Consider the following 70630-nt stretch of genomic DNA (forward strand, 5'->3'; position numbering starts at 1 on the left):
CTCCCCGTTTCAGGCCAAGTTCTCTGGCCCTTATACAGTGTCCAAGAAGTTGTCAGACCTCAACTATTTGATAGCGACCCCTGACCGGAAGAAGTCGGTGCAGTTTTGCCATATAAACTTGCTAAAACCGTATTTTTCCCGTAAACCTGTGCCAGGTGTGGTTTGTTCTGTTTCCTCAGATGCTGCAGTGATGACAGTGGGTCACCCGTCACCATCTCTGGATGTGGGGGAAGGGGTTAAGGTTGAAGAGGAGTATTCCCCAGATGATGGTCTGTTGAGAGGACGGCTTAAGAATTCGGAGTCACTGGCTAATCTGGGTGGAATACTGGGTCATTTAACCGAACCGCGGCGCACAGAGTTGGTCGATCTAGTTAAAAACTACCCCTGCCTGTTTGGAGATACTCCATCTCGCACCCACCTTATAGAACACGATATTGAGGTGGGTGATGCTAAACCGGTACGACAGCGTTTTTACCGCATGTCTCCGGACAAACGAGAGCATTTAGAGGCAGAAGTTAAGTATATGCTGGAGAATAACATTGCTGAGCCGTGTGCTTCTAGTTGGTCTTCTCCTTGTTTGCTGGTTACGAAACCAGATGGTACATTTAGACCATGTACTGATCTCCGCAAGGTGAATTTAGTGACCAAACCTGACTCGTTTCCACTCCCTCGCATGGAGGACTGTGTGGACCAGGTCGGTTCTGCTAAGTTTGTCAGTAAATTTGACCTGCTAAAGGGTTACTGGCAGGTCCCGTTAACGGCAAGAGCTAGGGAGATCGCCTCATTTATCACGTCCAGTGGGTTGTACTCATACACCGTAATGCCATTTGGGTTACGAAATGCCCCAGCCACGTTTCAACGCCTGATGAACCAGGTGGTGTCAGGTCTTGCTGGCTGTGCTGTGTATCTGGATGATGTTGTGGTATACAGTGACACTTGGGAGGAACATCTCCAACACATTAATGCGCTGTTTGAACGTCTTGCCTGGGCTTGTCTGACCGTTAACTTGGCAAAGTGTGAGTTTGCTAAGGCAACGGTCACCTACCTGGGTAAAGTAGTTGGCCAAGGACAGGTTAAGCCAGTGAGGGCAAAGGTGCTGGCAATTGACCGGTTCCCTGTTCCCACAACCAGAAAATAACTCTCTCGTTTTCTGGGCATGGTGGGGTACTATCGTGGGTTCTGTCAGAATTTCTCTACGGTGGTTGCGCCCCTCACCTCTCTTCTCAGTCCTAAGGTCAAGTTTGAATGGTCTCCTCGATGTCAACAGGCTTTTGAGGCTGCGAAAACTGTGTTGTGCTCGGCTCCTGTCCTAGCAGCACCCCAGATGGACCAGCCCTTCATTCTTCATGTGGATGCTAGTAAGGTTGGAGCTGGGGCTGTACTCGCGCAGGTTGATGAGAGCGGCTCCGAATGCCCGGTAAGTTTCTTCTCTAAGAAATGTAACTCTCATCAATTAAACTATTCGATCATTGAAAAGGAGGCACTGGCACTCATCTGGGCGTTAAAAACATTTTGAGGTGTATGTTGGGGAGTGGAGTTGGGCCCTTGGTGGTCTATACAGATCATAACCCCCTAACCTTTCTGCACTCGCTCCAGAATCCAAATCAACGCCTTATGGCGTTGGTGTCTCTTCCTCCAGCCTTTCATCTGGACATCAGCATGTCAAAGGTGTGGATAATACAGTGGCTGATGCCATGTCCAGGGGCTATAACCTCCTAGGTTACTAGTGTTTTTCTCCTGCGGGGGTGTCTGTTTTTCTGTTTTGCCCTCTCTTAAATGCTTCTTAGTTAGCCAAAGTTGCTGAGGGGTTGAGGCAGAGGCTACAGATGTGGCTTGCAGGTGTACGAACATTTGAAGGTTAACTTTTGTTGTGTCTATTTGTTTGGGTGGTGTGTTTTTGTTGCCTCATGTTGGAGGATCCTCGTGGGTCCTCCATTTTAAGGGAGGGGGTGTGACGACCCCTCCCCCCTTCTGCCTGCTGTGCTCCCTGCCTTGCTGTCTTCTGGCAGGTACTGGGAGTGTCGTCCTGTTTGTGCCCGCCCATCTAGAGGCGGAGCCACCAGAAGGCATAAAGGTTTCCCAGCTGCAAGGATCAATCTCTCTGATTCAGATCCTGGCATGCTGCAGCAACCTCAGCCTACAGCCTGTGTTAGGTTTGATGCACCCTCCAACATGCTACAACACCCTTCCACACACTCACACACTGCTCACACTACTGACAGTCTGATTCTTACCACATTATACATCAGAGGTGTTCTTCAACAATCTGTTAAATAAATATATATTTGGCATTAAACTCTGTGTGGCCTCCCTGTTTGTTCCAGCCTTTGGAAGGTTGTAACACAGTTCCATAGACATGTCGACCTAGATGACACCTTACAGTAATGCTGGCACACTTCCTGTATCAACGCATTCAGAAAGCAAACACGAATCTCTGGCTATAGAGAGGGGTGTGGCTGGTTGTAGTGATCTGATCTAACAACAGAGTACATACAATCTTTTGGCATTTCTCTCTCCTTTCTCCGTCCTCTTTTCACTTTCCTTGTTGAGAAAATCCACTGATGCATAAGTCACTGCCTTCGCTTCTTCATCCTGCAAAATTAAAAACAAAACGTGCGTCAATGACAAACTTTGGGCGATTAGGTGACTTTAACATATAGACCAAAGTCTAGAGTAGAGATGGCTTTGCAGTGATCTTTACACACTTTCTATTGTCAAAATGTTCAGCCATCAGTAATTATATTTATATACCTTGTCACTCTTTATCAAGGCATACGTAACATACATTAAGTTTAGCTTACTTATCAGTTGGTTATATTATACTTTATAATTTGATTATAATCTGTGTCTTGAACAATAAAAAGCACACCACCACATATTTACCATGTCATTTGATTGACCCCCATTGACATGTCGGGTCCACGATGATGGGAAGAACTCAATGCTCCTGTTTGAATGTAAAACAGGGTTTCAGAGTATACACCCATGATTATTGTCACCCCTCACATTGGAAGAAACTGAGGATCCAACACTTTCACATTTTCAGTTGTTTTCTATTTGGTTAAACACATTGACTTTTTGTAAACTGCTCAATTCACCGTCAGCGTTGTTGTGAATAAACTCCTTCAGAGCTTTAAGCAGTAAGGGAACATTTCATGTTCTCAAGGCTACCTGGATAATGTGTACTTCTGGGATCAGATGTTCAATAATTCCTGTTGCAATATGATATTCTGTATTACACACAATAATGTAATAATATATATTAATTTTGCATTCAAAACAATGGATTAAGTGACCTCAGGTTTACAATTATGTAACACTATGACACAAAAAACAAATCTCTAGAGTTCATATTATTGAGTCAGTAGTAGCGGCCATGGTGGTTTTACACAGGTAAAGGTATTTGACTACTAGAACCGTCATCTCGTTTATTGTTTTCACAGCCAAGTAATTTGTTCAAGATGATTAGATCGTTATGGTTCCACCTAAAAAAGCATAACTGAAACTAAAGTATAATGTGCTGAGCCTACCTTTGCAATTTTGGCAACATTTTCTTCGGTATCCATAGAAAATAAGAAAGGCAATCACAGTCACACAGCAGGCCAACAGCACTCCAAGCACAAGGACAACTGGGTTCAGTCTGTTTCTGAAACTCCTAAATAAGGAAACAAAGGAAGTCTTACATTTAAGACATACACCGCAAAAAAAACATCGGTACCACTTTACAATATGACTACCCTTATAAAAGGGTTTAGAAATAGTTTGTAATTCATTTATTAATTAGGTTGTGAACACTTTATAAATCCTTAATAAGATTTTATTAGACATGAGATAAACAGGGCACCTGTGACGGGTTGCTTGCCAAATAGTGAGCCCACATTTATCTGTACTGCTAAGCCTTATTAGAAATGTTAGGTAACTCATTCATAATGGGAATGTGTTTCACACTTTACAACAAGGGTCCCTTTGGCAACTATACATTTTATTAACTCGTACATAAATGGTCATAAAGAGATGCCAAGAAACAATCAAGAATGGATGGGGGGGAATCAACTCAGTGAACAACAGATACCAAGGATGCTGGCTGATGAAGACAAAGTACGCTAGTTAGCCAATATAAGGCTTAGTCATCTTGCAAATAGTGAGCCTTTGTTGATGTATGAAAACTACATTAGAACTGGTTTATAAATGGTTGTTAATGATTAATAAAGTGTTTACAACCTAATTATAACCTAATTAGAAAGCCTTTATGAATACTTTATAAGGGTATTCTTATTATAAAGTGGGTACCAAAATATCACATAAAAAAGTACATTTTAATTTGACATTAAGCCTGAAGTATCTTCAATTTGTATTTGAGATTAAGACATAAAATAAACAATGAAACTGTATTTATAAATGCTACTTAAAGTCTGTATGGAAAATATAATCGGAGGAAAAGTTATTCTTACGAAGGGATGAGTTTCAATGTTTGCATATGCATGTTGAAATGGAGGTTCATACATCAGTTATAATTGATGTCTCAATTAAATAATTGTTAAATTGGTTGTAGTTAATGACTGTACCCACTCTATCCACTCTATAACACTTAATATGTATATACATTTACATACAAATATAATTTAAATAGACTTTAAAAACATACTTGTCTCCACTGTAGTTCCTTCTCCAAACAGGATCTGTCCACATGTAGCCACAGCACAGTAATACGTCCCGGTATCAGAGGACTTGTGTATAGTTTTAGGACAGACTGAAGACACAACTGCGTTCCTTTTGTTCCTCACTGTGAGTGTAAAGGATGCTTGGATGGGATTCTCCTGATCCAGATCTGAACCAGGAAACATTGTGTTCACCTGGACACTGATCTGCGCTTTTCGTTGTTTTTGGAGAGGAGTGAACACTGGAGAGACACTGAGTCGCCGGGCTGGACTGACTTGGTCTTCGGACTTTGCTTCACGTAGACAGATTCTCTGCTGATCTGTGTGATTCAGTAGAAGAAAACATAACATTTATATAAATTATTTGTATGACATGAGACTTGACAATAACTGAAAGTAATAGATATTTACCTTTCACAGCCAAGAAGATGCCAGTTCCAAACTCAGTGAATACGTCGATCCAGTGAGACAGAAATATGTTGCTTCGTCCTCTTTTCTGACATTTCTGATTGTGAAAAGATAATGAGTATCCTCTTTTGTTGCTGTGAACCGTGTGTCTAAAAAAGCTTCAGTAACTGTTAGTTTGCCAAAATCACGTTAAAGACTGGCTGGCCATTTGTCCAAGAGACCTGCTTGAACAGAGAAAGTAGTTTGCCTTCGTTATCCAAAACTGGACATTGAAAAGTAAAGTTTCCACCAACTTCTACCACAGCCAAAGAGATCAGGTGAGGATCCTCTGCCGATCCAATCAGAGCTAAAGAAAAAGACAAAGAAAAGGTTTATTGGAGGAGATCATCTTTAAGATCATCACATGGTATTGTCTTTCATACAGGAGTAAAGAATAGCACTTACACATCGTAGAAAGAAGAATCAAAGCAGCCAGTTGACCGATCATTGTGGTGCAGCTCTGTCTTCTCGCACGACTGATGTCTTTCCACCCAAATGAAGGTTTGTTCACACGAAGATCAACGTCTACAAAGTAGCAATTGTAGTGATTGGCTGAAATGTATACAATTACCTCCCCCCTACGTTTAAAACCTGTGGACCATTTTGTTTCGATCAGAAATCTCTATGTTCTAAGATTTTATTTGTTCAAAGAAGCCCCTTTATCTAGACAATAAAATATTGTTTCAGTTTTGGGTGCTTAGCTAAGAAGTACAGGACCTATTCAAACAGCAAACCCTATTGACACATTTTACGAATGTGTATTTAATCATACCAGCATGAGAACCAAAAAACACACACAGAGACATTACTTCAGTGTCACTCTATTCAACAGACAAAAGGAAAGCAATGTGGGAACATGACGACTGCTAGCTAGCAAACACATCTGTTTTTATCAAGTACTTGCAGATTCCATATGGTCACAGAAAACTAATTCTGTAGCTTATAAGATGTTTGGTTTACACACTGGATATACTTACTGAGCAACAGCAGTGAGTTGGATGGCTCCACACAACAAATACATTGTTGGAGTTGCTCAATGCTGTATATTTCACTCTATGTATGCTAGCTGTTTTGTTCCATAACAAAACAATAGCCACAGTGTAGGTGGTAGAAAGCTGTGGGGGAGAGGTGAGAGGAAACATCACCAAAACCAAGAGATGTGAAGAACTTACAGGTTAAAGTATGTGTTGAGATAGTGCTCTCTGTAACGTAGAGCATTGTCATTTTCTCAAGTTGAACAATATTGTAGAGTATCACTGATTTTTTGTTTTTAAACCCCAAAAACTCCCTTGCTTTATTGGCAGTGAACTCCAAAGCATGCCTTCATTTATTTTAGATTTCACTGAGGACTCAATGTTGTTCCTTTTTGCCCTAACAGTATATGATGTTGTGCATCCTGTATTTCTGTAAACCCTATAGTCCTACAACCAGTCTTGACCATTTGTGATTCTCTAATGCTCCCAAATAGATCAGGACGTTAACCCGAACAATTGCATTGTGTAAAAGAGACATTTCAATCCATTATAGCAGGAAAAGCAAAAGTAAAGCCAGTGACATAAGGGACTAGGCCATTTGTATTGCAAATAACCATGTTATCGTTACAACCTGTGGACAATTTCCACTGAGAAAGAAGTGGTGTATAATATTTTACACAGAATACATGTAATGTTTCATTTTTGCAAAGTGCTTTTAAGAGGGAGAGACCGAAGCATGGCTGACAAAACACATGGGGAATATTTTGTGATTCACACACAATTAATATTTCTTTGCAAAAGACAATGTTTGTTGTTCTAAATACAAATAGAAAGTCAGAAGTAAAGTACTTCATTGAATCGAGCACTCCACCCGTCAGATCTGACATCCCTTTGTAAAGACCTTCTGCTTCCGAACAAGAAGCAAAGCCACATGCAACAGATACACTGAGAGTCATGCGTTGTGGTGGGCCATCTCTCCACCCTTTGACCAAGCATCAAGGCTGTTACTCAGAACTATGGGCTTCAACAGGAAGTGAAGTGAAGTGAGAGCTACATGAGCCTTCAGCATGCTTCATCATTATTTTAGTTTTACACCTGCTCATTTAAAGTAAAAACATTTCTATCTCAAGATTATTTCTAAAGATGCAAAAGCATCTATCTAATTTACAATCTAACTGTATTGATTCATTAAACATTCAATTAGATAGGCAGCAATTCTATCGCCATGTTAGATCACGGTTCAAATTCCTGCTTTGCTGAAAGACGGAGTTGGACCAGGAAATGATGGGCACCTCCCCTGACTAACTGCAACTACAGATACAAGGCAATAACTTGCAGTAACGTTAAATCAAAAAGGATCATCACATAGTGTGACTAGTGGTATTCCACTTGAAACAAACAAAAGTATATCAGCAGTGCAAGCCCAGCTTCCTGAGGTTTATAGAATGATACAGGTAAGCGTCCCTTTGTATTCACACCTCAGTGTGAAGCCCAACCACAGCAGCGCTGAAGTTTCCATGTGTCATCTGGTTGTCAGTGTGAATGCATTTATATCTGACTGTTTGTGTGAAAGTACAAGGCATGGCTTGTTGTCAATGTCAACAACTGTTGACCCTGAAGAAAGCCACAAACCACAACCTGTAGCTCTGACAAATGTTCTGGAAATGTTGGCCATATAGATAGATATGCTATTTATATTTCTAATTATATACTCTTTACACCTTTTGAGTTGTCAAGAAACCCTAAATCTTTATTTTTTGTAAAAAGAATGTGTGGGGAGTTTTACTGGACTGCATTATCTTAATAGGTGTTCCTTTAATAAGTGTCACAAGTGTAAGAGTGCACAGACACTATAGCGGTACAGGATTGTTTTATGTTAAGCGCCTTGTAAATAGTCGGTTTAATTGATCTGTTTTGTTTCCTTGGTGTACATTAGTTTTCTGTTCCCGGGGAAAAAATATATAGAAGAGAAACTGTAAATCTTCTCAGGACAAATGTGTTCCTTTGATTCTCTGAGAGTGTCGCTCTGCTTCTTCCTCTCTAAAGCTCTCTGAAATGAAGTGTATAGTAGAGGACGGATGTTTTTACAGCCCAACTCTGTGCTGTGCTCTTCCTGCTGAAGTGACTGACAGGCAGAGGGGGTGTTCATCACTTATGACGTGGAGCATCCAATTGGCTGGTGTGCACAGTATTTAAGATGGTCCCTCTGCCCTTATCAATGTGGAAAATGGCAGCTTGTATTTTTATGTCTACACAAATCCAAAAGATACATGCATGTTTAAATAAATGGCAACAACAATGTGGTAGGATAAGTCCTAGAGACACAGCCCTATACGTGTTTGGATGCATTACAAATGATGCATTTATATTGAAATGTGAATGGTATTAATAACTTTTTATAATGAATAATCAGCTATTCTAAAAAAATATATGTTTTTGATAAATCATTTTACTATCACTAAAATATGGCAGTTAGCAAATGAGAAATTAGGTTTTGATCACTTCCAAGAATCCCTTTCAGGAATCCAGACTAACTTTAAACATGTTGCTACGTCCTTGGAATCTAATCTAATCCCAATTCTGAAAGTGTAAGAGTTAATCATTTGCTACAGAGCGCAGGATCACAGGAAGTTTCAGTTTCAATTCCTTTAGTGTGTATGCTTACACATTCATCAAATAAGAGGCGGTTCTTAAACTGGTCTACTTTGGAGACATTCATAATGGACTTTTATGCATTGTTTCACTACATCCATCAAACACTCTTGTTACAGGAGCAACCATTACAAACTGGAGGGATCAAGTTTAAATACTTAGGCATATTATATCAGGAAACTTTTAAAATAAATGTAAGTTGTGTTATAGTAGATGTAGGAGTGTTTTTGAAGTTGCTTAAACTTTGAACATCCTTTTTAAAAATCCGTAACTCCCCAAACTGTTTGGTACTATAATACAAAAGAATGGAGCAATCTTTACCTGCAAATGTATCTTCCTTTATTAGCCAGAATACAAATAATGAATTTCACATTTCTGTGACCTTAAATTGGCTTTAAGCGTGTTGTTAATGTTAGCAATGAATCATGTCAAAACCTAACTGCTGGTGCTGTAATGTGTGTAATGGGGATTGCCCACAGTATTGAGTGTATGTAAGTCGCTTTGGGTAAAAGCGTGACATGTAGTAATGTAATGTAATGAACCAGAAAATGCTGATCATATTTTAAACAGCTTTCTTGTTTACAATTGGCGGAAGTATGCACATATTAATATAATTATGTTAATGTTGTTCTCTTCTTAAGTTAATCCTGGTAACACAATTGCTCGATGGTCAAAAGTAAACACTATGGTATAGGTAAAACACATTTCAGTGGCTTCAAAAGGTATTTGTTTGCTTAGCTCCTCAGACAGCCTAAATGTGCCACTCATGTGTTTATCATACTGGACAGCAGCAATATTCACCCCATCAAAAAAGTCCATCTGGCCATGAAAAGAGAATCAAGATAGTTTTTCGATTGTTCTGTTTTGTGTGTTTACGCTCTGTGCCAGTTAAAGGAAAAAAAAACATCAAACATAAAAACAGAAGCTTGCTTTTGGTCTTGTTTCATGTGTTTAGGTTGGAACAAAGGGTGATATTATTTCCACTGTGGTGGTACAATGAAATAAGGAGAAGCCAATCAGGTTGCTCTAAAATTGTAACCTCCCACTTCATATGATTACATTAAGACAAATCTACTCAAATACGATTTAATTTACCGGCAGCTACGAGTGGATTGACCAGAAAATGCTGATCATAGTTTATTTACTGCTGATGCTTGGAGTGGGGCGTAAGTATCTAGACTTGAGATATATTATATTATTTGTCATGTTCTAATAATGATTCAGCAGGGTGCTAATTACTCTTAATGTATCACAAAGCAATCATCTGTGTGTTTATTATATTTTTCAGGATGCACACACGATCAGATCTTGGAGACAAACACTGTTGGTGTTGGGGATGATGTGACTTTGACTTGTTCACGCAAGAAATCCTTGGATCCAACATACATGTTCTGGATCAGGCATGGTCCTGGAAACGTCCCTGAAGTCTTGGGAGGAACATTATCTTTTGATTATGATGGTGTTAACAAGACTACTCGCATTACAGCAAAACAAGGGCCTGGAACCTTTCTCCTGCAAATAAGAAAAACAGAGCCAAGCGATACTGGAGTTTACTACTGCCTAAAAGTAAACAAACTTGACATGACATTTTTGAATGCGACATTTCTGAGAGTTAAAGGTAAATCATTTATACTGTTTATCTTTGTTATTACTGTCTGCTACATAACACAATTGTATTTTACTACTTTCTTAATGTGTTATGTACTAAACCCCTTTTGTTTAATATGGTAGCTTACTATTTTTGTCTTTTGTATTTACCCACACATTATAAATTACCTCAGAGGGAAATGTGTGAATGATTTCTGATTTCTGAAATGAAATACAGCAAACGTAGATTTCACCTTTCTTTAAAAACGTATACTTTATCTATATATTTATCATTTCCAGGCCCTGAACCAGATATCACTGCCATTATTCAAGGCCATCAGTCTGATCCGGTCCTTCCAGGAGACTCGGTGACTCTGCAGTGTGCAGTCCTCTCTGAATCTCAGAGCAGAACTTGTCCAGGAGAAACCAGAGTGTACTGCTTCAGAGCCGGATCAGATGAATCTCATCCCAGTCTCATTTACACCCATAAAAACAGCGGAGATGATTGTGAGAATAGTCCTGAGGCTAGCTCTCCACGGAAATGTATCTACAACTTCTCTAAAAACTTCCGCTCCTCTGATGCTGGGACTTATTACTGTGCTGTGGCCACATGTGGGGAGATATTATTTGGAAATGGAACAAAACTGGACATTGAAGGTAACTGCAGAGCGTTTACACATCTTTAATAATCATTCATTTTGAATATGGTAGAAACCCTTATCAACCAAAATCCAATTGTCATGCATTGTAATACTGTCAAAAAAACTTTAAATTGTTCACATTTTCTCCTTTTCTCCATGATTTTAGCACCTAAGTTGTGGGATCAGCAGGCCATCGTAATTCTGCTTCTGTTAGCTGCTCCTTTTGCTATAAGTCTGATTGTTATCGCCTTCCTGATTCATAATATCGAGATGAAAACTTGTGATTGTTGCAACGGTAAAAGAAGTTTCTCATACCTCAATCAATCAGTCATTGGGCAAAGCTCACATTTTTACATTATATTTACATTACAAATGTGTATAATTGTACCTACATCATATGTCATCAAATGTATTTTATTTCATAATACAGCTTCTGTTTCTCTGCAAACAAATCCCGTACCAGCCAGCGGTGATCAGCAGAGGCAGCAGGTACGGTCAAAAAGAGAAGATGTGACTGAAAAAAGTTGTTGACTCATTTTTTCTACATGTAAATCATAACTTTTGCCACCTCAATAATGTTTCCATACTTTTTTGCAGAGGGATGAGGACTCAATAATGTATTCTGCACCCAGCTTCACGAAGAGGAAAACTGGCAGAGCAAACAGGAAGAATACAAAATCAGCAGAGGGAGAGACGATCTACACCGATGTCATGTATTCAGTGATGGACTAACAATATACTGGACTTTCTGATTAAAGCTTACTGTTGGGGATATATCTTCCTAGGCCCATAACTTTGACCCAGTCAGTTTGTACTGCCCTCAATGAGCACAGGCCTGCACCTTGGGCTGCTGTGCTCTCAGTGTTTTGTCTCCCTATTCCTGCCTGTTGGCGTCAGCTGATAGAGGTGTTTTAGTGCTTTGCCTGTTTTATCTTGTTATGCTCAATATTGATTATTCTCTCAGAACCAGCTAAATACATGGGTCTGGGGTAGAGATCTTCAGAGTTGGTTTGGCAACCGCTGTGTCACCTCGTGGTGGCAACACGTCTTGTCAGTTCTCCGGCCGTAACTCCATAATAAACCATCAGTGTTTGCCATCATATAGTTCCAGCCAGTGTCTCTCTGAGTTTCGTCTCCATTGCTTCAGAAGTTTCCATCACACTTACAATGTTGTAAATATGTTGCTTCACTTTCAGAAATTGGAGAAATGTTATAACCTGGAAACAAAAAATATATATCATTTTGAAATGATGTCCAATCTGCTTAAAATCATTGTATAACCTTTTTTTTTTAATAAATAAAAGTACATTGGTTACATGACGCAAATTGTTATAGCATTAATGGTGATATTCTACACCTAAATATGTGCATAAATACGGTAAAGCTGTTCACAAATCATTCTTAAAATACACAACATGTCCCTCATTTGACCATTAACATTAACCCATGCTGTTAGTTATGTATATATGAAACGAGTATTTCAGCAGCAATTGGGGCAAGGGTCTGCCGGTTAGACCACACATTGATCCAGAGTGAAATATCTGGACAAATGTTTCAATAGGATGTATCCTAGTCAGTTTTTTAATACCCCACTTTTCATATAGCGCATAGGTACATCGAATATTTTTGTGTTGTGTGAAATCACTACACTAGGAATTGCAGTGAAATGTGGTACATAGGAGATTGTGACTGAAATACATGGCAGGGGCAGTGGCTCAGCTGCTAATATACTGAACATGAACTGCAACTTACCCATTGCATGTCCGTGTTTTAGCCACGACAACTTTATAAAACATGTCTAAAAATGAAGCATGAAGAAATGGCGGGGGGCAACTGAAAACTTCCGTCCTTCTAGCCTCTCATCACTTTGTAAAGCCCTTTCATGTCTGGTGTGAGAACAAGCAACGCCACATGCAACGGCTACACTGACATACAGGCCCAACGCTGTTTACTCAGAACACACCTGACTATTGGGTTCAAATCGATATGTAGTGAGGGGGAAGTTGAAAGAAACTGCTAATTAGTTTTCAATGTGCTCAGTAAAAGTACCAAGAGAAAGAGGCTACCATCTACTCTTATGCATCTGCCAGAGTACTCTGCTATAAGTGCTGCATTAATAGCGCATCGGAGCAGATTTTTTTAAAGCTTTCAGACAGATTTGTGTTGATTATCTGGCAAACTTAAGTCCTGCACTTGACAAAAATACAGTCATGTCATGACTTTACCCTTTACTGAAATGTTTTATTATTCCACTTTTAAAATCAGCAGTGCATGCCGAGTTTCCTGAGGCTAAAACACAGAGTGAGAAAGGTAGAAGCCCCTCTCTGTTGACACCTTAGTTTGAAGTCCCTAAGATTCCATGCATCATTTGTCTGTCAGTAGTGACTGTGAATGCATGTCAATCTGTTTCTATCAGCTTGCCAAATGCAGGCAGTGCTGTGCACACAAAGAAAGGAGTAGATGGTCCAAAGCATATGATTTCTCTTGTTAGAAGCAACAGCATTGCTCTGTAAAATTTGAATATTTCCAAAAAGGCTGAGGAACCCAAGGTAAGGTCTGCTTTGAGGCTTCTTCTAAGCCTACAATGCTCCAGTGTAGATATGGCAATGAAAAACTTGAATCCCAAGCTCCTCCAACAACGCAACATAATATATATATATATATATATATAGGACAAAAACGAATTAAGTGCAAGAAGAAACTGTAGAATAGTGCAGATTATGTTAAGACCAATGGGCAAGTAATGCTTATGACGTAAACTATATACATGTCAGAAATAAAATAAAAACAATAAACTAAATAATGCAGAGAATGTTGAAAGTGACCAAGTAAATGCAGGAGTCTATAAACATGTACAATTAAATAGTGAAAAAATCAAATACTGTTTATTGTGATTAACATTAAGATAAATCAAGTGTAAGATGTAGAGAGATGCATGCTTTAGGTTATGGAGGCACTTAACAGAGCTCGGGCATTAAGCAGTCTTCTGGCCTGTGGGATGAAACTGTCTCTGAGTCTGGTGGCTTCAGACCTGATGCTGCGTCACCGCCTGTCAGACGGCAGCAGACACAACAGTTTGTGGCTGGGATGATGGGGTCTCACTTCTAGTAATACTTCTAATGCCAGAGTTTGACTGCAGTCGGTGTTCCTGTTATTCATTTAAAAACACTTAAGGATCTTTAATAAAGTGGTGCGCTGTTCTTGCCTTTCTCTCCACTATGTATAAAGGTAATACCATGTGGTAGAGCTCTCCTCTGTCTGCTATGTTTGCTACAGGTGACTGACAGGCAGAGTGGGCAGGTTATCACGAGGAGTCCATTATATTCCGCATAGGCAGCTTCTCTATTGTTGTGTAATAGTGTAACAAATACTTTCCAAATGTAGATTAATCAAACTGATCAATTTAAGTCCTATTGTTATGATTCATATTTTTAAATGAACTGCGTATCTATGACTATGTGCCTTTCAGTCAACATGTTTATTATGCACATTAATTTATTTGTGTGTGGAAACATTTGCAAAATCTTAAAATATCGCATAAAACAATGTTAAGACAATGAATCACAAACATATTACTGCTTGCTAGTTGAGGATTTCTGGTGATAAGGCCACGCAACAAATAAATACTAAATATACAGTATGGAACAGAAAATGTATTGTGTGATATTGTCTCTTTAGTTTTTCTGTTTATAATAGTATTTCACATCATATTCATGACACAAACTGACATAAGAGTTGAAGGTAAATACACTTCTTATTTCATTACAGCCAGTTAGTTAGTAAAGTATTACAATTCCTGTTTCATGTACTTTAGGTTATTTTTCCACATATAAAAATAGAATGTAAACATTTTGGCAGAGGATCCTCACCTGATCTCTTTGGCTGTGGTAGAAGTTGGTGGACATTATACTTTTCAATATACACATTTTCAATTATTTGCATCCACTGCGAGGCCCTGATCATAGAAAGGCACATGAGCCACAGTACAACACACATGGCTACTCTGGCTCAAGTATACCAACATTTATTTAAATTCAGATTGAAGAACAATGCACAGTCATAAAATGTACATGTGTGTAGTCTCTTATATGCAGCCTTGTTTTTTTGATGAACATTGATTAAACCACATGTTTGAAAAGTTTATTGATTTCAACTTGAGGCATTCTCAGTCGCCTCCTCATGCCTGTGCAACAAGCAGTGTTCTTTCGTGCTTGTCACATCAACAACCAGCTTTTTAAAAGCAAAATATAAAGCAAAGTAATCAATAGCAAAACATTTGTTAAAAACATGCAAAGCTGAGCTAAGCTAAAGCTCACACGGGCGCGTGGTGCTGTGTGTGGTTTGCTCTCACAGCGGAGTACACACACTCCTGTGGTAACTCTTGCTTTTGCTTCACTTTTCTTGTGGAGTAATTCAGTGCTGCATAGTTTACCGCCTCTTCGTCTCCATCCTGAAAATCATATCATCTATTAAACATACATTCCTTTAATATTAGGCCTGTAGAATGAAACACACTTAATCCAAACAAAGTCTTTGAATGATTGAGTCTAAAGTCAGAAAATGTACAAGGATGCTTTTTGCCTCCACATTTGGTGAATAGTTTCAAAGTTACAAATATATTTACCAGGTCAGTTGATTCATCCACTGCCGCCTCGTTGGCTCTAGGATTACGGGTGGTACACGTTGCTACTGCAGAAAGAGTTAAATAATGTTAGATGGAGTTCAACTGTTCAATTGTCGCTGAATTTTTAAGTAGAGTCTGGAGTTTTACCCTTTTGTAGGACTTTTACTTTTGGATTTCATTTTGAAATATAACTACATGAAACTGTAGTTATGAGTTCACAGAATATGTTGAGTACATGTATGGTGACATCATACATGACATGTCTGCATAGAGAATATTATTTAGAGTTAAGTATTTAAGTTGAATTTCCCCTTTTGACAAATGAAGATATTTGAAAGGATGTTGAGATAACCCAGGACTCAAACTCGCAACCATTTTACAGAAAGCTCAAAATGTATATCCTTTGGGTTAAACTGTTAAATGAATACTTATACTTGCTTGATGAGGATTAGAAAGAGGGAAGCTTGGGAAGAAAATGATTCAACAATTAACATAAAAAAGGCCTCTGTAGGAGACACAAAGTGTATGAATGTTATGTGCTTGGGTTTAAGCCGAATGTGATGTTGGGCCTGTTATTACTGGGTAAAATTAACCGAAGTTACAATAAAACTACATTCCTACAATTTAGAACATGGGCAGATATCATACATTGCTGTATGATTTAGGAACCTACCTTTGCAGTGTCGACAAACTCCTCGATTTACGTAGAAAGCAAGGATGGCGATTAAAGTCAAAGAGCAGGCCAACAGTGCTCCAAGTACGAGGACAACTGCGTCCAGGTTTGATCCTGGAATTTGAAAAATAGACACTTAACTCCTCATTCCAATTTTCAGAGATTTACATTTCTGTCAATATTGTCTGTTAAAAATACTGTCATATTTGGAGAATGTATTTGGCTTTGTCGATCAATCATTACTTTACATTAAGGTCAAAAAGAGCCTTCTGTTTAAGGACATGTTTTTTTATTGCACCAACTTTTTCAAGTGCATGACAAAACAGTGTATCTACTTGGACCAAGATTTAAAATATCAAAGAGCTGTGAATCTGTTTGACTGAAAGATGCAACTTGACTTATGCAGATAGATATTTAGAAACAAATATTTATCCTAACATGAATAAATGCAAACTAGCATCTATCATTTATTGACATCTATCAATATTTATCCAATATATCTGACTACCATTAATGTTCAAAATGTACTAAAGATTTCAGAATTCAACTTTAAAACGTACTTGTTTAAATAAGACGTAACATACTTGTCTCCACTGTAGTTCCTTCTCCAAACAGGATCTGTCCACATGTAGCCACAGCACAGTAATACGTCCCGGTATCAGAGGAGTTGTGTATAGTTTTGGACAGACTGAAGACACAACTGCTTTCCTTTTGTTCCTCACTGTGAGTGTAAAGGATGCTTGGATGGGATTCTCCTGATCCAGATCTGAACCAGTACACTTTGTGTTCGTCTGGACACTGATGTGCGTTTTCTTTGTGTTTGGAGAGGAGTGAACACTGGAGAGTCACTGAGTCGCCGGGCTGGACTGACTCAGTCTTCGGACTTTGTTTCACGTAGATAGATTTCTTCAGATTTTTATGATCTGTGTGATGGACAAACATTAAGAATAAAGTAACTGATTTTAAGGATTTTACAATGTAGTAAATTAAGTAATTGAAATTACTATACTTTACCATTCACAACTAAAAGTGTGCCGTAAATCATTTCCATTTTGTATACCGACCCTGCTTGACAGAAGTACGTTGCTTCATCTTCTTTTGTGACATTTCTGATGTTTAAAATATTCTGAGTATGCCGTTGTGTGATGTTGAATCTTGAGTTGTTAAATTGTCCTTGAAGTTGTATTTTGTCAAAAATTCCTGCCGCAACTGTTTGAAACATATATCCAAACTTCAGCTTATACCAGTAAACCATCCAGGCTTCATTTGTAAAGACTGAACATGTCAGAGTCAAATTACCACCAAGTTCCACCAGAGTCAAAGAGATCTGGTGAGGAACCTCTGCAGTTTGAATCAGGGCTGAAAAAAGAGACAATAGGACAAAAACAATGATTGATAAGATAAGACAATGAAAGTTGATAAGATAATACAGTAATACTAATATTTAAACGTGTCTAAACTTTAATACAACCTTTCGAATATAGTAGTACTCATTTTTCAGTAGTAAGTAAAGTTGCACTCACACAATGTCCTTAGAAGAAACAGAGCAGCCAGTCTTCCCATCATTGTGCCACAGAGCCCTTCCCTTGCACTGCTGATGTCTGCGCACCCAAATGGAACATTTACCCTAAAGTCATCAAGGTTAACAAAGTAGAAGTGATTGTGATTGGCTGAATGGCAGACCACGACCCTCGATTAACCAAACCTTCGATCATGTCCCCTTTTCAATGAAATTGAAAAGCTGTGTGACCAAGCACCATGTGACATGTTGTGACTTACTGATACGCAGCAGACACACAAAAGACGACTAAACAACTGACAGACAAACTTCCTGTCACAACAGTGTACAGAATTTCCAGTGCAATGGGAATCTACTTTTATTCTTGTCCGTGTCGAAAGCATTTTGCTATTGAAGCTCACTGTACATGTGTGTGCATGTCAGTACCTTTAGGACATGATGTAGGTCTGGTGCTGCGTTGGGCAGTAATGCATTACTTAGTAATAGAGCTAGTTTTGTCTAAATGCATTTTTGTTGCAGAATGTTTGCCAAATAATTTACGAGAAAAACATTTCGTGTCCATAACTTTTATTTCTAGTCTCAAAGCATTTAGGCGTTTTACTTCAAAGCAAGAGTAAATTCACATGTCACAGCTACAGTGAGAGAGGAAAATCTGTTTCCTCTGAAGAGACCTACAGGATATGTAATGAGGTTAGAAGTGCAAGAAGGGAAGTGTTTCACAAGGAAACATAAATCTAATTTTAGTTTAATCATTCACTTTAACACAGTATTTGTCGGCTTTATGTAAATCACATTGCAAAGAAAAACAAAAGAGCCATCACACAGTGATTCTGAGTTGATACTGTTTACGTCTGACTCTGGGAACACGTGCCCAACGTTATTCACCTCTTCATGTGTTATTTGAGCTGTACAAAGTCAAACAGCACACACACTTTAAAACAGCACTAAAGACACCTTCACTGTCAATGCATGACTAAAATACTGTAGTAATGGAAAGGTAAGTTTTTATAACGAATGACATTGAAGGAAATGTGACTTTGAAAGCACACCCTATTTTGGCAGCCCAACCACAGCCATGCCCGCCTTTCCACTCGTAATTGTTTTGTCAAGTGGGTGTCTGTTCACCCACATTTACAGGGAAATAAAAGGCAACATTCAGATGTATGTTTTGCAAGAATCTTTCTAAATTATATTTAAGAGTAATGTGTTTCCCCTTGTTCACCTCAGGCAGTACAGTAGTTTGAAGGGCTCATATTCGACTCTGGAATACATCATGTATCCATGTATCCAATGTCAGACAAGTTTTTTTTGCCAACCCTACATTTAAAAGCTTTTGCAATAGTCTTGTATTAAATAAAATGTTGCCTTTCAACATGAAGTCCGAAGTTTCATTATTTGTGGAGTTTTGACTTTCTCCTCCATTCAGAAAGCCTTTTTATCAGGTTAATGTTTTTTCCCAAAAGGCAGACGTTAAAGATGTTTGGTGGCTCCGTCCATCACTAAAAGGTATCGACACAAAGTAAATGTGAAAGACTATAAACAAAACACACAAGGGCCACTTGAGGGTAGTAACTTCATAAAACTAAAGAATTTGAACCACAACAGCACTCAACGAATGTATAGGACCAGATCATGTCTCATGCAACTTGTAATTTATTTGACCTGCTCTTATCACGGAGTAAGAAACTACTCCCCTGCAGCAGTAGGGAAAGCAGCGGACAAAAGGTTTTTGGTCTAATGTCTTAAACAAATGTCTGTGAATGAAAAGGAGAAGAAAACCTCTTCTTTCATGACTTTGTCTTTGTTATTAACAGTATCAAAGGCCATTTAGAACTTGAATTATATATAGTATGTGTCTGTAATTAATGGAAACGTTGACGTTCAATGTTCTCGTAAGTGACTTAGTACTATGATTTTTGTTTCCTAAGTGAAACCAAAACCCAACATTTACTTTACGCCTGTTACAAAAGGAAGTCCGCTACGGGCGGTTAATATTGATTTATGCTAGTTGCTCGAATTACGTTGTTTTGGCTGTTATGTTATATTGTCACATTATGATTTTAACACAAATCTTTATCTTTATTCTAACCATAAATATATATCGATCATCAGTTGAAAGATAACTATCCTTCAACTGGATGACCGATGTGTTGCCCAGAGTCCCTCACCGCAGACTTGGATGAAGGACTAAATCCATGCATTGTTTATTTAAGGAGGCTAACACCTAATTCACAGGCATACTGTGTATGTTGTAGTAGTTGAGTGAAGATACAGTTACTCAATATTAGGGGACACTATAAATATCAAGTTTTATTATGTCAACAAAAAACAGAAGCAAACAGTTCCATAGACATGTCGACCTAGATGACACCTTACAGTAATGCTGGCACACTTCCTGTATCAACGCATTCAGAAAGCAACACGAATCTCTGGCTATAGAGAGGGGTGTGGCTGGTTGTAGTGATCTGATCTAACAACAGAGTACATACAATCTTTTGGAATTTCTCTCTCCTTTCTCCGTCCTCTTTTCACTTTCCTTGTTGAGAAATCCACTGATGCATAAGTCACTGCCTTCGCTTCTTCATCCTGCAAAATTAAAAACAAAACGTGCGTCAATGACAAACTTTTTGGCGATTAGGTGACTTTAACATATAGACCAAGTCTAGAGTAGAGATGGCTTTGCAGTGATCTTTACACACTTTCTATTGTCAAATGTTCAGCCATCAGTAATTATATTTATACCTTGTCACTCTTTATCAGGCATACATAACTTACATTAAGTTTAGCTACTTATCAGTTGGTTATATTATACTTTATAATTTGATTATAATCTGTGTCTTGAACAAATAAAAAGCACACCACCACATATTTACCATGTCATTTGATTGACCCCCAGTTGACATGTCGGGTCCAAGATGATGGGAAGGACTCACTGCTCCTGTTTGAATGTAAAACAGGGTTTCAGAGTATACACCCATGATTATTGTCACCCTCACATTGGAGGAAACTGAGGATCCAACACTTTCACATTTTCAGTTGTTTCCTATTTGGTTAGACACATTGACTTTTTATAATGTGCTCAATTCACCGTCAGCGTTGTTGTGAATAAACTCCTTCAGAGCTTTAAGCAGTAAGGGAACATTTCATGTTCTCAAGGCTACCTGGATAATGTGTACTTCTGGGATCAAATGTTCAATAATTCCTGTTGCAATATGATATTCTGTATTACACACAATAAATGTAATAATATATATTCATTTTGCATTCAAAACAATAGATTAAGTGACCTCAGGTTTACAATTATGTAACACTATGACACAAAAAACAAACAAACATCTCTAGAGTTGATATTATTGAGTCAGTAGTAGCGGCCATGGTGGTTTTACACAGGTAAAGGTATTTGACTACTAGAACCGTCATCTCGTTTATTGAATAGAAACACAAACACTATGTTGAGCCAAAGATTGGATATTGATGGATTTTCCATAATTTCATTATTTATTGGAGTCAATTCAACGTCTTGTGAAAACTCCCATCCTGACAATCATTGTCTGTTTTCACAGCCAAGTAATTTTTTCAAGATGATTAGATCGTTATGGTTCCACCTAAAAAAGCATAACTGAAACTAAAGTATAATGTGCTGAGCCTACCTTTGCAATTTTGGCAACATTTTCTTCGGTATCCATAGAAAATAAGAAAGGCAATCACAGTCACACAGCAGGCCAACAGCACTCCAAGCACAAGGACAACTGGGTTCAGTTCTGTTTCTGAAACTCCTAAATAAGGAAACAAAGGAAGTCTTACATGTAAGACATACACCGCAAAAAAAACATCGGTACCACTTTACAATATGACTACCCTTATAAAGGGTTTACAAATCGTTTGTAATTCATTTATTAATTAGGTTGTGAACACTTTATAAATCCTTAATAAGATTTTATTAGACATGAGATAAACAGGGCACCTGTGACCGGTTGCTTGCCAAATAGTGAGCCCACATTTATCTGTACTGCTAAGCCTTGTTATAAATGGTAGTAACTCATTCATAAATGGGAATGTGTTTCACACTTTACAACAAGGCTCCCTTTTGGCAACTATACATTTTAGTAACTCGTAAATAAATGGTCATAAAGAGATGCCAAGAAACATCAAGATGGATGGGGGGAATCAACTCAGTGAACAACAGATACCAAGGATGCTGGCTGATGAAGAAGACAAAGTACGCTAGTTAGCCAATATAAGGCTTAGTCATCTTGCCAAATAGTGAGCCTTTGTTGTTAGAACTGGTTTATAAATGGTTGTTAATGATTAATAAAGTGTTTACAACCTAATTAATAACCTAATTAGAAACCCTTTATGAAACCTTTATAAGGGTATTCTTATTGTAAAGTGGTACCGAAATATCACATAAAAAAGTATATTTTAATTTGACATTAAGCCTGAAGTATATTCAACTTGTATTTTAGATTAAGACATAAAAGAAACAATGAACACTGTATTTATAAATGCTTCTTAAAGTCTGTATGGAAAATATAATCGGAGGAAAGTTATTCTTACGAAGGGATGAGTTTCAATGTTTGCATAATGCATGTTGAATGGAGGTTCATTCATCAGTTATAATTGATGTCTCAATTAAATAATTGTTAAATATAGTTGTAGTTAATGACTGTACCCACTCTATCCACTCTATACACTTAATATGTATATACATTTACATACAAATATAATTTTAATAGACTTTAAAACATACTTGTCTCCACTGTAGTTCCTTCTCCAAACAGGATCTGTCCACATGTAGCCACAGCACAGTAATACGTCCCGGTATCAGAGGACTTGTGTATAGTTTTGGACAGACTGAAGACACAACTGCGTTCCTTTTGTTCCTCACTGTGAGTGTAAAGGATGCTTGGATGGGATTCTCCTGATCCAGATCTGAACCAGGAAACATTGTGTTCACCTGGACACTGATCTGCGTTTTCTTTGTGTTTGGAGAGGAGTGAACACTGGAGAGTCACTGAGTCGCCGGGCTGGACTGACTTGGTCTTCGGACTTTGCTTCACGTAGACAGATCTCTGCTGATCTGTGTGATTCAGTAGAAGAAAACATAACATTTATATAAATTATTTGTATGACATGAGACTTGACAATAACTGAAAGTAATAGATATTTACCTTTCACAGCCAAGAAGATGCCAGTTCCAAAACTCAGTGAATACGTCGATCCAGTGAGACAGAAATATGTTGCTTCGTCCTCTTTTCTGACATTTCTGATTGTGAAAAGATAATGAGTATCCTCTTTTGTTGCTGTGAACCGTGTGTCTAAAAAAGCTTCAGTAACTGTTAGTTTGCCAAAAATCACGTTAAAGACTGGCTGGGCCATTTGTCCAAGAGACTGCTTGAACAGAGAAAGTAGTTTGCCTTCGTTATCCAAAACTGGACATTGAAAAGTAAAGTTTCCACCAACTTCTACCACAGCCAAAGAGATCAGGTGAGGATCCTCTGCCGATCCAATCAGAGCTAAAGAAAAAAGACAAAGAAAAGGTTTATTGGAGGAGATCATCTTTAAGATCATCACATGGTATTGTCTTTCATACAGGAGTAAAGAATAGCACTTACACATCGTAGAAAGAAGAATCAAAGCAGCCAGTTGACCGATCATTGTGGTGCAGCTCTGTCTTCTCGCACGACTGATGTCTTTCCACCCAAATGAAGGTTTGTTCACACGAAGATCAACGTCTACAAAGTAGCAATTGTAGTGATTGGCTGAAATGTATACAATTACCTCCCCCCTACGTTTAAAACCTGTGGACCATTTTGTTTCGATCAGAAATCTCTATGTTCTAAGATTTTATTTGTTCAAAGAAGCCCCTTTATCTAGACAATAAAATATTGTTTCAGTTTTGGGTGCTTAGCTAAGAAGTACAGGACCTATTCAAACAGCAAACCCTATTGACACATTTTACGAATGTGTATTTAATCATACCAGCATGAGAACCAAAAAACACACACAGAGACATTACTTCAGTGTCACTCTATTCAACAGACAAAAGGAAAGCAATGTGGGAACATGACGACTGCTAGCTAGCAAACACATCTGTTTTTATCAAGTACTTGCAGATTCCATATGGTCACAGAAAACTAATTCTGGAGCTTAATAAGATGTTTGGTTTACACACTGGATATACTTACTGAGCAACAGCAGTGAGTTGGATGGCTCCACACAACAAATACATTGTTGGAGTTGCTCAATGCTGTATATTTCACTCTATGTATGCTAGCTGTTTTGTTCCATAACAAAACAATAGCCACAGTGTAGGTGGTAGAAAGCTGTGGGGGAGAGGTGAGAGGAAACATCACCAAAACCAAGAGATGTGAAGAACTTACAGGTTAAAGTATGTGTTGAGATAGTGCTCTCTGTAACGTAGAGCATTGTCATTTTCTCAAGTTGAACAATATTGTAGAGTATCACTGATTTTTTGTTTTTAAACCCCAAAAACTCCCTTGCTTTATTGGCAGTGAACTCCAAAGCATGCCTTCATTTATTTTAGATTTCACTGAGGACTCAATGTTGTTCCTTTTTTGCCCTAACAGTATATGATGTTGTGCATCCTGTATTTCTGTAAACCCTATAGTCCTACAACCAGTCTTGACCATTTGTGATTCTCTAATGCTCCCAAATAGATCAGGACGTTAACCCGAACAATTGCATTGTGTAAAAGAGACATTTCAATCCATTATAGCAGGAAAAGCAAAAGTAAAGCCAGTGACATAAGGGACTAGGCCATTTGTATTGCAAATAACCATGTTATCGTTAAACCTGTGGACAATTTCCACTGAGAAAGAAGTGGTGTATAATATTTTACACAGAATACATGTAATGTTTCATTTTTGCAAAGTGCTTTTAAGAGGGAGAGACCGAAGCATGGCTGACAAAACACATGGGGAATATTTTGTGATTCACACACAATTAATATTTCTTTGCAAAAGACAATGTTTGTTGTTCTAAATACAAAATAGAAAGTCAGAAGTAAAGTACTTCATTGAATCGAGCACTCCACCCGTCAGATCTGACATCCCTTTGTAAAGACCTTCTGCTTCCGAACAAGAAGCAAAGCCACATGCAACAGATACACTGAGAGTCATGCGTTGTGGTGGGCCATCTCTCCACCCTTTGACCAAGCATCAAGGCTGTTACTCAGAACTATGGGCTTCAACAGGAAGTGAAGTGAAGTGAGAGCTACATGAGCCTTCAGCATGCTTCATCATTATTTTAGTTTTACACCTGCTCATTTAAAGTAAAAACATTTCTATCTCAAGATTATTTCTAAAGATGCAAAAGCATCTATCTAATTTACAATCTAACTGTATTGATTCATTAAACATTCAATTAGATAGGCAGCAATTCTATCGCCATGTTAGATCACGGTTCAAATTCCTGCTTTGCTGAAAGACGGAGTTGGACCAGGAAATGATGGGCACCTCCCCTGACTAACTGCAACTACAGATACAAGGCAATAACTTGCAGTAACGTTAAATCAAAAAGGATCATCACATAGTGTGACTAGTGGTATTCCACTTGAAACAAACAAAAGTATATCAGCAGTGCAAGCCCAGCTTCCTGAGGTTTATAGAATGATACAGGTAAGCGTCCCTTTGTATTCACACCTCAGTGTGAAGCCCAACCACAGCAGCGCTGAAGTTTCCATGTGTCATCTGGTTGTCAGTGTGAATGCATTTATATCTGACTGTTTGTGTGAAAGTACAAGGCATGGCTTGTTGTCAATGTCAACAACTGTTGACCCTGAAGAAAGCCACAAACCACAACCTGTAGCTCTGACAAATGTTCTGGAAATGTTGGCCATATAGATAGATATGCTATTTATATTTCTAATTATATACTCTTTACACCTTTTGAGTTGTCAAGAAACCCTAAATCTTTATTTTTTGTAAAAAGAATGTGTGGGGAGTTTTACTGGACTGCATTATCTTAATAGGTGTTCCTTTAATAAGTGTCACAAGTGTAAGAGTGCACAGACACTATAGCGGTACAGGATTGTTTTATGTTAAGCGCCTTGTAAATAGTCGGTTTAATTGATCTGTTTTGTTTCCTTGGTGTACATTAGTTTTCTGTTCCCGGGGAAAAAATATATAGAAGAGAAACTGTAAATCTTCTCAGGACAAATGTGTTCCTTTGATTCTCTGAGAGTGTCGCTCTGCTTCTTCCTCTCTAAAGCTCTCTGAAATGAAGTGTATAGTAGAGGACGGATGTTTTTACAGCCCAACTCTGTGCTGTGCTCTTCCTGCTGAAGTGACTGACAGGCAGAGGGGGTGTTCATCACTTATGACGTGGAGCATCCAATTGGCTGGTGTGCACAGTATTTAAGATGGTCCCTCTGCCCTTATCAATGTGGAAAATGGCAGCTTGTATTTTTATGTCTACACAAATCCAAAAGATACATGCATGTTTAAATAAATGGCAACAACAATGTGGTAGGATAAGTCCTAGAGACACAGCCCTATACGTGTTTGGATGCATTACAAATGATGCATTTATATTGAAATGTGAATGGTATTAATAACTTTTTATAATGAATAATCAGCTATTCTAAAAAAATATATGTTTTTGATAAATCATTTTACTATCACTAAAATATGGCAGTTAGCAAATGAGAAATTAGGTTTTGATCACTTCCAAGAATCCCTTTCAGGAATCCAGACTAACTTTAAACATGTTGCTACGTCCTTGGAATCTAATCTAATCCCAATTCTGAAAGTGTAAGAGTTAATCATTTGCTACAGAGCGCAGGATCACAGGAAGTTTCAGTTTCAATTCCTTTAGTGTGTATGCTTACACATTCATCAAATAAGAGGCGGTTCTTAAACTGGTCTACTTTGGAGACATTCATAATGGACTTTTATGCATTGTTTCACTACATCCATCAAACACTCTTGTTACAGGAGCAACCATTACAAACTGGAGGGATCAAGTTTAAATACTTAGGCATATTATATCAGGAAACTTTTAAAATAAATGTAAGTTGTGTTATAGTAGATGTAGGAGTGTTTTTGAAGTTGCTTAAACTTTGAACATCCTTTTTAAAAATCCGTAACTCCCCAAACTGTTTGGTACTATAATACAAAAGAATGGAGCAATCTTTACCTGCAAATGTATCTTCCTTTATTAGCCAGAATACAAATAATGAATTTCACATTTCTGTGACCTTAAATTGGCTTTAAGCGTGTTGTTAATGTTAGCAATGAATCATGTCAAAACCTAACTGCTGGTGCTGTAATGTGTGTAATGGGGATTGCCCACAGTATTGAGTGTATGTAAGTCGCTTTGGGTAAAAGCGTGACATGTAGTAATGTAATGTAATGAACCAGAAAATGCTGATCATATTTTAAACAGCTTTCTTGTTTACAATTGGCGGAAGTATGCACATATTAATATAATTATGTTAATGTTGTTCTCTTCTTAAGTTAATCCTGGTAACACAATTGCTCGATGGTCAAAAGTAAACACTATGGTATAGGTAAAACACATTTCAGTGGCTTCAAAAGGTATTTGTTTGCTTAGCTCCTCAGACAGCCTAAATGTGCCACTCATGTGTTTATCATACTGGACAGCAGCAATATTCACCCCATCAAAAAAGTCCATCTGGCCATGAAAAGAGAATCAAGATAGTTTTTCGATTGTTCTGTTTTGTGTGTTTACGCTCTGTGCCAGTTAAAGGAAAAAAAACATCAAACATAAAAACAGAAGCTTGCTTTTGGTCTTGTTTCATGTGTTTAGGTTGGAACAAAGGGTGATATTATTTCCACTGTGGTGGTACAATGAAATAAGGAGAAGCCAATCAGGTTGCTCTAAAATTGTAACCTCCCACTTCATATGATTACATTAAGACAAATCTACTCAAATACGATTTAATTTACCGGCAGCTACGAGTGGATTGACCAGAAAATGCTGATCATAGTTTATTTACTGCTGATGCTTGGAGTGGGGCGTAAGTATCTAGACTTGAGATATATTATATTATTTGTCATGTTCTAATAATGATTCAGCAGGGTGCTAATTACTCTTAATGTATCACAAAGCAATCATCTGTGTGTTTATTATATTTTTCAGGATGCACACACGATCAGATCTTGGAGACAAACACTGTTGGTGTTGGGGATGATGTGACTTTGACTTGTTCACGCGAGAAATCCTTGGATCCAACATACATGTTCTGGATCAGGCATGGTCCTGGAAACGTCCCTGAAGTCTTGGGAGGAACATTATCTTTTGATTATGATGGTGTTAACAAGACTACTCGCATTACAGCAAAACAAGGGCCTGGAACCTTTCTCCTGCAAATAAGAAAAACAGAGCCAAGCGATACTGGAGTTTACTACTGCCTAAAAGTAAACAAACTTGACATGACATTTTTGAATGCAACATTTCTGAGAGTTAAAGGTAAATCATTTATACTGTTTATCTTTGTTATTACTGTCTGCTACATAACACAATTGTATTTTACTACTTTCTTAATGTGTTATGTACTAAACCCCTTTTGTTTAATATGGTAGCTTACTATTTTTGTCTTTTGTATTTACCCACACATTATAAATTACCTCAGAGGGAAATGTGTGAATGATTTCTGATTTCTGAAATGAAATACAGCAAACGTAGATTTCACCTTTCTTTAAAAACGTATACTTTATCTATATATTTATCATTTCCAGGCCCTGAACCAGATATCACTGCCATTATTCATGGCCATCAGTCTGATCCGGTCCTTCCAGGAGACTCGGTGACTCTGCAGTGTGCAGTCCTCTCTGAATCTCAGAGCAGAACTTGTCCAGGAGAAACCAGAGTGTACTGGTTCAGAGCCGGATCAGATGAATCTCATCCCAGTCTCATTTACACCCATAAAAACAGCGGAGATGATTGTGAGAATAGTCCTGAGGCTAGCTCTCCACGGAAATGTATCTACAACTTCTCTAAAAACTTCCGCTCCTCTGATGCTGGGACTTATTACTGTGCTGTGGCCACATGTGGGGAGATATTATTTGGAAATGGAACAAAACTGGACATTGAAGGTAACTGCAGAGCGTTTACACATCTTTAATAATCATTCATTTGGATCTGGTGAAAACCCTTATCAACCAAAATCCAATTTACATGCATTGTGATTTTTCACATTTGCTCCTTTTCTCCATGATTTTAGCACCTACGTTGTGGGATCAGCAGGCCATCGTAGTTCTGCTTCTGTTAGCTGCTGCTTTGGCTATAAGTCTGATTGTTATCGTCTTCCTGATTTATACGATGAAGATGAAAACTTGTGATTGTTGCAACGGTAAAGAACGTTTCTTATACCTCAATCTATCAGACAGTTATTTGGCAAAGCTAACTTTTTTACATTATATTTACATTACAAATGTGTGTAATTGTACTTACATCATATGTCATCAAATGTATTTTATTTCAAAATACAGCTTCTCTTTCTCTGCAAACAAATCCCGTACCAGCCAGCGGTGATCAGCAGAGGCAGCAGGTACGGTCAAAAAGAGAAGATGTGACTGAAAAAAGTTGTTGACTCATTTTATTTTCTACATGTTAATCCCATCTCAAACATTTTTCCATACATTTTTGCAGAGAGAGGAGGACTCAGTAACTTATTCTGCACCAACTTTCACGAAGAGGAAAACTGGCAGAGCAGACAGGAAGAATAAAAAATCAGCAGAGGGAGAGACGATCTACACCGATGTCAGGTCTTTAGTGATGGACTAACAATATACTGGACTTTCTGATTAAAGCTTACTGTTGGGGATATCTTCCTAGGCCCATACCTTTGACCCAGTCAGTTTGTACTGCCCTCAATGAGCACAGGCCTGCACCTTGGGCTGCTGTGCTCTCAGTGTTTTGTCTCCCTATTCCTGCCTGTTGGCGTCAGCTGATAGAGGTGTTTTAGTGCTTTGCCTGTTTTATCTTGTTATGCTCAATATTGATTATTCTCTCAGAACCAGCTAAATACATGGGTCTGGGGTAGAGATCTTCAGAGTTGGTTTGGCAACCGCTGTGTCACCTCGTGGTGGCAACACGTCTTGTCAGTTCTCCGGCCGTAACTCCATAATAAACCATCAGTGTTTGCCATCATAGTTCCAGCTCACCCAGTGTCTGATTTTCGTCTCCATTGCTTCAGAAGTTTCCATCACACTTACAATGTTGTAAATCTGTTGCTTCACTTTCAGAAATTGGAGAAATGTTATAACCTGGAAACAAAAAATATATATCATTTTGAAATGATGTCCAATCTGCTTAAAATCATTGTATAACCTTTTTTTTTTAATAAATAAAAGTATATTGGTTACATGACGCAAATTGTTATAGCATTAATGGTGATATTCTACACCTAAATATGTGCATAAATACGGTAAAGCTGTTCACAAATCATTCTTAAAATACACAACATGTCCCTCATTTGACCATTAACATTAACCCATGCTGTTAGTTATGTATATATGAAACGAGTATTTCAGCAACAATTGGGGCAAGGGTCTGCCGGTTAGACCACACATTGATCCAGAGTGAAATATCTGGACAAATGTTTCCATAGGATGTATCCTGGTCAGTTTTTTAATACCCCACTTTTCATATAGCGCATAGGTACGTCGAATATTTTTGTGTTGTGTGAAATCACTACACTAGGAATTGCAGTGAAATGTGGTACATAGGAGATTGTGACAAATGAAATACATGGCAGGGGCAGTGGCTCAGCTGCTAATATACTGAACATGAACTACAACTTACCCATTGCATGTCCGTGTTTTAGCCACGACAACTTTATAAAACATGTCTAAAAATGAAGCATGAAGAAATGGCGGGGGGCAACTGAAAACTTCTTCCTTCTAGCCTCTCATCACTTTGTAAAGCCCTTTCATGTCTGGTGTGAGAACAAGCAACGCCACATGCAACGGCTACACTGACAGACAGGCCCAACGCTGTTTACTCAGAACACACCTGACTATTGGGTTCAAATCGATATGTAGTGAGGGGGAAGTTGAAAGAAACTGCTAATTAGTTTTCAATGTGCTCAGTAAAAGTACGAAGAGAAAGAGGCTACCATCTACTCTTATGCATCTGCCAGAGTACTCTGCTATAAGTGCTGCATTAATAGCGCATCGGAGCAGATTTTTTTAAAGCATTCAGACAGATTTGTGTTGATTATCTGGCAAACTTAAGTCCTGCACTTGACAAAAATACGGTCATGTCATGACTTTACCCTTTACTGAAATGTTTTATTATTCCACTTTTAAAATCAGCAGTGCATGCCGAGTTTCCTGAGGCTAAAACAGAGAGTGCGAAAGGCAGAAGCCCCTCTCTGTTGACACCTTAGTTTGAAGCCAAACCACAACAGTCCCTAAGTTTCCATGCATCATTTGTCTGTCAGTAGTGACTGTGAATGCATGTCAATCTGTTTCTGTCAGCTTGCCAAATGCAGGCAGTGCTGTGCACACAAAGAAAAGTGTAGATGGTACAAAGCATATGATTTCTCTTGTTAGAAGCAACAGCATTGCTCTGTAAAAATTTTATATTTCCAAAAAGGCTGAGGATCCCAAGGTAAGGTATGCTTTGAGGCTTCTTCTAAGCCTACAATGCTCCAGTGTAGATATGGCAATGACAAACTTGAATCCCAAGCTCCTCCAACAACGCAACATAATATATATATAGGACATAAAAAATAAAAAAAATAATTAAGTGCAAGAAGAAACTGTAGAATAGTGCAGATTATGTTAAGACCAATGGGCAAGTAATGCTTTTGACGTAAACTATACATGTCAGAAATCAAATAAAAACAATAAACTAAATAATGCAGAGAATGTTGAAAGTGACCAAGTAAATGCAGGAGTCTATAAACATGTACAATTAAATAGTGAAAAAATCAAATACTGTTTATTGTGATTAACATTAAGATAAATCAAGTGTAAGATGTAGAGAGATGCATGCTGTAGGTTATGGAGGCACTTAACAGAGCTCGGGCATTAAGCAGTCTTCTGGCCTGTGGGATGAAACTGTCTCTGAGTCTGGTGGCTTCAGACCTGATGCTGCGTCACCGCCTGTCAGACGGAAGCAGACACAACAGTTTGTGGCTGGGATGATGGGGTCTCACTTCTAGTAATACTTCTAATGCCAGAGTTTGACTGCAGTCGGTGTTCCTGTTATTCATTTAAAAACACTTAAGGATCTTTAATAAAGTGGTGCGCTGTTCTTGCCTTTCTCTCCACTATGTATAAAGGTAATACCATGTGGTAGAGCTCTCATCTGTCTGCTATGTTTGCTACAGGTGACTGACAGGCAGAGTGGGCAGGTTATCACGAGGAGTCCATTATATTCCGCATAGGCAGCTTCTCTATTGTTGTGTAATAGTGTAACAAATACTTTCCAAATGTAGATTAATCAAACTGAACAATTTAAGTCCTATTGTTATGATTCATATTTTTAAATGAACTGCGTATCTATGACTATGTGCGTTTCAGTCAACATGTTTATTATGCACATTAATTTATTTGTGTGTGGAAACATTTGAAAAATCTTAAAATATCGCATAAAACAATGTTAAGACAATGAATCACAAACATATAACTGCTTGCTAGTTGAAGATATCTGGTGATAAGGCCACGCAACAAATAAATACTAAATATATGGAACAGAAAATGTATTGTGTGATTTTGTCTCTTTGGTTTTTCTGTTTGTTTATAAGTGTATTTCACAATAACATCAGATCATTTACTGTTTTAACTCTGTGTCAGCAATAGAAACCCAACATGAAAAGTGGGCTGTTGGTTTTGTTTCATGTGTTTAGGCTGCACAAGGCAGTTGATGGTTCATTATATTTCCGCTGTGATAAAAGGCGACTTAGGAGGCCAATGAGATTGCTCTGAAACTGTTACCTCCCACTTGATATCATGACATTATAGTGAATCATTTTTAATGCGTGTCAAAATTGCACCAGTCTCAAGTGGAATAAACAGAAAATGAGGATCATATTTTATTTACTGCTGATGCTAGCAGTGGGACGTAAGTACATGTAAAAATGTCTATTGATTTTCAGATGTGTGTCCATGTTTACAATAATTGAGAGCTCATTTCTTCTCTGTGGTTAATGTAAAATGTATTTTCAGGATGCACAAAAAAAAAAAAAATTGAGACAAAGACTGTTGGTGTTGGAGTTTCTGTGGAGCTGACATGTCCCCGCAAGTCTACGGGAAGCTTGTTTTGGATCAGGATTGTTTCTGGAGACTTTCCTGAAGTTTTAGGAAAGACATTTAGCCTTAAGATTAATGATCGCATCACAGCTACAGAAGAGCGTGAACTATTTGTTCTACATATTAAAGAAGCAAAGCTAAGTGATGCTGCGGTCTACTACTGTATTCAAATAAGCCAACAGAACATCATATTCATGACACAAACTGACCTAAGAGTTAAAGGTAAATATACTTATTTCATTACAGCCAGTTAATTAGTAACGTATTACAATTCCTGTTTCATGTACTTTAGTTTCTTTTTCCATATAAACAACTAGAATGTAAAAATTGTTTATTTTCAGTATCATTTTTACTCTTAAGTAGATTTGCAAAGAAATGTATGCACTTCTATTTTGCAAGATTAGGACACACATTTTGAACTACTATTACTTAGTTAACTATAATTAATCTTTATGTTAACTGAAGCTCAAATTGACGACACTGATTGTCTGACAGCAAGAAATAAGATAGCCAGTAAAAAAATACATTGCATCTAAGGAAGTATCTTTAATGAGATACTTGTAATCTCACTCAAGGAATTTTTATTTGAGACAGTATAATTATGAAGTAATAATACATTTACTTGAATGCCAATTTATTTACCTAATGGGACATTCTACCAGAAACGTATATTATCTGTCCTGGGATTGTTACAGTGAATACAAATTATAATCCATAAAATATCTTAAAACTGATGAGATAGTTGTGTTGTGTGAGTTGTTTGTACATAGGTCTGTGATTCATTAGGATTTCAGGTGTTTTTTAATTTATTGAAAAACACTTTTGAAAAATAGAAGTTCTTAAAAATTGCCTGTCCCCAGCCAAATTGGAGCGAGGGGTTTACATTTCTTAATGAACTAAAAACTTTTATTTTAAAAACAAACGTCATTAATAACACATTTAACTTGTTATCTTTTACCACAGTTCATTGAAAACATTGAATAATGCTTACATTTGACCAAAATTTGTTGTTTTACAACAGTCCCCATGTTTTTGGTCAGTCCTGTCACGCTTCATAAAATACTCCTTAAAAAATGGTGTAATACACCTTTAAGAACATGATTGTGAAGGAGTTACATCATCTGACTAAGGAGGAGCTGTCCTTGAAGTGGGTCAATTCTGTCCTTGAATTTTAATATTTTAATCTTGTTTTTACACCTTTTTCTTTTACGTGGACAAGCTAAAGGGTTAGGTGCTGTCACGTTCAAATATCCCAGAAAAGGATTATATTGTTTTTAAAAAATGTATTAAAGTTGACTAAAATCCCTTGCTAGCAAGCTAACTATTTTTAAGCTAACATGTTGAAATGCTGAGTAATGGCAGTTAAAATGGCCGACGGTCAGGCCCTGTCACGTCAAGCCCTGACCTGTCATGTCAGGCACTGTAAAAAAAAACAGCCAAACACTTCAGAGGCATATTTTGTATATCTGAGACCTCTAATATATATTAATGAAAAACAGTATAATAGGGGACCTTTAAATACCTGTTAATATTGTAATGGGGGTTATTATCTTTAAGTAACAATGGCAGTAATTTGTTTTAATTCATGGAAATTGCAGTTTAATGGCTCCAGTCAGTGCAGCTGAGAGACAGAGGCAGTGTCGGGCGCGCAAGAGAAGACATGATCTGGTACCTATTTGAGGAAGTAATTTGTTTAATTTAACCGTGACCAGCCGTCATCATGAGATAAAAAAATAAGTTAGGGCCAAATTGGCAAAATAGAAGATGAAAAAATGTTTCCTCGTACTTGTCATTAGCTCCAATTGAAATAATGACATGCATGCAGTGTGTTTTGTTTTTTTTCGCTTTCAAAAACAAAATGAAATTGTATTGAACTGTTAAATTACTTAATTGAAAAACATTTTTTAAGCTGACAATTAATCAATTATTAAATGAAATGAATTGTAGATTACCAATGTTATGTTGTAATAAATGTGTTTATTAAAACAATGCTTCGAGCAGTTATCAATACATTTCAATCAATCAATCAATCAATGTTTATTTATATAGCCCAATATCACAAATGTTACATTTGTCTCAGTGGTCTTCACAGTGTGTACAGAATATCATTTCTATCAAATCTCATCGTGTGTCCTTAAATTACCACATCAGTCTAATATTGAATCATGATAATAATTTTAAAAAGGAAAACTTACCAAAACAAGATTTAAAAAATACAAACATACATTTTCTGAATCAATTAAATCTATTAAGTCAGTCCTGTCACAAGCTGTCAACCCTGTCACGACAGGGTCAGTCCTGTCACACAGGAAATTATAATACAGAAATGTACTATTTATTTATTTTTTAAGTGAAATAACCTCTACAATTGTGAGCTTGGAGGTGGGGGGTCCACATCAGCTGTTTAGAAAAAGAATAGGTGTAAAAGTATTTTCTTTACAACAATATGACTACCTGGTGATTATTCTTTCCTTACCGTCCACTACAGTTAACTGATAGGTTGCTAAGAATTCTTAAAAGGATTAAAAAAACATTTTAGATACAATCAGGGACATGTGATCAATGGGAAAATGTTATTATTATTATTATGTATTAAAAAAATATATTAGGAAACCATTCTACCGTACTCACATTTGTCTGTGACAGGGCCTGACATCTTAAGGGTGAAACTCATTTAAAAATGGATTTTATTCAATAATAAAAATATGCTGAGATGGGACAATATGTGTTCCTAACAGTTTAACATGTTCTCCATATGACCTGTTATTGAAATTGAAAGAAATACATAATTTGTCTTTAGTATATTTAGATGTGGAAATATACATTTCTGGTAGAATGACTCTAATACTGATTGCAGCTTTGTTTTAAAATGATCGTATTTCTATCTAACTGAAACAACATTCCCCAGAACCTGAAAGCACTGCAGTTTCTCCAACTGATCCAGTCCGTCCTGGAGACTCTATGACTCTGCAGTGTTCAATACTCTCCGACTCCGAGAACAAAACACGACCAGAAGAACAAAATCTGTGTTGTTTCAAGGCTTTTAATCAAAGTTTGAATAATACTCGAGGAAACGGTGTTGAAGTACATGAAAAGGAACCAGGTGGACCCTCAAAAAAGAAATGTGTCTACAGCTTCTACAAGACATGTCACTGCGATGTGGCCGCATGTGAGGACATCATTTCTGGAAATAGATCAGAACTCAACACTACAGGTAACTACATCATGTTTAACTGTAATTAGTAATGTAGCATATGAGATTAAATAAGGTCAAGTAATGGTCCATAACATAATCATTTAGAAATTGCTCTTAATTTCACACATGCCAAATGTTAATGTTCATTATCTGCTTTTTCCCCCACATTGTGTCATCAGACTTGATGTTGAATCAGCAGAAGAACAATACCATCATCTCTCTGTTAGGTGCTGCTTTGGCTATATGTGTGATTGTTAATGCCTTTCTCATTTATGCAATCATGACACTGAAGCGGAAATCCTGTGGTGTTTGCAACAGTAAGTACATTCACTGATACAAATATATATCAAACCCATTTGGCAAAAGCTGCCTTACATTAATGGGTTTTGTAATGTTTCATTATAACAGCTGCTGTTACTCTGCATACAAATGAAAGAACAGCCGGTAAAAATCAGCGAGGTCAGGAGGTAAAGTAAAAGACAAGCCTGTAAAGTTGTTAGCATAGTTTTTCCTCTAAAAATGTTGTCTCATAACATTTCTCTCTATATTTTCACAGACAGATGATGACGCGTTGATTTATTCTGCACCAACCTTCATCAGAAGGAAATCTAGCAAAGGGACTGGGGGTGCAAAAGCAATGAAAGAAGAGTGTATCTACACTGATGCCCGGGCTCTTGGGTTGGCTTGATGGTGTAATACTGGATTTGCTAATCTTTGCAGATGTAATATTTATTGTCATTCTGTTCAAGAAAGGTACTAGCCCCTGATGTCATTAATCCAGTTAATATATTGGAGTGTACTGTATGTATATGTTTTGCAAACATAAGTAATCATCATGACACACAAATAATATAAAAGCTACTGTAAGCTTGTGTAGATAGACATACTGTAGACTGTAGGAAACATATTTGTTTCATTGTGAGTAATTTGTTGTGAACAACACATACATCATAAAGTTTCAAGTCTTTAAATGTGCATTTTCCACATCTGTGTACTGTCTGTGTCAATGCTATGTAAAGATAATTTGTTAATGTGTTGCTTTTTTCTTAATAAATAATTGAATTGTCACAACAGATACCGAACTGATAAGCAATTGAACCGGCTGCTCTGTTCACACATACAGCTCAGATTTCTGAACATAGTGCACATGTTTAACCCCCCCTAAACAAGCTCTGCATTATACTTTTGCTCACATAGGTCAGCCAAACTCAGGTCAAAGTTCATTAAATGTGTACATATTTGTTAACATCATATAGCCTACATAAGTGTAACACACAAAATACCCAATAATCCAGAAGGCTTGCATAAAAACTGTTTTCATTTCATTTCAAACCTTTATTTATACAGATAAATCCCTTTGAGATCATTGATCTCTTTTCCAAGGGAGACCTGCTCAAGTAGTTCCACATGAAACATAAAAACATAAATAGAACAACAAAAGGAGATCATACAGCATCATTTACATAATTATCCACATAAACAGGCACCAATAGCTTCCGATTGACTAGCATCCAACCAAGCTTTAAATGTTTACATGTTTTTCCATGGTGATGTCAATATGGATTAAGAAAAGTAAATGATATATATATATATATATATATATATATACCTCTTTACTGCTTTACAAAGTGTATGCAGTCATTTCTTTTCAGATACGCTGGTTCCAGTGACCACCGTTGAACTTTGTAACAGCGTAACAGCTCCACTACAAGCAGAGTGCAGAAGAGCCAATACTTCATAACAGAGAATGACCCAATCAAGTGATGTATCTCAATGTACGTACTTCTGTAGTTGAATTTTCAGTTTGAGTGCATAACAGCGTCCCAAAGTGTATGTGCTATGCGTACCTGAATGCTGCACTCATAACACTGTTCTGGACACATCTCACACTAATCGGGCTACTTCAGACGTGGCGAGGCCAGCCGCTTGTGCTGTTGCTCCGGTGAACACCACATCATATAAATAAGTTAAAAGTGTTTAATGTTTCATCAAAGTTCAACATATGTTTTTATTTTATAAAAGGATATCCTTTGAGCCATCTGGGCCTTTTTTAGAGACATTTGAAAGAGAGAAAAGGGAGAAACAAAAGCTGTTTTTCAATGCTGATATCATTACGGCTTAACATTGATAATGAAACGGAAAGAGGATCTATGGCCTCGGCCAAGCCATACACACTTGGATGAACACTCCTAGTCTAACCTAGCAAGGGCTCTGTTTTATAATAAATACATGGAAACTACCACAAGTAGAATTATTACACAGATGGAAACATTAATTCAATACAAAGGAGAATAGAGTGGTGCAGAGATGTCAGTTTTGTGGGCCGACCCAGAAGGTAGCACGGCAAGGGATCCCTCGACAAAAATAAATTGTATTTTTCCATTTGATTTTGGAGTATTTTTGAAAATAGGATCTGTTTATGATACTTGCAAGTTCTGCTCAGCAAGATAATCTTTACATAATGCGTATCATTTTTTCTATTACTTTTGAAGCATAAATGCAATGAGCAGAAGTAAAAAGCTTACAATAGGTGATAAACAAACTACATTACATTCGCATGGCTGGAAGTCACCACCGCTTTACTCAAGGCTCACTCGTTTTTTGCATGATGACGTTGAGTATTCTCATTTAGTCAGTTGTTAGCAAAGCCGGTTTTATGACACGCAGAAGCTGCAGTCGTTCTCAAGTGCTGCCTTTACTGACATATTTTATTTAATTAATTAAGGCCTCTCACTAAAAACCATTGACCATTGACTTTAAGACGAGAGAAGTGGTTAAGTACTTACTCATTTCCTGGTTTCAAGGCTGATTCCTGCTCAACGCTGTACGTAAACACAGTTAGGAAAGTGTGCTGAAGAAAACGGGCTGAATCTTGAATCACTTCGTGATTCTAGTGCGCTGTATTTCCTGTCTGCCATTTTATGTGTGTATCACTTCTGTATAGATGAATCCACTATTATATAGGGCACTCAAATTCCATCAACGAACCAACATTTGTGTCCATGGCATGTGAACTGCTTTCTGATAACAATCCGACAAAGCTTTTTACCAATATATAAAATTACAATTAAGCGACAACACTAGCAGACACTTTGCATAAAGACGATGATAGATTTCTAAAATCTCAATGAATTGCTCACTATATAGTTCTGCAGGAGAACACGTACATTTGTTAGCTTATTACACCAGAAGCATCACCTGAAAGTAAGGGTTTTTGGTGCGATGCCCGAAATATGTCTTTTGTTAACTAAAGCTTAAAAGATTATTAAAGTCTACAGCATAAAATTCATCAGTAAATACAAGTCTTGTGAACTTTTAAGAAGTTACGTATAAATGGAAACTCGGGTAAAGAGAGGGGCGGAGTTGTCAACTGATCACCATCTGGTGGTGAGTTGGGTCGAGTGGCGGGGGAAGCCTCTGGACAGACCTGGTAAGCCCAAACGTGTAGTTCGGATGAACTGGGAACGTCTGGAGGAGGCCCAAGTTCAGGAGGCCTTCAACTCACACCTCCGGCCGAGATTTTTGGGCATTCCTGTGGAGGTTGGGGACATTGAACCAGAGTGGTCGGTGTTCAAAGCCTCTATTGCCGAAGCCGCGGCGGGGAGCTGTGGTCTCAAGATCTTAGGTGCCTCAAGGGGCGGTAACCCTCGAACCTCCTGGTGGACACCGGTGGTCAGGGAAGCCGTCCGACTGAAGAAGGAGGCCTTCAGGGATTTGTTATCCCGGGGGACTCCCGAGGCAGTTGCAAGGTACCGACAGGCCCGAAGGGCAGCAGCCTCATCCGTGGCCGAGGCAAAGCAGCGGGTGTGGGAGAAGTTCGGAGAAGACATGGAGAAGGACTTTCGGGCGGCACCAAAGTTGTTCTGGAAAAATGTCGGACACCTCAGGAGGGGGAATCAGGGGACCATCCAAGTTGTGTACAGTAAGGATGAGACGTTGTTGACCTCAACTGATGGAGTGTTGGGGCGTTTGAGGAACTCATGAACCCGACAACTCCGCCCTCTATGGTACGGGCAGAGTTGGAGTATGACGGGGGATCAACACCAATCTCCCGGGGGGAGGTCACTGAGGTCGTCAAACAACTCCACAGTAAAAAGCCCCGGGGGTGGATGAGATCCGCCCAGAAATGCTGAAGGCTCTGGGTGTTGAGGGACTGTCATGGTTGACACGTCTCATCAACATTGCGCGGAAGTCGGAAACAGTACCGAAGGAGTGGTTCCCCTTTTCAAAAGGGGGATCAGAGGGTGTGTGCCTATTACTCAGCCTCCCCGGGAAGGTTTACTCTAAGGCAGGGGTTCCCAAACGTTGCCATGCCAAGGACCCCCATATAGCATTATCCTCTGGCGGGGACCCCCCTGTTGCAATTTTTTTTTTAAATGATGTGTACAAGTGCCTCCCGATGGAACATGCAGTGTGTTGCCACTACATTTGGGGCCTTCTGCCTGATCAAAGCTATCACTCCAGTCAAGTCCATTTGAGATAATGTACTCATCTAAAACTTGGACAATGTCTCTTCATGTGGTCCTACCTTCCAGTGCTTTGCAAAATAATATTTCCTCAACAAAGTTGTCTTTTTAAATAAATCTGATGTATGCAAGCAATTCTGCGACATTTGCTACATCTGTGCTCTCATCCAGTTGCAGAGCGAAATATTCACTAGCTCTCACTCCAAAAGCTGAGCAGATACTCAGTTTCACTCTCAGCAGCGGCAGCTCGATTCTGATTGGCTTGAAGGGCGGTCGTGTGATTCAAAACAAAAAATATGAAAAGATTGGCATCAAAGGACACATATTTAATAACATCTAAAAAAAATGTAAAAAAAATTAAACTTAAAAGTGTCTGCATGTGTTTTGTAGACTTGGAGAAGAAGTATGACCGGGTTCCCAGGGAGTTACTGTGGGAGGTGCTGCGGGAGTATGGGGTGAGGGGGTCTCTGCTCAGGGCCATCCAATCTCTGTACTCCCAAAGCGAGAGCTGTGTCCGGGTCCTCGGCAGTAAGTCGGACCCATTTCTGGTGAGGGTTGGCCTCCGCCAGGGCTGCGCTTTGTCACCAATCCAGTTTTTAATATACATGGATAGGATTTCGAGGCGTAGTCGTGGGGGAGGGGGTCTGCAGTTTGGTGGACTAAGGATTGCACCACTGCTTTTTGCAGATGATGTGGTTCTGATGGCTTCATCGGTCTGCGACCTTCAGCACTCACTGGATCGGTTCGCAACCGAGTGTGAAGCGGCTGGGATGAGGATCAGCACCTCCAAATCTGAGGCCATGTTCTCAGCAGGAAACCGATGGACTGTCCACTCCAAGTAGGGAATGAGTCCTTACCCCAAGCGAAGGAGTTCAAGTGTCTCGGGGTCTTGTTCTCGAGTGAGGGAACAATGGAGCGTGAGATGGGCCGGAGAATCGGAGCAGCGGGAGCGGTACTGCAGTCGCTTTACCGCACCGTTGTGATGAAAAGAGAGCTGAGCCAGAAGGCAAAGCTCTCTGTCTACCGGGCCATTTTCGTTCCTACCCTCACCTATGGCCATGAAGGATGGGTCATGACCGAAAGAACGAGATCGTGGATACAAGCGGCCGAGATGGGTTTTCTCCGCAGGGTGGCTGGTGTCTCCCTTAGAGATAAGGTGAGAAGTTCGGTCATCAGGGAGGGACTCGGAGTTGAACCGCTCCTCCTTCGCGTCGAAAGGAGCCAGTTGAGGTGGTTCGGGCACCTAGTAAGGATGCCACCTGGGCACCTCTCTAGGGAGGTGTTTAAGGCACGTCCAGCTGGGAAGAGACCAAGGGGTAGACCTAGGACCAGGTGGAGGGATTATATCTCTTCGCTGGCCTGGGAGCGCCTTGGGATCCCCCAGTCAGAGGGGTTGAGGTGGCCAGGGAAAGGAACGTTTGGGGCTCTCTGCTGGAACTGCTACCTCCGCGACCCGACCACGGATAAGCAGGAAAAGATGGATGGATGGATGAATGGATGGACGTATAAATGGTAGTCGCTAACAAAGGGCTAACTGAGACTCATTAAACGGCAGCATGCTGAAGTCTACCTTTAGCAGTTAGATGAGCTTGGTGTATGTTGTTTAAAGATGTAAATAGTGGTTTTCTAGTCTTTTGAGACAGAAGGACACATGTAAAACCACCAACCTCTGGTTAGAGGACGACCACTCTACCTCCTGAGCCACAGCCGCCTCTTTTAACCTTAGCGCTTAACTGCTGACAATTATATGTATACTTCAATCATTTTAAAGTTGTGATCCTTTGTGAAGATTTTCTTGCTGAACAAAATGTTTAAGTTCCATACTTTTTTTTGCCAGAGACCTTTTTTTCTGCCATAGTTCATAATCCCATTTGATTTAGGTAGAGGCAACTATTGCTATCTTCCAGCGTACAAAGACACATATCTGAATCATTCATTTGCTGGGCAACTTTTATGTACTCACCACTATCTTAGTGGGAGCAGTATCTCTACTTACTCCTTGACAGCTAATAGAAATGTGTCATCAACATGAACTATTTTGGAGGCTAAGGGTTAGAGTGACATCCACTGGCTGTTTAATTAAAGTGACCAAAGAAACTGCTGAGTAACACAATTCTTCACAATTAATACAATATATTTTTTAATGTAATAAGCCTATATGTAGGCTATAGTTACTGTAAGTGTTTCATTGTTCAAAACACAGCTAGATTAATTATGCATGCTTAGAAAACATCAAATTGTAACATTCAGTTACCTTAACATTAGCAAAAAGCCCCTGTAATTTGTAAGGGTCAATGTCTTACCTAAGTTACATTTCTATATATTGCCCCATTTGGCTCTATCTAAAATGTCTCTTTACACATCCTTTATACATTTAGATTAAAAAAACAGTGACAAAAGAAAAGCTACCAAAGCGAAGTAGCTAAGAGAATTCCACTTCCTGTACAATAGTGAGATTTACAGTTTGTTGCTAAACACGCTAGCAATAATAGTAGCAAGCTGTCTCTTGCTAAAACAACACTCAAGAGACACTTTGAATTACCTTATCTATTTTACTCTTTATGGTTTGTACTGTTGTGTACACACATATATCCTACATTAATTATTTAGTTTTTCTTACTCTGAGAAGTAAGAAATGCTCATGTTCTTTAACTGGATATACTTTGTCTCTAACAGCTAACCTGGTTTGGATAATGTGCTAAAATTACTTTGGTCAATTGAGAAGAATGAGATGATATGCTTCACAACAAGTGAGACAGGAAGTGCACTTTTGAATCTTGATTATATGAGAGCCAATCAGATGCATGGTACACTCTGACACACACAATCATGATCATGTGACTTCAACATTTGTACTCACTGAAATACCCAAAAGTTTCCCAACAAGAGACAATATCAAGATGTTGCTGTTATGGGCAACACTGCTTTTTCTTCATCAAGGATGTAAGAGCAAGTATTCAGCAAAAATGTGCATGCTTACTATTGGGGTTCATTTTTGTGTTCTTGCATGATGTGTGTCCTGTTTCACGTGTTGTATTCTGTCATTTATTTCAGATACGCTGGTTCCAGTGACTACAGTTCCTCTTGATGAATCTGTGACCTTCACGTGTGCTCTGCCTACTATTGAGTTTAGCAGTAGAAAGCTCTACTGGTTCAAACAAAATGCTGGAGAGACTCTGACATTAATTGTGACACTGCTCGGATTTACAAAACTTGAGTTTGCACCAGAGACTTCTGACTCAAGATTGGAGGTAAAACGCCATAACAAGTTAAGCACCCTCACAATTCGGAGGACAATCCCAGAAGATGAAGGAATGTATCACTGCTTAATCTCAGAGCTTTATGAAAATCCTGTATGGAGTGGGACACATTTGTTACTAAAAGGTAAATGTGATCTAGTTCATTAGAATGAGTTTTGTAAATGCTTCGGGTCGGATCCAAAGCTGCACTTTGGTAATATTTAAGCAAAGTAACATTTCAATTATCTGTTGCATATTAACACAAATTAAAATATAAATTCATTTAGACATACAATTAAGATTAAATTATTGTATTTGTTTTCAGATATTTGTATTTACTTTGGATGTTGATTTATTTACCAGCTATGTTGAATATATTAAGAAAATTACAGTGTTAACCACTCAACCCTAAGAGTGTTGCAAATTCTGCCATGCACTATATCTTTAAACATATTGTTAAAACTTGGTAATTAAGTTCTATCCTCTGCTTTATCTTTATTGAAGCTCTAATTGATATTTAAACAATCTAATTTCACTTTGAGGAAATCTCTACCAATAAAGCAGCTCAACATTTGCTAAATATCAGCAGATTCATGTTAATACTTTTACAAATGTCAGAATAAATGGGACACATTTTTTTAAAACAGTTTTGTATTTTTCAGGAAACACTCAGAGGACTTCAAACTATTCGGTTCAGTGGCCGACATTATCTGATCCAGCTCCTCCAGGAAACTCGATGACCCTTCAGTGTTCGGTCCTCTCTGACTCTGAGAATAAAACATGTCTAGGAAACATCAGTGTGTTCTGGTTCAGAGCCGGTTCTGATAAATCTCGTCCTAGCATCATCTACACTGATGGAAGAAGACAAGAGGAATGTGAGAAGTTGCCGGACACTCAGAAGAGTTGTGTTTATCACTTCTCAAAGAACTTCAGCTCATCTGATGCCGGGACTTACTACTGTGCTGCGGCTACATGTGGAGAGATATTATTTGGAGATGTAACAAAACTGAAAATTGGTATGTTATACCGATGTATTTTGTTTAATATGGAGGTTAATGTCTACGAACCAATGAACCACATCATTAATGTGTTTAATGTCTTTGCTTTCTAGAGCGAAATGCAAGCTCTGAAGTTATAGCGCTGGCGATAGCAATACTCTGCTTGGTCGTTTCTATCATTGGAAACATTACTTTATTCTGCCGCCGGACTTCAAGAGCAGGTTGTTCACGATGTAAAGGTAACTTTTGTTGATTTAGTCAAAAATGTTAATACGCCGATTAGTTTTACTTTAAATAGTTTTAGAAGCATGACATCATTAGAGACACAATTAACCTTAACCTCATGTTCTTGGATACTATTACACTTAACAAATCTGTTTTTTTTATACGTGGAAATCTGTTATTCTGAATATTATCATATGGATTTATCAGCAAACATCTGCAGCACGATTCTCGGACGATCGGTTGCTCCATTTATGTCAAATATGCTTAACCCCCATAATGAAATGTAGATAATTTGAAGTTATGTGCTGGGGATCTGTATTGAAAACTCAGTTTAAATTAATAATATTAATGTTTTCTTTTCATATTTAGGAAATGAAAACGTCGCTTTGCATTCGAGACATGACAACTCAAGCCAACCTGTGCAGGATATTGTAAGTAATCATACGACATTCTTTCTTTTTTGGTTATTTTGATTAACATAATTCTCATCATCCAGTTAATTACATGGCTTCTTACTAAAGACGTAAATCCTTTGACAATTAATATTGGTTTAACATCATTTAAAAAAGTTAGACAGCTTGCTGTGTTTCAGGACTGTGTCTATGGCAACAGATTGTTACTCTTAGCAGAAGTCCGCTACAAATAAATAATAGACCATTATAATTATGTAATCAAACAATCATTATCAACAAAGCTGTCTTTTAATAATGGAGATTTTATTTGCTGCACAGACTGAAGGTGGACATGATCTGAACTATGCTGCGGTGCATTTCTCTGGAAGGAAGGCTACAAGAGGAGGAAAGAAGAGAGGGATGGAGAATGAAGAAAGTGTGTACTCTCAAGTTAAATGCTGAATGTGAACTGGGTTTTCTTTGGAAGTTTTTCCTTGTGCGATGTGAGGGTCTAAGGACAGAGGGTGTCGTATTGTCATACTGATATTCTGTACACACTGTGAAGACCACTGAGACAAATGTAACATTTGTGATATTGGGCTATATAAATAAACATTGATTGATTGATTGATTGAATGTGAGTCTATTAAAAATGTAAATTGGTTGATAATACTGACCTCTGACAAAGATTTAAACTAAATTAGGATTAATGCTAAAAGCCAAAATTGCAGCAAACAGATATTTTTCTTTTATTCGATGTTTCACCAATATTTGATTCCATGTGTTCGTATGTTTCGTCTTTTATCTTAAAATACTAACTAAGTGTGTTTTTCATTAAAGAAAATGTTAAAAATCATGGGGGGAATGATTTTGTTATGATTTATTTAGGGCCATCAGACATAACTGTTTCAAGATGTTTCTCCTCTGCCCTATTGTATACATTATGAACGTTCAAATATGTTTACTTCCTCCATGACCGTCATCTACTTACTGTCTCAGTCAATGCTCTGTAAAAACATCTAACCGCAATTGGCAGTTGTGTTGATTTCTTGCTTCCCTTTTAAATGATTTTTTTATAATACTAAACTGAAGAAACCTAATCAGTCTTTGTCTTTCTTTTGGCATATTTAACCCATTTCGACATGTCGACATTTCATAACTGTTTTACCATATACCAAGGGACTTGTTGATATGATTTTTGGAGTTTCAAAACTACAGAGATTAGAATTGAATAGCAGAGAGTACTGAGCGTACTTTATTGCCATGTCTTTATTTGCATACTTCTGTAATTAAATGTGCTATTTTGAGTCCTTGAGTGTGTCCAAAGGCAAAAATGGCAAGATGCAGTATAATGTGAGTATTCAAATGGTGCACTCGTGAAGGTCATAAAGTTAAGTGTAGAACGCTGGACACTCCCCCTCACTGATCACCATCTTGGCTGCCATTGCTCTGGTGAACACAGCACTACACAAATAAGTTATGCATGATTATCTTTACCCCAACTATTAAATAAACCTACCACTTCAATGGTGTTGTAGAGAAGTCACCTTTCATTTTTATCCCCTCGTCGTGTTTGGGTCAAATCTGACCGATTGACTACTTTTATCATTCATAAATATTCTGTTTTAGATTTGATTACTTCAAAGCCTAATGATTTACTCCATAGTGTACATTTGAACATATAGCATTTGCTGATCACCACTTTCATTGAGGTTTTTGTGTTTTAGTCAACTTTGCTACACCTATGATGTTCCCGGTCAAAAATGACCGACATAGGAGATTATTTGGCAAACCTAGATCTGGGGTGTCAAACTCAAGGCCCGTGGGCCAAATCCGGCCTGCAATATCATTTTATGCGGCCCGCAAGAGCTTGCAAATAATATAATATAAAATAGAATTGGTGTAATTGTTGAATATTTGCTTTCAATTATTTGCTCTAGACTTCTGCTTTCAGACACTTCCACGCTCACCGGCAGGCCCGGACTGGCCATCGGGAGGACCGGGAGGGTGTGTGTATGTGTGGCGACTGGCGAGAGAGAGAGAACACGCACACCTTACGTGTATTGTTGTTAGCATATGTGCTAGCTAGCTGCGCTAACAGATATAAGGAGCTGTTTCAATGAAAACAGAGGAGCGACATTTCGCCGACAACTGCGCCGAGCACTTGACTTTATGCAGGTAGCCAGACAGTGGGACATTGTACGAAAAGTCAGCACACTCAGCACGGATAGTATGCGTAACATGATTGCAGCGTCCAGGCAGCTCCCGTTTGAGCATATGCCTTGAGTTTCACATACTGTAGCTCAAACGATCCATCACAGTGTCTCCACACACACACACACACACACACACACACACACACACACACACACACACACACACACACACACACACACACACACTGTATTGTATTATTGTATTGTATGAGAGGTTCCAGGTTGAATTGAGGAAAATATTTGTAATGTTCAGAGGTTGTTGTTTAATATTCATGAGCATATTTGTCATTGTTCAAATGATAATAAACATTAGCATAAAGCATATTTGTCCACTCATATGTTGATAAGAGTATTACAAACTTTAAAAATATCCCTCTAAGGTACATTTAAAAAAATTGCGATTAATTTGCGATTAATCGCGATTAACTGTGGATTTAGTTTGACACAGTTTGACACCCCCGACTATAGATTATGTTCATCCATCAGATAGTACACACCCACAAATCGACAACCATGTTAATTGTGGAAAACATTTTCAGTTTCTTTATTCTTTACATATTCACTGCACTTATTCATGTAATCCAGCAGTCTGATATACAGTTGCAAGAAAAAGTATGTGAACCCTTTGGATTCTCCACACATAGCGTTGTGTGTTCCTTCCAAACAACTCAACTTTGGTTTCATCTGTCCACAGAATATTTTGCCAGTGGTGCTGTGGAACATCCAGGTGCTCTTTTGCAAACTTCAAACGTGCAGCAATGTTTTTTCTGGACAGCAGTGGCTTCCTCCGTGGTTTCCTCCCATGAACTCCATTGTTGTTCAGTGTTTTACGTATAGTAGATTCGTCAACAGAGATGTTAGCATGTGCCAGAGATTTCTTTAAGTCTCTAGTTGACACTCTAGTATTCTTCTTCACCTCATTGAGCATTCTGCGCTGTGCTCTTGCAGTCATCTTTACAGGACGGCCACTCCTAGGGAGAGTAGCAACAGTGCTGAACTTTCTCCATTTATAGACAATTTGTCTTACCGTAGACTGATGAACATCAAGGCTTTTAGAGTTCTCATTCATAACACTCCGTTCGATGTCTCACTATGGGATGCGCCTCAACGCGTATGCAAACAGAAGCATCAATCTCATTACGCCAATCCTGATTGGCTGGTGATCTTGACGTCAACGTCAGGGAATCCACCCACCCTTTAAGTAGCTTGCGGTACGACGCAGCGTCATTCAAACACCTCTTCTCGCTTCAGAGCACATCTCGAATTATCAGTAACCAGGCTAGCTTAACGGTCCACAGACTGAACCCAAAGCTAACATTCGGTCGACGGGCGCTTGCCGGTTACTTTTTTGCTTTGCAAGAAGACTGAGCAATATTAACACACCAGTTAATATTGTGATCTGCCTCGCCGTTCTTTCTGCGAAATAACGGTAAGGTTTGATTTTTCCTTCAAGCTAGTCATCATCATCATCATCATCATCTTTATTTAAAGAGACTCTTGGTCCATTATTACAAAACATACAACACTCAAATACAAACTAAAAAAAGGCAGCCATACCAATGTTTCCACAGAGGTGACTGGTATCGTACAGCACTGAGCCACGGATTTGAAAGCAGCATAATGACAGAGTTATGAGAAACATTCAATCGACAGATGAATTTGTACATCAGACCTCTCAAAAGAGCATGGAACGTGTTGACTCGTGCATTACAGAACATTTCACTTGCACTGCACCACCTTGGTTTTCTAAGCAGTATACGCAAACAGTCATTATATGCAACCTGGAGCTTCCGGAGGCTCGCCTTCTTATACTTGACCCACAAGGGGGCAGTATAGAGAGGAGTGCAATACGCTCTAAAGAGGTTCACCTTAACCTTATCTGAACACCAAGAGAATTTTCTAGCCAACATGTTGGCTTGTATATATAAGACACGCCGCTGTCTATACATGTCATCATCATCAGCCATTTCATCTGTGATGATGTGTCCCAGATACTTCGTGTTACAGCAAACAGACAGCACCTGTCCTGACAGATAGAATGTTGGAAAACAAAGGTTCTTATCCCCTTTTGCTCTGCAGATCATTACAGCGCTCTTCTTAGCATTATATTTAACGTCAAATTTGACTCCGTAATCAGAACAAACATTTAGCAACTGTTGAAAACCAGCACTGCTAGGAGAAACAATTGCCAGATCATCGGCATACATAAGATGGTTTACAATCACATTACCAATCACACACCCTGTTTTACAGACCCTTAAATCATCTGATAGATCATTCATATAGATATTAAAAAGGCACGGTGAGAGGAGCCCCCCCTGGCGGACTCCATTACCAACACCAAATGGCGCCGAGACTGCATTCCCCCATTTGATCCGCATGCTCTGGTTGGCATACCAATAAGCCAGGATCCTAATTATACTGTTAGGCACACCTCTTTGTCTCAATTTTAAAAACAGTTTATGATGGTTAACTCGGTCAAAAGCCTTAGAGGCATCAATGAAACCAATCAGAACAGTGGAATTCTGTCTTCTATATGTTTCTACCATTTCCTTCAAAGCATAGATGCATAGCTCAGTACCATGCTTAGCCTTGAAGCCAAACTGGTTATCTGAGGTACATAAATAAGAACATAGTCTATCCAACAAAATTCTTTCCAGGACTTTGGATAACACACTGGCCAGAGCAATTGGTCTATAGTTATCCAAGCTCCCTACCTTGCCCGCTTTGTCCTTAATGACAGGGACCAAAGTAACCGTCAACATGGAGTCTGGCAACATACCATGAGTCATGAGGCCGGTAAAACAAATGGCAAGAAGAACTGCAACCTTCGGGCTTGCCAGTTTAAGGTGCTCTGCAGTGATTCGGTCAGAGCCGCATGCTTTGTTATCAGCTAGCTGTTCAATTGCTCGATAAACCTCTTTAGCTGAAATTCCCACTGTGTCACTTTTCACAACACTACCAACTTTGTAGGGGTCACTTTTAACACAATTAAGTATAGTAGAGTAATGTTGCCTCCACAACTCGGCTATGTTATCGGCTCCAGATACTCCCTCTATGGTACACGGTAATGACGTACTGGCCCTGTTCAGAGCTCTCACCTCCTTCCAGAAGCCAGTCACATCATTATGAAGGAGCTTTTCAGCCATCGAGTCCGCTCTCAATGTTTCTGTGTGTTTGTTGACATAACGAACTGCATATTTATATCTAGCATGTGTACGCTTTTTGAGATCCAGGACAGGCCCCTCTCTGGGCCTTCCTGCCTGGACCCAGGCCCCAAAAGCATTCTTGGCTTCAGCGTATTGATCAGCCACATGTGTATTCCACCCTGGCTTGACGTTGTGTCTCTTCCTAGAGTAGGTACAGCACGGTATACTGGCCTCCCATACAGCTCCCACAATACAATCATACATGTTACAGAGGTCTTCACGGTGAGAGCTTTCATTACAACCCACATCAACACACAGAGTTGCCACTTTGGGTAGATATACATCACTCAATAGGACATCAGTTCTCCCATAGTACAATAGCCTATCCTCATTTGTGAGCTTGGACCAGTCCACTTTAGTGGTACAGGCATGTTTAGCCTCCTGAGACATCTCAGGGAGACTATCACAATCTAGTGACATTATAAAAGGAATGTGATCTGACATTGATGCCTCATACACAATCTCAATTGATCTTACAATGTCATGGGCATTAGCAGTGCTTATGCAATGGTCAAGCCATGAAGTTGTATGCCAGGCCTCGCTTATATATGAATAGCTATCTGTAGGCAGAAGTATTTGGCTTGATAATATAAGATTGTTATCATCACAAAACTGTAGCATATGCTTAGCAAACAAGGACCTTTTGTCTGATATGTCAGCATTCATATCACCCACTACATAAACACTGGAGGAATGATTATCAACAATAAAAGAATGTATAAAAGCAAGTCTGTTCAGGTATTCATCTTCATTATGCTGTGACTCATATGGTGTATATACATTGAGAATGCTAAACTCCTTGTTATTCATTTTGATCTGTACAGCAATACACCAGTCAACTTCAAGCCTGATGACATTAATGACAGCGTCCAGCTTTTTGTGCCACAGGATAGCCACGCCCCCTGCTATCCTTCCTCTCACTATTCCCAGAGATAGGTCCGTAGTGGACTCACCAGCCCCGTGAAAATTGTCATTAAGAGAGTTCAACTTTCCCAAGTCCTGCTTAGGTAAGAAAGTTTCTTGCAAGCATAAAATGTCACATTTTTGTAGCAAGTTGTCCACCACTACACGTCGGATCCTATCAGCAGCGCTGTTGCCCAGGCGCAGCCCGCGACAGTTAAATGATCCAACCCGCATAACGTTTAGCTAAGCAGCTCAGCCGTAGCCCCATTCAGTACCCTCGCACCAGCAAAAGGTCTAGCTCTGCTAGCCCCTATCACCTCCGCTTTACGTGGTTCATAGTATCGCCTCACAACTGAGCCTTCAGGCCAGAGTTCTGGGTTAAACATCTCCGCAACTTCATTGCACTCAGCACACACTTTAAACGAGCTATATCTGCTGCTCGCAGTGTCAATACGGTGACAGTTAACATCACGGCCGAGTTGTTCAGTTAGATATTCGGACAGTGTCTCAGCGTCAAGGTCTGGCGAGAATTTGGTAGCAAAAACACTCACCAACTTCGTACGGATCACTTTTATATTCCCTTGTGCAGCAGTGCCAACAATAGGCTTAGGCATCCTCCGTTCAGGTTTCCCAACAAGCTGTTTAGATAAGGCAGACTGGCCCTCGGCCCTATTCCTCCGACCTCGGCCCTGTTTCACAACTTGACTCCATACCTGCGAATTTACCGCAGTTCCTCCAGGGCTCACACAGGCACTCACGGTCCCTGACGCAGCGAGCGGGTCAACACAGTTGGGATGTACATCAGTAGTGAGGGCTCGCATCCTTCACCGACACCGCACCATCCTGGCCATCACCCTGAGCGCTCCCACAGGTAATTTCAGCGTCACTTGGTACAGCCAGTCCTCCACCATGACTCGGCTCCAACTGGCGTTCTACGGCAGCAACTCTGCTGTCCATGGTCGCAGCCACAGCACGCAGGTTCTGACCGATATCTGCCTGAACTTCCACTACGTGTCTTAATGCGCAAACCTCGCTGTGCAGTCGCTCCATCTTGCTCAGCAGGTTGGACACATCCAGGTTGTTAAACGTAACCGGCGGCAGCTCATCCAGGTAGTGGGAGACAAAACGGGGGATGTTTTCACCGCATTCATTTAGTACTTTTAGACAGCTTTTGATATTGTTTGCATCCTTATGGTTGCCTTTAAAGGTCACACACCGCTGCTTGGTTTCAGAACAGAGTTCAAACAACGTCTTTTTAGAAGTCTCGATCCATTCGGATTCAAAGGTGTTAGAGGCTACAAGGACTATCTCGTCCTGGGTCATAGTTTTAATTTTAACCGCCAGGAAGTTGAGTAACTCATCCTCTACAATAACTAGGCCGTCAACAGTCTTGTATATTGTAGGTTTTAATCGAGGCCAGTGGTTTGAATCAGGAGCTACCGAGCCACGACACACACCATCAGCCATCTTGGTTCCCTCCAGGTAGTAACATACCTGTTGCTAGTTTGTTCTTCCCTCCACACCGACACCACGGTAAAGAGGACGTTCTCTTTTCTCTCTCACAGGAGACAGAGATAAAAAAGGTATTAACACACCAGTAAAAAAGGTATTAACACACCAGTTAATATTCTTTAAAGAGTAAAATCAACACCGTCGCCTTTTTTCCTTTCAGACTAACGGCAAGGTTGGATTTTTTCTCAGTAACGTACCTGTTACTAGCGCGTCCACTCCACGCCGACACCCCGGCGATCGAAGATGGACCCTTCTCTCCCTCACACCAGAGGAGTCAGGGACTCGGAGGCTCGGCTATGCTGCTGCGGGTTTAACATTTCAGGCACAGACTCACACCAGGTCTGCTCGTCCTGCCTCGGGCTGGAACACGCCCGGGAGGCTATCGATAACCCCGGCTCGTGCGGGCATTGTACCGCTTCACCATGAAGAGCCTCCGCCGACGGTTAGCACGCCAAGATAGCTTGTCGGGACAGGACCCCCTCATGTCCGCTGATTCGCCGTCCGGCAATCAAGACATGGTGGCGTCCGCCGCAGAGATTGAGCCCCGCGCTGTGTCAGACTGGGGCTCAACAACAGCAACAGCCGCTGAACCGGAGCCCCACGCTGTTTCAGGCTGGGACCCGGTGACGGCAAGAGCGGAGCCCCGCGCTGTGTCAAGCTGGGGCTCCCAATTGGACCTCACCATGGTTCCACCCGCGGAGGATGTCCTGGAGTTGGACTACATGGAGGACGAAGAGGATACCTCTGAGTTCCTCCTGTCTGACTCGGATGGGGATGACATCTTCGTTTCATCGGCTCAGGCTGCAAAGCCGGGAGCGATGTCCGCTCCCCCGGGCGAGAGCACACCAGCTTCGCCCGTCCTAAGCATGGACTTGCAGGCCGTGTGTCAACGCGCTGCGTCCAGGCTGGACATCCCATGGCCTGAAGTGGCCAAGGAGACCTCCAGATCTCGCTACGAGGGGAAGAACTTGCCCCAAGCAGCGAGGACGAAGAGGCAGCTCTTTCCGGAGATGCTGGACGAGGTGTCGGTCTTGTGGAGAGACCGTCCCTTCAGCAACAAGGCCCCAATCCAGGGTGCCTCCTCCCTAGACTGTGACGGTATGGAGAGGCTCTGCCTGCTCCGCATGCCGCCCATGGAACCGCTGGTGGCAGCCCACCTCCAACCGAGGCTGGCTTCGACACCAAGCAGGAACCCCATCCTACCGGCAAAGGCAGACCGGTTCCAGTCAGCGATGCCCGAACGGGCCTATAAAGCCGCAGCTTTGTCCGCCAGGGCTCTCAACGTCTCCTCGTTGCTGACCGCCTACCAGGCGGAGCTTTGCGAGGACATGTCGAGCAGACCTGAGCCTGCCGTGTGGGACGAGATCGCAGCGATCACGGACATTTGCCTCTGTGTGCAGCGCTGTGCAGTCCAAGCCACGGGCAAAGCACTGGGAATGATGGTGGTACAGGAGAGAGCCAGGTGGCTTACCCTGACCAACCTTCCAGACCGGGAAAAAGAGGATGTTCTGGACATGCCTATTGTTCCCGAGGGCATATTTGGCTCCGCTCTAGCTTCAATGCAGCTGAGGTGCGAGTCAAAAAGGAAGGGAGACGAGGCTCTCCAGCTCTGTCTCCCCCGAAGGGTCCAGCCGCCACCTCCAATGGTCCCGCGGTAGGCCTTCACCCAAGCTGTCTCTTGTCCTGCCCGGTTCAAAATACCGAAGCAGCAGAGACCGCAGCCCGTCCCGGGTCCCCAGCCCAGGCACGAGGTAAGAGGGAGCTGGCCAAGAAAATCTCCGGTCCCGGCAGCTGCCGCTCAGGCGCAACCGACCCAGGTTTTCAGCCACCAGGCGAGGAAGAAGAAGCGGGCGGCCTGACAGCCTCCTCTCCTCTCCTCGATGAAGGAGCTGGAAGTTCCCTGTTCCCCAGCTCCAGAGAACGTTCCAGTGTTGGATGCTCATGTGTTTTCGGGGTGCCACCATGCCCCCATCTTCCCGCCGCCTCGAGTGATGCCAGAACGTCATCCTCAAGTTCGCGCCATCAGGGAAATGGACTTAACATCAAAGACAGCAAGTTCTGAGTTCTTTCAAGTTAGATGACATGAAACACCTGTCACTGAAGACAGTGCTGTTACTGGCTCTGGCATCTGCCAAGCGAGTCAGTGACATTCATGCGCTCTCTGTACACATCCTTCATGCACTCAGTTTGCCCCGGGGCAAACGAGAATGTTGCTGAAGCCCAACCCTGCCTTTATACCTAAGGTGGTTGGCTCATGTACCCCAATTGACATTGAGGCATTTCCTCCGCCGCTGTGTTCCTCTGAGGAACAGCGGCGGAATTTGCTGTGTCCAGTCCGTGCTTTACGCATCTATATGGACAGGTCAAAAGAGTTTCGTTGCAATGACCAACTCTTTATATCCTGGGCTAACCCTCAGAAGGGCAAGCCCGTTACCAGGCAACGGCTCTTCCACTGGATTGTGGAAGCGATTGCTCTGGCTTATACGAGTCAGGGTTTGCAGGCACCAACGGGCCTGCGTGCTCATTCTACTCGTTGAATGGCTACATCCTGGGCTTTGTTCAAGGGTGTTTCCATCCAAGACATTTGTGCAGCAGCGAGCTGGTCCTCGCCGCTCACTTTTGTCCGCTTTTACAGGCTAGATGTCTCTGCTCCAAGTGTGGCCCGTGCATTGCTGGGTCCCGTGCAGGGTTGGGTTGTAACGGAATACATGTAACGGAGTTACGTAATCAGAATACAAAAATCAAGTAACTGTATTCAGCTCGCGTTACATTTGAAAAACGAGTAATCTGATTACAGTTACTTTCGTAAACCTGAAGTGAATACATTTTGGATTACTTATTGGAATTATTGGTGGAAAGATTTCCTCACAACATTTAATATTCATTACTAAAGGGACAGCCGAATCATCACAGCGCACAAAACCTATTACCGCCGCAGATGGACCAAAAAAGGGAGCGTTTGAAAAAAAAGGGGCGGGTCCGCTCAGTGAAACAATAACAACGAAACATGGAGGAACAAAAGGCTGCGTTTAAGTCGTGTATGTGTAGAGGTGTGTGTGGTTAAAACACATCAGCCTGCGGTCGCTCTTTAGCCTTATGATTATGAAAGTAAACCCAGCGAAGGCGGTGCGTGAAAGGCGGTGCGTGAAAGGCACTGCGCGGCGCGCTCGGCTTCTCAGAGGCTGAGTTAACCCTCCCGCTGCCTCCTGGTGCTGCAGAGATTTCATGAAGTGAAGGAGGTTTTCCTTCTATAACACAGCTGCGGGCAGCAGATACTGTGAGTGTCACGGACATGAATTCATAGATCAAGGCAGACTGATGCACACACTCTCCTGTTTTGCCAATCCGGTGCTTAAACAAATATAGCTCTACACCCCTGGCCGAAATGTCCTTAAAATGAAGTCCGAGTTTGTCATTTTAATTCATGTCCTGCCAACACTGGCAGGACAGAAGGCGACACGCCCGTTCTAAGCCGTGTCCTCACATCCCAAGCTGCATCCCCAAAAAGTGTATTATGTTGTTACATCGTTTCAGATGTTATGTTTCAGTTGTGCTCTTGATAAGCCATTAAAACATTAAAAACACGTTCAGTTTCCTTTTGCTTTTTGTGTCTCCTGTTCACCAAAACATACCCATCTGTGATGGAAAAAGAAAGTAATCCAAAAGTAATCTAAAAGTAATGATTATGTTACTTTTTTAAGACACGTAACTGTAACTGTATTCGGATTACTTTCAGAGCCATGTAATCAGTAATCAGTAACTGATTACATTTACAAAGTAACCCTCCCAACCCTGGGCCCATGTTGAGACAGGGTTCTACCTGTTAAGTTCTGGTTGTTTTGGTGATTTTCGAGATAAGCATGTCTAGCAATACGGGAGTTTCAATATCCCGTAGTGAGACATTGAACGGAGTGTTATGAATGAGAACTATAGGTTACTTACGTAACCCCAGTCCTCAGAGTAACATGAAGTGAGATGTCTCACCAGACGGCCCTTCTTGCTAAGGCGAAGCGAGAATATGTGCTTATTTTGAATGACGCTGCGTCGTAGCGCAAGCTACTTAAAGGGTGGGTGGATTCCCTGACGTTGACGTCAAGATCACCAGCCAATCAGGATTGGCGTAATGAGATTGATGCTTCTGTTTGCATACGCGTTGAGGCGCATCCCATAGTGAGACATCTCACTTCATGTTACTCTGAGTGCTGGGGTTACGTAAGTAACCTATAGTTTCAGTCCGGCGCAAGCAAGAGGGAAAAAAAATAAAACATGAAGAAACTAGAGCATCTCTCGAAGGTGGGTTATTGTACGAGTCAAATGTACAACTTGCGAATGTTGTATAAGTCAAATTGCCAATTGCCATTAAAACATCAGCTGCAATTCACGACATGAAGAAGTCAGTCTCTGCAGAGCATATAGGCTAATGGATATGCAGTTATTTCCAGCATTCTTTATTTACCATTCATTCAAGTATGTTATGCCTTTTATCTGCTAATGTACAGGAGGAAGAGTGATACGCTGTCTGTCTAGTTGGCTTACATAACAGTTAAAGTTTACAGCCTAAAAAACATGGAGCATTTTTCCCCCTTTTATTAATTTTTATGTCAATTAGCACATTTCATGGTGATGCTCAGCCTCTCCCCTTAACTACTAACAGTCATCATCATGTCAACCACAACACAGAGAAATACTGATAGAAATGTGTGTGTAGTTGTTGATACATTGCTGACAGAGGGAACTACATTGAATACAGATTTAAGAAATATCAGTTTTTGATATGTCATACAGTAGGCATGTTTTGTCTTGACTATATTACAACTATATTATAATAAATAATATAGTATTTATATTATTGAATTGATTATGATTATTATTATTATTATTATTATTAGTAGAAGTAGTTTATTTGCATTAATTATATTTTAATCTTTTTGAGGCTAGTATTTGGCAGGAAATGCAGACGTATTCACCTGTAAACGCATACTGAACGACATATATGCACATTTACCATTTACCTCACTGTATAAAAAAGTAACTGTGTTGATAATAATAATAAACAGGAATTATATTTGCAAAGTAGCCTACTTTGTTTCCAAAAAAAGAAAGTTCACTCCTGTCGGTTGGGGGGGGAGGGCCTCATCTCACAATGTCGCTTGGGGCCCCAAGTCGGCCAGGGGTGGCCCTCGATACTAGGATGGGTTAAAAGCAGAGAACACATTTCACTGTGTGTGCTGTGTGCTCTGCATGTGTGACCATTAAAGAGGGTTTCATCCCTCCGGTTCTATTCTATTCTATTTTGTAGCCTACTCTCCAAATACCTCAGTTCAAGCATTATTATTCAAGTACGCCTTTACAGGTAATGGGAATACGTGGAAGAGTGACATCCGCTGGCTGTTTACTGTAAGTGTTAAAAAGAATTGCTGAATTATCAGAAAAAAACAGTTAACAGTGAATACACCGTTTAAAATGTAAGTAGGCCTATCTCGAGTTAACATTGGGACACAAAAAAGGTTACTATTTAGTGTTCATTTTTCAATAGCGAGTAGTTTTGCATGGTGAGCCAATGATTTGTTAGCATTTAGTTGGCATAATGTTAGCTAGAAGCCCTTCTAATTTGTAAGGATCGATACCACTTACTTCAACGTTTACAATATATCGCCCTTTGCCGCCCTAGCTTCTCTTTACATTTGCATGTATATATTACTCCACAAACCTTTTACAGTTATGATGAGGAATGACGAATGATGGATGAAAAGAGCTGCTATAGTCATGTATGGTTCTCTCGAGAGAGAGAGAGAGAGAAAAAAAATGCTGCTCCGCCCCAGGATGCTCCAGATTCCCATCTGGACTAAGCTACTAGATGTGTTGTGCTTAAACAACATTTCAAGTAAACAGAATTATCTGTAAACTTTTCTTACTTGTGTGCGTCATTATGAGATTAGTTTTGTATTGACTCTTATAACATATTTTACTGGTGATACTTGTGTCTGGTGTCTTCACTGGAAGCACGGTGTAGCTAATTTGACAGCTAGTCTAGGCTTTTGTGAATCCAGCTTCCTTATAACTAAGACTGGTAACCAAGCCTCGTAATTTACTAATTCATACTCACTGTCATTGATTTTGTCGTCCAAACAGTTTCACTTTTCTTATTAAGTTAAAAAAAGAGACCTTTATTAGAAGATGTGCTTAAATAACTTGAGAAGAATGAAGTGATATGTTTCAAAAAGATCAGAATGGGACCACTGAGACAGGAAGTGCACTTTTTTGAATCTTTATTCTGTGAAAACCAATCAGATGCAGAGTGACATGCATATGGGCGGCCATGGAACCTTTTGTACACATTGAAAACAAGAGACATTGTCAAGATGTTACTGCTATCGGTAACACTGCTTCTTCTTCATCAAGGATGTAGGTGCAAGTATTAAGTTAAATATTTACATTTAGATGGTTCCGATACCTTGTTTTTGCATGTTGAATACTAATTGTGTTCACTAATAGTTTTTTACTGTTTCACGGTTTGTATTCTGTCATTTATTTCAGATACGCTGGCTCCAGTGACTACAGTTCAACTTGGTGAATCTGCGACCTTCACCTGTGCTCTGCATAATACTGAGATAAGGCGCAAAGACCTCCGCTGGTACAAGCAGAGTGCTGGAGAGACTCTGACTTTAATTGTGACACTGCTCTTATCCTCCAAACCTAAGTTTGCACCAGGACTTTCTGAGTCAAGATTGGAGGTAAATACTGGAAACAATTTAAGCACCCTGACCATTCGGAGGACAATCCCAGAAGATGAAGGAATGTATCACTGCTCAATTGAGGATTTTCTTAGGAATCGTGTATGGAGTGGGACATATTTGTTATTAAAAGGTAAACATGTGATCTAATTTTTTATAAGATTTTCAAATGTTTTAGATCTGATATAAAGCTTCAAAATAGCTTTAAGTATCCGAACCCTGATTTGAACATCTACAAAATGGTTCGAAGAATTTATTTCCAATTATTTGTGATGATTTGGGTTCTTGATAAAAAAAAAAATCTAATTTCACCATGCCCTGAATCTTAAAATTAAGTTAAAACCACAAATTAACTACATTATCCAGTTTTTCTTGTTTTTTTTTAATGAAGCACTAATCAATGTTTAACAATGTATTTTTTTTTCTTTGATCAAAAATGTACCACATTTAAGATGGATGTAAACACATTTTAGGCTGTTGAATGTGGTTTTTAACACTTTTTTATTTTCTAGGAAACACTCAGAGGACTTCAAACTATTCTGTTGTTCAGTGCCTGACATTATCTGATCCGGCTCCTCAAGAAAACTCGATGACCCTTCAGTGTTCGGGCCTCTCTAATTCGGAGAATAAAACATGTCAAGGAGACATCCGTGTGTTCTGGTTTGGAGCTGGATCAGATACATTTCGTCCAAACATCATGTACACTGATGGAAGAAGACCAAAGGAATGTGAGAAGTTACACACACACAAGAGTTGTGTTTATCCAACACGTTCTCACTCCCATCCCGTCACATATTGACGGACGGTCAGGCCCCCTCCCCGTCGCTATATTACGTACCCTTGCCCGTCAGGCTTCTACGGGCAGGGCGTCCCATAGACCTTCATTGCGGACAGCGGACCCCTTGACCGTCAGGCTTCTCCGGGCACGGCGTCCCATAGACCTTCATAGACCACGTGATCAACAACGATGGCCGACCTTCGTGTTATTCTCGGTGGAAAATGCCTATTTTAAGGTTCATTTGGCCATTAAAATGCGTTTTGATGTTGTTACGTTCCCTTGTAGAGCTAGGGGTACCAAGGGAAGTAGCGACACACCAGATAGCCGGACGAGAGAAAAAGGAGAGGAAACGGAAGGCTGAAGGAGTTTAAGTGAGGTTTTAATCCGTCAATACGTAAGGCGGCTCACCAGCCACATTACAACACAAACGTACAATAAACAACACAACTAGGCTGGGTTGTACACAGAGACAGGCTGCACACATGCAGCCAGACGAGAAGGAGAGAAAGAAGGGGCCCTCACTGCCGTCCTCCTCCGGTCCTATATGGAATCCTTGATTGTAAAGTAGGAGCACCTGGGAAGAGGCTGTACCTGGGAAGAGGCTGCACCTGGGGACAATCAGAGGGAGAGAGAGGAAAACACACACACGCCCACACCCACACACACTACGGCACGTAACAATGTCATTTCATGCGAGTAATGAGTTTTTATTTCTGATTATTTGTGCAGTACATGTACATGATGTTTAGTTTGCTAGTTATGACGAAGATTACTTCATGAATGTGTACACATTCATGGTTGCTAAGGTGGTTGCTATGGACGCTGCAACAGCTCCCAGACCACGTGATCAACAACAATGGCCGACCTTCGTGTTATTCTCGGTGGAAAATGCATATTTTAAGGTTCATTAAGGCTCTGAGCCCCGTATTTTCCTCACAGACGGCAACACTAAAGGTCTAAAATAAAGACCTAAATGAATATTTGGGATGTTTTTGCCTTTAGATTCTCCCAATAAGTCCAAGTACAGAGGGTGACTTTGCTGTGAAAAAACACATTTCCACCAAAAAAACGTTAGCATTCATGAAGTAATCTTCGTCATAACTAGCAAACTAAACATCATGTACATGTACTGCACAAATAATCAGAAATAAAAACTCATTACTCGCATAAAATGACATCAAAACGCATTTTAATGGCCAAATGAACCTTAAAATAGGCATTTTCCACCGAGAATAACACGAAGGTCGGCCATTGTTGTTGATCACGTGGTCTGGGAGCTGTTGCAGCGTCCATAGCAACCACCTTAGCAACCATGAATGTGTACACATTCATGAAGTAATCTTCGTCATAACTAGCAAACTAAACATCATGTACTGTACATGTACTGCACAAATAATCAGAAATAAAAACTCATTACTCGCATAAAATGACATCAAAACGCATTTTAATGGCCAAATGAACCTTAAAATAGGCATTATGAAGGTCTATGGGACGCCCTACCCGTAGAAGCCTGACGGTCAAGGGGTCCGCTGTCCGCAATGAAGGTCTATGGGACGCCCTGCCCGTAGAAGCCTGGCGGGCAAGGGGTACCCTGTACGTAATATAGCGACGGGGAGGGGCCCTGACCGTCCGTCAATATATGACGGGATGGGAGTGTTTATCGCTTCTTAAAGAACTTCAGCTCATCTGATGCCGGGACTTACTACTGTGCTGTGGCCACATGTGGAGAGATATTATTTGGAGATGTTACACATCCGCAATTAGGTATGGTTTTATAATGTTGAATATTAGAGGTGATATTCGAAAAATGTTCGTAACATTATGATTGCTTTGTTTTGCGCTGGTGATAGCGATCGTCTGCTTGGTCATTTCTGTGATTGGAAACATTGTTTTCTTCTGTTGCTGAACTTCAAAATGTAAAGGTAAGTGTTTTTTTGAAAATGGTATACACTGATTTTATTACATATTGTGCAAGAGGTGTAACATCATAAAGGACAGGATTAACCTCAACCTCATGCTTTAAGATAAAATAATAAATAACAGCAGGAGTTGGGTCTTAACAGAAATATTTTATTTAAGATATTACATAAAATAAATGTATGAGCAAACACTGGCAGCATGATGTGTCCAATTTTCTGTTTGGTCAAATGTCTGTCTTATTAAGCTACTAAGAAACAAAGTAATGAATTGGGGTTACGATCCTTATATAAAATTAAGCTTAAACCAATAACTTTTGGGTTTTTCTTTTTCATTTTTAGGAATAGAAAACCCCACTGGGCAAGCAAGATATGACAACTCAAGCCAACCAGTGCATGATATGGTAAGTAATGACACAATATTTGTTGTCATCTTTTTTAATAAGATGAAAATAATCAAACAGCACCACTAACAGTAAACATGTAAGGGAGGAAGTACATCAGGCTGGTCATAGTGCGATGTGAGCAGCAATCTAAATCCTCTGGTGGATTCATTTTGTCCAGAGTGACCGGCTGTACGAGGTCCTTCTAATTACATGACTACTTACCAAATCAACCAATCTGTTTATAAATTCAAACGAAACTGTGTAAAAGTAAATGTATAATGAGCTTTTTATTTGCAGCACAGATTGAAGGGGGAAATTATCTGAACTATGCTGCCCTTCATTTCTCTGGAAGGAAGGCTACAAGAGGAAGGAATAAGAGTGATTTGAGTGAGGTTTTTCCATGCTAAAATCTGAAATCATACGGATGCTTTTTATATAACCCTTGACCATTATTTGATCTGCTCATCCTGTGTTTGAATCTGTCGTCATTTTATCTTAGAAATACTAACGGAAATATTAAACATTAAAACAAATAATTGAGAAAAAAGTTTTTCTTAAGATTTATTTAGGGCCATTAAGCATAACTTTTTTGTAAAAGGAAATATCACATCTGTACTTAAGTAAAAGAGCTAACACCAAAAAATGATGTTAAGCTAATATAATAAAGAATTAGATTCTTAAAAAGCATGTATTAATGCAGTGGTCACCAGTATCTGATCAATCATAACGACCCATCATAATTGAAAGGTCCTTTTCAACGGGGGTGAAAATATAATTATTTTGTGATATGATAATTATCTGCTTGGTCCTTTTGGGGTTGTTGTAAAAGTTGTCTTCATCTGGCACTTTGAGTACAGAAACAAAGTGAAAGTGAGTGAGAGAGGAAAACATTTGCAAAAACAAAAATGATCATGTTTGGGTTTAAGAAGTGATGAACAGTGGCAGCAACATAGTAAATGTTACATTACTAATAGATATCTATCACTCATATGAATAGACGTATCTTTTTCCAGGAAGTGTAATTATTTTGCCATGCTGGTACTAATATAGTTTTGTCTTTTTATTAGATACTTTACTTTGTGTTTAATGTTACCTATCACACGTAAAAACTGGACTCATTGTGCACTCACTGTTCCTGTATTGTAGCCCGTTCTGAATATACTGTCTTTGCATATTAACCCAACCTAAAGCCTAAACAGTGTTGTGTTTAGATAAAAACTCAAAAGTGTTTCAAAGTTCAAGCCGAACATTTATTAAAACAACAACAATTAACTAAGAACTGTACAACAGGTCTCAGGTGACTTTATCAAACAAAACATGTCACACAATTTTCTGAATAAAAACAACAAAGATGGATTTTCTGGCAGAACTCTTCAATAACGAATCAGTCAATTATTCAGTGTTTATTCAAGATCAATCTAACATGAAACACAATAGACCTTCTTTTGTCGTTTGGGTCACTGATGATCTGTCATGCCAGAGTACAGACAGTCCTGCGGTAGCTCACTGTTTTTCCATCTTTTGGCTTTTCTTGAGGGGAAATCCAGCGCTACATAGTTCAGTGCTGCTCCACCGCCCTGCAAAAGAAAATACATAGGATTGTGAGCTTTAAAGTTCCTCTATTATACTATTTTTCATCAATATATTATAGGTCTCAGATATATACAAAACATGTCTCTGAAGTGTTTGGCTCCAAACACCAAACAGATCATTGCAGCATCCCATAATCCCCTCTGTTTCAGCCCTGATTCAAAAGTGCTGATTCTCACCTTAGTTGGTGATTGGCTAATGGTTACACAAGCCAAACATCGTTATGACATCATAAAGTGGCAAAAATCTGATCAGCTCATTTTCAGACAGGTTTTTATATAAATGGATCAGGACAAACAGAGAGAGAATCTTCTTTCCTGTAACTTTCAGAATCTCTTTACACAGAGACACATGTTTTTGTATAAGAGACATGAAAAAGTGGATTTTGCATAATAGGTCCCCTTTTAGAGCATTTAAACAACAACCAAGTGAATATCAAATTAAACATCAAAATTATATGTCAAATGTGCAGTTAAGGACCCAAAGATTTCTGGGTCTTTTTCTAACCAAATTGTAATTGCAATTACTGCAGTCATTCATAAGATGATATTTAAATTATCTTTACCACATTAATTGATTCATCCTCAGCCAATCCTTCATGAAGATCATGGTTGGAAGATTCTCCTGTAAAAAAAAATGACAGGCAAACAATGAAGCTATGGTTGTCATTTCACATCAAAGTTTGTGGTCCAGGAATAATTACTTTACCGCTGGTCACAACCCCACATTTTAATCTTTACTGGCATTTCATTTACATTAGTGCACGTAGAAGAGCTGAAAGCTGAAGCTATTAATGTACCAATTCAGACGCTATGATTACCATTATCAAACCGTTACAATTACTGCAAAACCTAGGTAAAAATATGCTGAACTGCTGAATCCTAACTTGGTTAATGTATCAAAGACTTTCCACAAACCCCATGAATCTACCTTTGCGATGTTCACAAACTGACTTTTGATTTCTGAAGATTATAAGAACAGCAATCACAATCAAACAGCAGGCCAGCAGCACCCCGAGCACAGGCACAAATAGGTCCAGTTGTTGTCCTGTAATGAGAAAAACAATTACAGAGAAAATGTACTCTTAGCTCAAATGTAATTGAATTGCTTTTACATTAGTAAATAATTATAATTAATTATAGTTATCACTAAAAACCCAAGTGATGATCCACTACTGTACATATTTTTGCGTGTCAGATAGGAGGGCTTGTTGCCCTAAGCAGTAAAAACTGAAAGGAAAACCAACCAATTGTTTCACAGCAGCAGTGACTTGATATACTTTAAAAACGCTTTTTGTAGTTGTGGCAGCGGGGTGTGGTTAGGGCGCCGGCTGCTGGAGTGAAGGGAGTGGCTCGGCCGGAGGCCAGACAGCTGATCGGAATCAGGTAATCAGTGCCGGAATAAAAGCATGTCGTAACCTGGTTCTGGTCTAATAAACGACTGTGTTACACGAACATGCTCTTTCCGTCCATATTTGAACCCTGTGTGAGCGGAGAGGCTCACAGTAGTATTGCTCTAATGTGCAATTTTAGAGCCATATGTTATAAGCTGCACAAGTACATGAACAGCAAAAAGTCCTTGATGTACAAAAGAGTACCGCAGGAAATGTATAGGAAACACACACACTGAAAAAACTGATAGGGAAATATAGCGGAGGCAGCTAACACTAAAGCCTATTAAGGAAGCAATCAAATAATCAACATCGATGCATTGTGAATTAAAGAAGACGTAACATACTTGTCTCCACTGTAGTTCCTTCTCCAAACAGGATCTGTCCACATGTAGCCACAGCACAGTAATACGTCCCGGTATCAGAGGAGTTGTGTATAGTTTTGGACAGACTGAAGACACAACTTCTTTCCTTTTGTTCCTCACTGTGAGTGTAAAGGATGTTTGGATGGGATTCTCCTGATCCAGACCTGAACCAGTACACATTGTGTTCACCTGGACACTGATTTGCGCTTTCATTGTTTTTGGAGAGGAGTGAACACTGGAGAGTCACTGAGTCGCCGGGCAAGACCAACTCAGTCTCCGGACTTTGTTTCACGTAAATAGATTTCTTCAGGTTTTTATGATCTGTGTGATGGACAAAAAGGCCGGATTGAACTAAAGGGTAGCAAGTTAGTTAGAGTTGTCAAAGTCAAAAGTCAACTTTAATGTCAATCTTACTCAGTTTGTGTTTACAGACAGAGATCGAAATGACGTTTCCAACAATCCTGAATATAGAATTATACAATATAGATATATATAAAGATATGTATAAAATATGTATATCCTATATACACAATTAACAGACACATATGCACACATTAAGATAATAAATACAACAATCAATATATATACTAAATAATATAACAAAAATAACAGTCACTTCAATATCAATATCTTTGGTGCAAGATTGTCCATAGAATGTGCATTTATTGCAGATTGTCCATAAAAGTGTAAAAAAGGTGTCTTGTGCTGGATTTGAGTGTCTGAGTGTGTGTGGGGAGTTATAGTCCAGTGGGGGAAGAGGAGGGAGGGGAGGGAGTAATTGACAAAGCAGCAAACAATAAATGAACATACTTTACCTTTAACAACCAAAAGTGTGCTATTAACCAATTCCATGGTGTATGCTGTTCCTGATTGACAGAAGTACGTTGCTTCATCTTCTTTAGTTACATTTCTGAAGTTCAGAACAAACTGAGCATTCAGTTTTTTAACAGTTAGTCTTGAGTTTTGAAATTCTCCTTGAAGTGCTATGTCCGCCAAAGTTCCTGCTGCAACTGTTTCGACCATATATCCAAACTTCAGTTTATACCAGTAAAATAACCCGGCTTCATTTTCAACAGTTGAACATGCCAAACACAAATCATCGCCAACTTCCACCACAGTCAGAGAGATCTGGTGAGAATCCTCTGCAGTTTGAATCAAGGCTGAAGAAAAGAGATAAATAAAGTCTCAACAACTGTTACAAGTTCAACAGAAGACAGTTAGATACAATAATTATTTTTATACAAAACTATATATTACAGTTGTATTCATCTTAAAGTAGAAAAGGGAAGTTGCACTCACACAATGCACTTAGAAAATTCAAAGCAGCCAGTCCTCCAATCATTGTGGCACAGAGCCCTGCTCGTGCACCACTGATGTCTTCACACTCAAATGGAAGATTTTGTGTCATGGTGATCAAGGCTTACAAAGTGGAAATCAAACCGATTGGCTGAGACATAATGTACTTCCTGTAACATTTTCCAAACCGATGACCCATTTTTGGTAGATATAGTAACGAATGCTTTTTTCACTGTATCAAAGCGAAGGCAGCTAAGGTGTACATTTAAAGTCGACGAAAGGTTATTTATAGTGTATACTAAATACTAAATAATAATTTGGGAACATCTGCACATTCTTAAAATGTTAAAGTTTAGCTTTGAGTGTTTTTGAGTGCATGTTTGATTTTAAGAGAAACACTATATGCTCTTCCTCCAAATGGCACTAAATGGTTGGGAAATGCAGGATCATGGAAGAACTAAAGGCTATAGTAGTGCATTTATTCAAGTACTGTACTTATTTTTGAGATCATTCAATTATGTTGTACCTTTACTCCAATACATTTATCCGACAACATGACAAAGAAATGCTGGTGCACTGATTTATATCTAACTATTAATTATTTTTTGAAGCAGTTCAAATTAAATCCTTCTCAGTGACCCATGACAGTTTCTCATGTTAATTATCTATTTCTATATGGAATAGTATTCCAATAGGTATAACACAAATATGGATCTTTTACTTTTGCCACTATAAGTAAATTGTACTTTTTAATGCAGGACTATTACTTGTAACGGAGTATTTATTTTATTTTATTTGTAGTGCTTTAACATTTAATGATAATGCATCTTTGACTACTTTTAAAAGAAAACTAGTGTGAATCAATGATGTGATACTAAATCTCTCACACTGCTTATATGTAGTAGAAGGAGTCTTTTTGTTGTTTTCTCACCCACCATCTTACAGTAAAGGTGACGGCGCTCACATAAGTCAAACAACATTCAAGCCTTTGTTCAAGGAAAATTGAGCAACCTTGAACTTCTGCCACCCTTCTTTGAACTTCGCAGAAATCTGACACACTGATCTCTAAAGCCAGCACAATTTAAAAACACCTTATTAGCTAGATTTCCACAAAGTCTGTGCAACAGTCATTGTTCTGTCTAAGATTATTTACTGTACCTTTCATCAATCAGAAGCCACAAGCAACTTTTTGAGAGGTGAGAAATGTCAGGGTAAGGGGACAAAAAATAGGCAACACATGCAGAGATTTTCATAAATGAGGCTTTCAGCTGCAGACATGAGTATTATGCAATTTACTGTAGCAGTGTCGAGCATGGCTGATTCATACTGCCACGGCCTTTGAAAAGTGTGCAATACATGTCAAATCCTTAATTGCCTCAAATACAGCTGTCATTTTTCATAGTCTACAGGTCACTCTGTTTCAGTGTGTGTACTCTGTATAAATGCTCTGTAGTTGATCTGACTGAATTTGTGATTTTAAATCTCAAAACCGCTACAGTATCTGTCAGGCAGAAACTTGGGACAAGTAATTTGACTGAAACCTTAAAACTGAACTAACTGACTGCTAGGGTTAACTTTGATTTAAACATTTGTAGAATACTAAGAGCTTTATTGAGTAGGTGTAACTGTATTAAGGGTTAAACTCATAACTTTATAACTTAGGGTTTAATGTAATTGTAAAACCATTGGGCCACTGAAAAGATACAATAACAACTCAGGAGGGAGCCAGTCTCGATTTCCTTTTGAGGGCCACCAGCTGCAGAGAGTTAACTAATTAAAGGGACGTGGCCCCACAGCTGTGAGAACTCAGCAATCAGGTGTCCATTTTAGGTAGCTCTTTCCTGGAGCGTCAGACATTAGAGTCCTGCGGGAGTCACGAGGGAGGCAAAGAGGAGGCAAATCCTACTTTGATTGAGCTAAGTATCGCTGGTGTTTTATTTTTTTTTATTTTTTTTTTTAGCCCCTCAGGCTATAATCATGTGTATGATGATGGCGAGATGAAGCCTTATGAAGCTTTGAAGCTTTCCAGCCAATTGGTTCGCAAAAGGGTTCATCTCATGAGGCTTCATCATGGGCTTCATTTGAACACAAACCCCCCTGTTGGTCAAAGTGTGTAAAACAGGCAGATTGGACAGCTCAACAGTGTGCTCTATCTCATACCGAGTTCCCAATGAGTAAAGCCTTAGAATACCTCTAAACAACCAACATAAAATCATATTTTCAATATATATAGTTAACAATATTTTATTTATTCCAGTTGAATGATTGTGATTGAAAAGCCTAAGGAGGCTGCTAAACATTGCAAAGAGGGATTTGTATTCCTTAATAATATTCTTAAACGTAACCATGTTGTAGCCTGAGAAAGGCTAAACCATATCAAAGAATACATTTATTAACTACATTATCTCATTTAGCTTTAGCTTTTATAAACAACAAAAAATACGTATTGTTCAGTCGTTGAACCAGGGACCCTGCGGTCATGAGCCAACTGCTTTCCAGCTGAGCCACAGCACACACACTAAAGCTCCCTGAAAACACTGCAACATATTTATTCATGTTTTTATTCCTACATTTATTTATGCTTGTATCTATTTATACTTATGACATGTTCCGACCTCTAGAAAAGTGAGGGTCTGAGCTCTCTTAATTCCATCGTGTCACCGGGCCCGGGTACAGGAGGGGTAATATGGTTCTTATAAATACATCCATGGCATGGGTAATATCAGCACTGTGGTTCAACCATCCATGGGTTCAACCGATCTGAATCGCTTCGTCAACCGGCCTGCTCTTGTCTAT

The 70630-nt window shown here is 39.5% G+C and overlaps 7 protein-coding genes across 7 annotated transcripts; 5 read left to right on the forward strand and 2 right to left on the reverse strand.

The window, feature by feature from the left end:
• Window positions 1-9836: 9836 nt before the first annotated feature.
• LOC117454290 (uncharacterized) lies at window positions 9837-12226 on the forward strand. The gene is made up of 6 exons (XM_034093469.2): window positions 9837-9897; window positions 10020-10349; window positions 10619-10975; window positions 11126-11254; window positions 11390-11448; window positions 11557-12226. The coding sequence occupies exons 1-6, from the start codon at window positions 9855-9857 to the stop codon at window positions 11689-11691; spliced, it is 1053 nt and encodes a 350-aa protein (XP_033949360.1). The 5' UTR covers window positions 9837-9854; the 3' UTR covers window positions 11692-12226.
• A 2231-nt stretch (window positions 12227-14457) lies between these two features.
• On the reverse strand, window positions 14458-23502 carry LOC117453742 (uncharacterized). The gene is made up of 12 exons (XM_034092704.2): window positions 23391-23502; window positions 22947-23291; window positions 22526-22855; window positions 21426-21551; window positions 20649-20713; window positions 20265-20361; window positions 17780-17857; window positions 17271-17615; window positions 16841-17179; window positions 16257-16370; window positions 15584-15648; window positions 14458-15409 (listed from the first exon to the last, which is right to left on the reverse strand). The coding sequence occupies exons 1-12, from the start codon at window positions 23431-23433 to the stop codon at window positions 15272-15274; spliced, it is 2085 nt and encodes a 694-aa protein (XP_033948595.1). The 5' UTR covers window positions 23434-23502; the 3' UTR covers window positions 14458-15271.
• Window positions 23503-27717: 4215 nt separating this feature from the next.
• On the forward strand, window positions 27718-30132 carry LOC117453743 (uncharacterized). Its single transcript, XM_034092705.2, has 6 exons — window positions 27718-27778; window positions 27901-28230; window positions 28500-28856; window positions 28985-29113; window positions 29253-29311; window positions 29413-30132. The coding sequence occupies exons 1-6, from the start codon at window positions 27736-27738 to the stop codon at window positions 29545-29547; spliced, it is 1053 nt and encodes a 350-aa protein (XP_033948596.1). The 5' UTR covers window positions 27718-27735; the 3' UTR covers window positions 29548-30132.
• A 2645-nt stretch (window positions 30133-32777) lies between these two features.
• LOC117453746 (uncharacterized) lies at window positions 32778-37242 on the forward strand. The gene is made up of 6 exons (XM_034092708.1): window positions 32778-32835; window positions 32940-33245; window positions 35932-36237; window positions 36399-36536; window positions 36628-36686; window positions 36776-37242. Exons 1-6 carry the CDS (start codon window positions 32793-32795, stop codon window positions 36905-36907), a joined length of 984 nt encoding a protein of 327 aa, XP_033948599.1. The 5' UTR covers window positions 32778-32792; the 3' UTR covers window positions 36908-37242.
• A 6343-nt stretch (window positions 37243-43585) lies between these two features.
• Window positions 43586-46639, forward strand: LOC117453744 (uncharacterized). Its single transcript, XM_034092706.2, has 6 exons — window positions 43586-43628; window positions 43740-44069; window positions 44587-44940; window positions 45036-45161; window positions 45517-45578; window positions 45879-46639. The coding sequence occupies exons 1-6, from the start codon at window positions 43586-43588 to the stop codon at window positions 45999-46001; spliced, it is 1038 nt and encodes a 345-aa protein (XP_033948597.1). The 3' UTR covers window positions 46002-46639.
• A 13102-nt stretch (window positions 46640-59741) lies between these two features.
• On the forward strand, window positions 59742-63600 carry LOC117454021 (uncharacterized). The gene is made up of 9 exons (XM_034093074.1): window positions 59742-59784; window positions 59917-60246; window positions 60626-60865; window positions 62460-62466; window positions 62546-62661; window positions 62727-62789; window positions 63056-63070; window positions 63150-63211; window positions 63496-63600. The coding sequence occupies exons 1-9, from the start codon at window positions 59742-59744 to the stop codon at window positions 63598-63600; spliced, it is 981 nt and encodes a 326-aa protein (XP_033948965.1).
• Window positions 63601-64421: 821 nt separating this feature from the next.
• Window positions 64422-67914, reverse strand: LOC117453745 (signal-regulatory protein beta-2-like). The gene is made up of 6 exons (XM_034092707.1): window positions 67838-67914; window positions 67354-67698; window positions 66521-66859; window positions 65714-65830; window positions 65349-65407; window positions 64422-64770 (listed from the first exon to the last, which is right to left on the reverse strand). The coding sequence occupies exons 1-6, from the start codon at window positions 67878-67880 to the stop codon at window positions 64651-64653; spliced, it is 1023 nt and encodes a 340-aa protein (XP_033948598.1). The 5' UTR covers window positions 67881-67914; the 3' UTR covers window positions 64422-64650.
• Between the last annotated feature and the right edge of the window lie 2716 nt (window positions 67915-70630).

The sequence above is a fragment of the Pseudochaenichthys georgianus genome, chromosome 10, assembly GCF_902827115.2.
Source record: "Pseudochaenichthys georgianus chromosome 10, fPseGeo1.2, whole genome shotgun sequence".
Classification (NCBI taxonomy): domain Eukaryota; kingdom Metazoa; phylum Chordata; class Actinopteri; order Perciformes; family Channichthyidae; genus Pseudochaenichthys; species Pseudochaenichthys georgianus.

Excerpts from the sequence above, each read along its gene's own strand:
- LOC117453744 (XM_034092706.2), top strand. The coding sequence starts at position 43,586 with ATGTTGCTGTTATGGGCAACACTGCTTTTTCTTCATCAAGGAT. Across the intron at positions 44,941-45,035 it reads TGTAACAAAACTGAAAATTG|AGCGAAATGCAAGCTCTGAA; the intron begins GTATGTTATACC and ends TTTGCTTTCTAG. Across the intron at positions 45,579-45,878 it reads GCCAACCTGTGCAGGATATT|ACTGAAGGTGGACATGATCT; the intron begins GTAAGTAATCAT and ends TTTGCTGCACAG.
- LOC117453745 (XM_034092707.1), bottom strand. The coding sequence starts at position 67,880 with ATGATTGGAGGACTGGCTGCTTTGAATTTTCTAAGTGCATTGT. Across the intron at positions 65,408-65,713 it reads AGTTTGTGAACATCGCAAAG|GAGAATCTTCCAACCATGAT; the intron begins GTAGATTCATGG and ends TTTTTTTTACAG. Across the intron at positions 64,771-65,348 it reads AGGATGAATCAATTAATGTG|GGCGGTGGAGCAGCACTGAA; the intron begins GTAAAGATAATT and ends TTTCTTTTGCAG.
- LOC117453742 (XM_034092704.2), bottom strand. The coding sequence starts at position 23,433 with ATGATCGGTCAACTGGCTGCTTTGATTCTTCTTTCTACGATGT. Across the intron at positions 22,856-22,946 it reads CATCTTCTTGGCTGTGAAAG|ATCAGCAGAGATCTGTCTAC; the intron begins GTAAATATCTAT and ends TGAATCACACAG. Across the intron at positions 21,552-22,525 it reads AGGAACTACAGTGGAGACAA|GAGTTTCAGAAACAGAACTG; the intron begins GTATGTTTTAAA and ends TTCCTTATTTAG.
- LOC117453746 (XM_034092708.1), top strand. The coding sequence starts at position 32,793 with ATGAGGATCATATTTTATTTACTGCTGATGCTAGCAGTGGGAC. Across the intron at positions 33,246-35,931 it reads AACTGACCTAAGAGTTAAAG|AACCTGAAAGCACTGCAGTT; the intron begins GTAAATATACTT and ends AACATTCCCCAG. Across the intron at positions 36,238-36,398 it reads ATCAGAACTCAACACTACAG|ACTTGATGTTGAATCAGCAG; the intron begins GTAACTACATCA and ends TTGTGTCATCAG.
- LOC117453743 (XM_034092705.2), top strand. The coding sequence starts at position 27,736 with ATGCTGATCATAGTTTATTTACTGCTGATGCTTGGAGTGGGGC. Across the intron at positions 28,231-28,499 it reads AACATTTCTGAGAGTTAAAG|GCCCTGAACCAGATATCACT; the intron begins GTAAATCATTTA and ends TATCATTTCCAG. Across the intron at positions 29,312-29,412 it reads GTGATCAGCAGAGGCAGCAG|AGAGAGGAGGACTCAGTAAC; the intron begins GTACGGTCAAAA and ends ACATTTTTGCAG.
- LOC117454290 (XM_034093469.2), top strand. The coding sequence starts at position 9,855 with ATGCTGATCATAGTTTATTTACTGCTGATGCTTGGAGTGGGGC. Across the intron at positions 10,976-11,125 it reads AACAAAACTGGACATTGAAG|CACCTAAGTTGTGGGATCAG; the intron begins GTAACTGCAGAG and ends CCATGATTTTAG. Across the intron at positions 11,449-11,556 it reads GTGATCAGCAGAGGCAGCAG|AGGGATGAGGACTCAATAAT; the intron begins GTACGGTCAAAA and ends ACTTTTTTGCAG.
- LOC117454021 (XM_034093074.1), top strand. The coding sequence starts at position 59,742 with ATGTTACTGCTATCGGTAACACTGCTTCTTCTTCATCAAGGAT. Across the intron at positions 62,662-62,726 it reads ACATCCGCAATTAGGTATGG|TTGCGCTGGTGATAGCGATC; the intron begins TTTTATAATGTT and ends GATTGCTTTGTT. Across the intron at positions 63,212-63,495 it reads GCCAACCAGTGCATGATATG|ATTGAAGGGGGAAATTATCT; the intron begins GTAAGTAATGAC and ends TTTGCAGCACAG.